The 72,089-nt window shown below is 34.1% G+C and overlaps 6 protein-coding genes across 18 annotated transcripts; 3 read left to right on the forward strand and 3 right to left on the reverse strand.

The window, feature by feature from the left end:
- The first annotated feature begins 2,224 nt into the window (after positions 1–2,224).
- On the forward strand, positions 2,225–10,859 carry LOC115959863. Of its 13 annotated transcripts, none has more exons than XR_004085024.1 (6): positions 2,225–5,068; positions 8,779–9,094; positions 9,197–9,363; positions 9,731–9,783; positions 9,990–10,126; positions 10,467–10,858. XR_004085024.1 is itself a non-coding variant. In XM_031078497.1 (1 exon), exon 1 carries the CDS (start codon positions 2,685–2,687, stop codon positions 5,070–5,072), a length of 2,388 nt encoding a protein of 795 aa, XP_030934357.1. In that variant the 5' UTR covers positions 2,226–2,684; the 3' UTR covers positions 5,073–5,303. The 13 variants fall into 13 exon arrangements, 1 of the variants encoding a protein (XP_030934357.1); XR_004085028.1 differs by having other exon boundaries at positions 8,779–8,999; positions 9,189–9,363; XR_004085025.1 differs by having other exon boundaries at positions 8,779–8,999.
- Positions 10,860–20,101: 9,242 nt separating this feature from the next.
- Positions 20,102–24,679, reverse strand: LOC115960537 (hypersensitive-induced response protein 4). Its single transcript, XM_031079470.1, has 5 exons — positions 24,301–24,679; positions 23,012–23,132; positions 22,823–22,914; positions 21,987–22,083; positions 20,102–20,689 (listed from the first exon to the last, which is right to left on the reverse strand). Exons 1-5 carry the CDS (start codon positions 24,493–24,495, stop codon positions 20,319–20,321), a joined length of 876 nt encoding a protein of 291 aa, XP_030935330.1. The 5' UTR covers positions 24,496–24,679; the 3' UTR covers positions 20,102–20,318.
- A 7,279-nt stretch (positions 24,680–31,958) lies between these two features.
- LOC115959295 lies at positions 31,959–32,952 on the forward strand. The gene is made up of 2 exons (XM_031077643.1): positions 31,959–32,092; positions 32,273–32,952. The coding sequence occupies exons 1-2, from the start codon at positions 32,036–32,038 to the stop codon at positions 32,849–32,851; spliced, it is 636 nt and encodes a 211-aa protein (XP_030933503.1). The 5' UTR covers positions 31,959–32,035; the 3' UTR covers positions 32,852–32,952.
- Positions 32,953–40,284: 7,332 nt separating this feature from the next.
- On the forward strand, positions 40,285–41,686 carry LOC115961336. Its single transcript, XM_031080332.1, has 3 exons — positions 40,285–40,889; positions 40,977–41,157; positions 41,249–41,686. The coding sequence occupies exons 1-3, from the start codon at positions 40,285–40,287 to the stop codon at positions 41,684–41,686; spliced, it is 1,224 nt and encodes a 407-aa protein (XP_030936192.1).
- A 6,551-nt stretch (positions 41,687–48,237) lies between these two features.
- LOC115961337 lies at positions 48,238–51,016 on the reverse strand. The gene is made up of 4 exons (XM_031080333.1): positions 50,227–51,016; positions 49,472–50,035; positions 48,950–49,163; positions 48,238–48,661 (listed from the first exon to the last, which is right to left on the reverse strand). The coding sequence occupies exons 1-4, from the start codon at positions 51,014–51,016 to the stop codon at positions 48,238–48,240; spliced, it is 1,992 nt and encodes a 663-aa protein (XP_030936193.1).
- Positions 51,017–54,073: 3,057 nt separating this feature from the next.
- LOC115960405 (probable leucine-rich repeat receptor-like protein kinase At5g63930) lies at positions 54,074–58,108 on the reverse strand. The gene is made up of 4 exons (XM_031079289.1): positions 57,396–58,108; positions 56,340–56,600; positions 55,348–56,220; positions 54,074–54,836 (listed from the first exon to the last, which is right to left on the reverse strand). Exons 1-4 carry the CDS (start codon positions 57,823–57,825, stop codon positions 54,355–54,357), a joined length of 2,046 nt encoding a protein of 681 aa, XP_030935149.1. The 5' UTR covers positions 57,826–58,108; the 3' UTR covers positions 54,074–54,354.
- Between the last annotated feature and the right edge of the window lie 13,981 nt (positions 58,109–72,089).

Here is a 72,089-nt window from a genome sequence, read left to right on the forward strand (position 1 = left end):
TAGACTTTATTTAACTTCATAATTTATATATGATTTTTTAAAGTCTTATTTTCTCAATATAATAATATTTATATTTATTTTTAATAAATTAAAAAAGAAAAGAAAAAGTTAACGAATACCCTAAAGATATTTGTTAATAAACCACTTTAAGAAAGTTTTTATAAGAAAAAAATAATTAATATTTTGACAATTTTTTAAATTTTCTATAAAAATGTTATAGAAGATTTTTTTAGAATGGTTTATTAACAATTATTCTAAAAATATGGTTAACATGACCTATAAATAAATAAGAAAAAAAAATGACAATTCAAATTCTAAAAGCACACTCAAACCAAACCCTTTCCTTACATATTGTGAACTTGAAAGACTAAAAATAAATGCATGAGTTCTAGATTGGTACAAGATCCTCTTAAAATCGCTTTCCAACCATCCAAGTATGGTTTTTTTTTTTTTTACTAGGCTGTCAACTTAGTACTTTCAATAAAAATCATTCCATATTGGTCGGAGCAGTAAGTCACCGTACAATTAGACAAAGTTATCCAAAATAGTCATGTTTTTCCTAAATGACCTGATCATATTTAAAATAGTTAGCTAGTAGCTACCCCTCAAATTTAAAGCCAAACCTAATATGAATTAAACTTTGCCTAGCTCAAACCTTATAGCCTTTTTGGATGGAAATTTAAACCTATTCTAAAAGTTGCGAATTTTTATTATTATCTAGGCCTATCCTAAGTTGCATTTAATGCTTTAATGGTTTGATCGGGGTCGATGTCTTAAAAAACCCATAACAAGAAATGATTGCTACCTATGTTTGGGAGCTCATGAATTTGCATTTGTCTTAAAATTTACATTTATGGTTCAATAGCAACTGATGCATGACCAGCCAATAGTCAAATTGACTGAATGGCATTTTGCCCCCTATGGAGGGTTAGCTCTTTTTATTTTTATTTTTTTTTTTATATGAGTAAAAGACATAAAATTGATTTTCTTTTTCCATGCATTTTGTCCTGTTTATAAGTGAATAGAATACCCAATAAAAGAAAAAAAGAGAAAACTAGAAATGTGAATCATAAAGCATAAAAATCAAGAGAGTCAATTCCGTATCGTACTGATTGGTACCGCTAGAATATACCGTACTGGCAAGCAATCTGGTACATATAACCTCCCTGTTTCATACCGAAAAAAATACCGACCGTACTGACCAATTTCGGGCAATACCGGCTAGTACCGGACGTATCGGCCGGTACAAGAAAAAGTTTTTATTTTTATTTTTAAGTTTTGTAATTTTTGAATTTTTGTTAGGGCAGAATGGTAACTTATTTGCATTAACTTATTAGTATTATTTGTTTTCTTAGTATGCAATGGTAACTTTTAAGCTTTCTATTTTTTATATTTGTGTTTTTTTTTTAATTGATACTAAAGTCTAAAATCATGAATAATTAGTTTTGAATTGAGGAAATGTTTTATGGTAAACTTTTATATTTATTATAATATATATATATATATATACACAGACACATACATACATACATATATATATATATAAAATAACGGTAAACTCAAAATGGTACACCGGTATTCGAAATATATTGTACCATTGGCCAAACCGGTACAGCCTCCGGTATGATATTGACTCCCTTGATAAAAATATCATATACATTTGAATATATGCAACACCTTCCTTAAAAAATTAATAGGTATTATTGTATAACAGTTACGTGGTATTCATTTTTCCCATGAAAAGGGTGAATTTCACATTAAATTCAATTAATGAAACTCACTATTATGCATAATGTAAAAGAAATTAATAGTACATTGCATTATTCTCAAAAGGGAAATGCTAACGAGTGTCCTTAGAACACTGGTTAAGAATCCAGTTAAACAAAGTTTTTATTGGAAAAGAAAAAAAATAATTAATGTTTCGATAACTTTTTTTCATTTTTCATAAAAATGGTGTCAAAACTTTTCTAAAATGGATTGTTAATAAGTGCCTTAAAGGCACTAGTTAGCATCATCCTTCTCAAAATACTGAATACTTACTCATATTTCTTGCATGTGCACGTCTACACCTTTCTTTATTTCAAAAATAAATGGAAGGGATCATCTTTCATGAGAGTGCCTCTCTATCTCTCTCTCTCTCTCTCTCTCTGAGAGAGATGGAGGCTTTTCAGTTTTCCCCATAGATGCTTTTCCTCGTATATGGATGTAGGATGTAGCATGTACACAGTCACTCATTTAGAAATATTTATAAAATACGAACTAGTAACAGTTACAGTTGTGTTTTGAACATGTTGTATAGACTTGCTCAATTCAGGCCCTCAGAGAAGACTTGCTTTCAACAAAAAGATAAAAAGAAAAAGTTTCTTTCAAAAAAAGAGAGAGAGAGAGAGAGAGAGAAAGCGAGAAGACACCCAGATATAGTAGTGGTTTTGGACTCCCGTTTCTGTCTCTCTCACAACTCCAAAAACTCACACACACAGTCTCAGTTTTCATCTCTCACTCTCTCGTCAGCCATAAACATGCACTTCAGCTAGACAATTCCACAAACACCTCATACACTCTCTCTCTCACTGTCTTCACTCTCAAACCCCCCCATCACCATGTAAACAACTCCCACACTTTCAAAACCCATATCACAAACCAAAAACCCAACTCACTCCCTCACTCTCTAACACTCAATTCCCATGGCTTCCACGTGCTCACCCCACACCGACCCTCCAACTCTCCCTTTACAAAGCGATGAAAACATAGCTGCCAAAGCCTTGAGCAAACGCTACGAAGGCTTAGTCACTGTTCGAACCAAAGCCATCAAAGGCAAAGGAGCTTGGTATTGGACTCACTTGGAACCCATTCTTGTCAAAAACCCAGATACCAACCTTCCAAAAGCCGTGAAGCTCAAGTGCTCTCTATGCGACGCCGTTTTCTCAGCCTCTAATCCTTCCAGAACCGCCTCTGAGCACTTGAAACGTGGTACCTGTCCCAATTTCAACTCTGTTACTGTCTCTTCCACAAAACCCAGTTCCTCTTCTTCGCTCTCTCCAATACCCATTTCTTCAATTCCCTCTTTACACAACAACAATAACAGCAACAACCATAGAAAACGAAGCTCTCAAATGGGTTCCCATCATTTTTCGCATTCATGCTCTTCTTCTCTAGCTTTGGTTGAAACGCCTTCGTCGCGTTTTTTTCATAACCAAAACGAGTTTTTGAATTACTCGCCGAGTAATTCGGGGGGGCTGAGTCAGCAGCAGCACCACCACCACCACAATCAAAACCAACACCCTTTGGTGTTATCTGGTGGGAAAGATGATTTGGGTGCTTTAGCATTGTTGGAAGATAGTGTGAAAAAGCTTAAGAGTCCTAAAGGTTCAACTGGTCCACCACCAGTTTTAAACAAGGACCAAGTTGATTCTGGGCTTGAGTTACTAGCAGAATGGTTCTATGAGTCATGTGGGTCTGTGTCATTTTCGAGTTTAGAGCACCCAAAGTTCAAAAATTTTCTTAACCAAGTGGGATTGCCTCCCTTGAGCTTGCGTCGCGAGCTCTCGGGTGCTCGGCTTGATGCTAAGTTTGAAGAGATTAAGAGTGAGTCTGATGCCAGGATTAGAGATGCAATGTTTTTTCAGGTTGCCAGTGATGGGTGGAAAGGGACTAGTTGCTGTGGATTTGCTTGTGAGGGAGAGAATTTGGTTAAGTTTACAGTGAATCTTCCAAATGGGATAAGTGTTTTTCACAAGGCAGTGTTCACAGGAGGGATGGTGTCGTCGAAGTATGCAGAGGAGGTTTTGTGCGAGGCGGTGAAGGGTGTGTGTGGGAATTCTGTGCAGCAGAGATGTGTAGGGATAGTTGCAGATAAGTATAAGGCCAAGGCATTGAGGAATTTGGAGGTTCAGAATCATTGGATGGTAAATCTCTCTTGTCAGCTTCAAGGGTTTGTTAGTTTGATCAAGGATTTTAATAAAGAGCTCCCACTTTTTAGGACTGTTACTGAGGCATGCGTAAAGATTGCAAATTATGTAAATACTAATTCTCAAGTTAGGAATGCTTTCCTCAGGTGCAAGGTGCAAGAGCTTGAGTATGCTGGGCTGCTCCGTGTTCCTTCTCCGAAATGTGATACTTCTAAGAACTTTGGACCTGTTTATGTAATGTTGGAAGAGGTATTAAGCTGTGCCCGGGTACTTCAAATGGTTGTGATGGATGATACGTATAAAGCGACATGTGTGGAGGATCCAATTGCAAGGGAAGTTGCGGGGCTGATTCAAAATGAAGGGTTTTGGAATGAGTTGGATGCTGTATATTCGCTTGTGAAGCTGATCAAAGAGATGGCTCAGGAGATTGAGGTTGAGAGGCCTTTAATTGCACAATGCCTACCTCTTTGGGAGGATTTGAGGGGGAAAGTGAAGGACTGGTGTGCCAAGTTCAGCATTGCTGAGGGACCTGTTGAAAAGATTGTTGAAAAGCGATTCAGAAAGAACTACCACCCAGCATGGTCGGCTGCATTCATACTGGACCCTCTTTACTTGTTGAGAGACACAAGCGGAAAATATCTTCCACCATTCAAATGCTTGACACATGAGCAAGAGAAGGATGTTGATAAGCTCATTACCAGGTTGGTTTCCATGGAAGAAGCTCATGTTGCATTAATGGAGCTCATGAAGTGGAGGTCAGAAGGGCTAGAGCCTCTTTATGCTCAAGCTGTTCAGGTAAAAAAGCGAGACCCGGTTACTGGAAAGATGAAAATTGCAAACCCACAGAGCAGCAGACTTGTATGGGAAACTTGCCTAAGTGAGTTTAAGTGTCTGGGTAAGGTTGCAGTGAGGCTCATATTCCTCCATGCAACCGCTTGTTCATTTAAGTGTAATTGGTCTTCCATGAAATGGGTTTGTGTTCATAGACACTCAAGGGTGGGCCTGGAAAGGGCCCAGAAAATGATATTTATTGCAGCTCATGCCAAGCTTGAAAGACGGGAGTTTTCTAATGAGGAAGAAAAGGACGCAGAGCTATTTGCCATGACTGGCAGTGATGATGAGATGCTCAATGAGGTCTTTGCCGATGCACCCTCCTCAGTGTAATGTTTTTTCTTTTCAACTCCTGTAGAATATAGAAACTGTAGGATTTATTTGGATTCTTTGCAGAACTCTTTATGTTTGTCCTTTACTTCTAGTAGAAGATTTTTGGAGAGGTATCATTGGGAGAGAAGGATAACAGGAAGAAATTGAAAAATGTATTACTTGAACTCACATGGTTGTGTGATTCAAAAGAATCATAAATTTCCTGTCCAGGCTTGATTTGGGGATCTTGGATTTGTAAAGAAAAAACCCTTTATTGTTTATAAACATAAAGATGATCAGGTTTCATAACAGGAAGAATGCTTTAACAATTTCTAGTGTAATGTGAGATGAATAGTAGATATGATTTTTGTTTACACTTTGGTTTGTCAAATTCAAAAACTGTGTCACTAGGTTTTCCCCGCTTCTGAATTGTAAGAAATGAAAATAGACAAATGATTACTAATCTTGTCGACATATAATAGTAGCTCTTTTGTTCTCTTTATCATGTATGAAGAATTCGTCTTCATTGTTATGATTGTACAAGTGAACCAGTTCTCTTATTTAATAGATAATTTGTAGGACACATCCAAAATAACATTGTCTATAGAATACTTGAGGGCACCACCCTTATGTCCAGCAGTACTTAACCTTCATTATAGGTAACAATTATGTGAGTGTCATTCATACAGCATGGTGAGGGTCCTACTCATTTTTTCAAGACAAAAATATGCAAGGTTATGCCTTGGCTTCAAACCTTGTCAATTGTATATCCAAAAAGTAGTTAGTACTTTCATTGTTACTATGGTTCTGTTGCATGCAAACAAACACAAATGCAGATGTAAATAGATCTGCTTAAGAAATATGACCAAGTACCCGTGACTATAATTTTAGGAGTTGTGATGTAGAGCACCATGTAATTTAAGACACTTGATTGACAGTTCTTCCTTCAATTCTCCATGATTATCAACATATACTGTGTCAGCACTAAATGTGGGTTCAAGGTTGCCTAACATAACCAAATCTGCTATATGTCAGCTTGATACCAAAAATCAAATGAATGAAACTGGAAAAGAAACACCTAGAATAGGAGCACTGAGCACCCTTGTATTTTAGTAGATTGTGCAGAAATAAGGCTGGGTAGGTCCATTCTAACTAAGAATGTTCTGAATGTTATTTGTATTAACATGAGTCCCGATATAATAACCATACTTCTAATGCTAATGTCCCTTTATATTTCTCCTCTACTGATTGTATTAAGCACAATAAATCATCTGAATTATGCTTCTTATATCACTTTTGTTAATGAGTCAATCAATTGCTTGGCCATGTGGGCTGCCCATCACATCCAATCTTCTTTGATCCTCAACTCTAAGTGCACGTGTGTGTTTGTTTTTAATTTAATTTTTCTTTTGTTATTTAAAGTTTAAACCATCTAAGTGCTGCTTAACTGAAGTGCTGCTAAACTGAATAGAACTTATCGGAAAATGTTTATTGGCCATGGACAAAAGTTATACAATTTTGCCCGAACCATCCATGAGCACCACTAATGCTCACCATGTGACTAGCTTGGCTTCGTTGGAGCCCCGTATGGATCCATCCTACACATGGATCTGAAACTATGCCCCACTAACTTGATGTTTGGGCATAGAATGGGAGTCACCACCTGGTTTAGGTCAGGAAACTGATTTGGACCCTTATGCAAAGGTCTAATGAACTAGACTTTAGGTTCGGAGTTAAGGTACGGACTTGGTAAGGTAGTAGGTACCCAAATTTTCCCGGTCATATGGATCGACCTCCACTAATGTACCTACTAGCTATATTTTGGTAAGGATTCCCTTATGTGGGTCACTTTCTATTCACACAAACTTCAAAAAAGGTATTTGAATTACACACATTGGGCACATGTATACATAAAAGAGGGTGGGTATCCTGCTTCTAGGGCTGGTCATAAAAGCATGTTTTTAAGATATGTTTTATCTCCTAGGCAAGTTACTACACATATTCGAAGAAGGAAACATAGTCTTTCAACATTTGAGATGATATACAAACAAGCTTTAGGTTTCTGGAAGAACCTATCTGTGCATGAGGGTTGCGTATGCATCCTAAGGCAGAAAACTCTATTCTAACTACATTCTACCCTAAGAATAAACAACTAAATTAAAACTACAACTTAAAATTGAAGGCAGAAATCTTTTTAAAAAAATGGAAGCAAAAAAGAAATTGAAAATAGAAAGAAAGAAAGACTTGTGAGATTCAAATTCTTGGAGTTTTACCATTCCTCTTGATCGATTGGACAGTGGAATCTACCGGACTACCACACGAAACACAAAAGAGAATTAGTAAAAATAATATATAAGTCATTGACTGGTGGACCAACAACCTATGGGTGATTTCATTCAAAATAAACTTTCAACTAAAGAAGCTCCCTTCATTCTTCAATCTTCACTTCTGTAGTGATTTTTGTGAGTGTTTGTTGTTAATCCATAAAGGGGGTCATTACAGCCTATTATAGGTGGATATCTTGGGTTGTACATCAAATTCCAGGAAAAGCATCCATAAGAAGCTCTACCAATTACATTGCGTACGCACAAGAAAACCTTTTGTAAGCAGTCTTGATACTGCATACGCAGGAATTGAATTAATCCTTGTGTACACATCGCTTGGTTATTTTTGAAAATCATTTGGGTTTTTGTGTTCCGTTTGACCATACTCTTGGTATTGGACCTCTTGTATTGTCGTCATTGAGGAATAGGGGCTTAAGTCGTAGGGTTACAAAATAAAACTTCAATTTTCTCCTTAGTTGATTTCCTTTATGGCTTTGGGCAGAAAGGTGGCATTTATTTTAATTTCTTTTTCCATGTTAAACAGACACTACAAAATGCAAAATATTTGATGGACATGATATGGGTAAGAGGCTAAGGATTGTGTGCGCTTGACATGCAGTTGAATGCATGCCAACAGTGTAAGGAGTGAACAAATACATAATTTTCCCAGTACCCATGTTTGATACTCTATATTCGGGAGAGAGTTGACATTGAGTCCGTTCAGCTATTTTTGTTGCGTTGTAGATTTGAGGATTAGAATCTCACACCTACTCATGCACCAATTACAATCACACCATTGCAAACAGGCATTAACCTCCAAGCTCATGGTCTAAAACCTGACTAAAATTTGTTCTTGCATGGCTTCACTATATAGATATGGAATGCTGCTGTTGTTGTGATTGGCTCTCCTCTTAGAAAATTGGCAAATCCATATAAAGTCATTTATGTTCTCAGTTGTAATCCAATTTGTTTTTAGTCTCCTTTATCTCTCTCTTAACAGTTTGAAAACTATTCTTTCTATATTTTATATCTTGAATCGAGAAAAAGGAAATGCATATTTATCCTATATAGGGCCTACAAATTTTTTCAAAATTATGATAGTAAACAAAATTAATGACCATGTGTTTGTGTTATTACTATACAAAAAATGGAACTAAGAACTTTTGAATGTTAGGGGGAATTTTTGTCTGGATTATCATAATCTTTTAGATTGATCTATTGAGAAACCTGTTGACTTTTTAATTATAGAAACACGTGGCAAAGATATATGTATGAACTGCAATGGCCATTATAGATGTTTGGTTGAATACAGAATTTGTTGAGTTAGCTTATAAATTGGAGTTGCAAAAGGACACAAAAAGTTGTACATGTTTAGAATTTTTCAAAGTATCTTTTTGCTGCAGGGCTGGGTTTGATTGAACTGGTTGGGTGAATGGCAAAGCAGACTAGAGTCACCACATTGGTCAACCTCAGAAGGATTTGAGAGTGAATTGTTCTAGCCAAAAGAAGCACTTCCTATTGATTTTACTCAACCATATCTCCTGGAGTGTCTTTTTTTAAAATTGGAGAGCCCCACAAGAGGAGTGGAGGTCAATCCCAGTGCTTTCGTCATAGTCGAAGAAAAGTGAGAAACAAGGGGACTTCTTTCCCATCAATTCTCTCTCTGATTTTTTGTTTTTTTGTTTATATTTTCATTTAAGTTCTATTATATCATCTCAGGTAACTTACCTTTTAAACATTCCAAATTTCATGACATATTACTCTTGATTTGCGCCCTTTTGTAAACTTTTGATCTCAACGTTGAAAATTGAAGTTTTGCAGAGTAATCTGATAAGGCTTGTCATGATTACTAAAAAAAGTCTTGAGCAAAGTGGAAGCAAGGGAAACTGTCGGTCTGAGGAGGCACATAAGATGGCTGAAAGGGATATTGCAACGAACTTGAAATTTGCATGTAAATTTTAGCCAGCATTGTTGACTAGAAAGAGTAGGTTGGTGGTTCTAGTGGTGTTGATGTTATTTGCTCTACATGATCTTTCAGTTTGCATATACATTTGTATAGTCCCAAAGCCATTGTCAACATGACACATTAGGACCAAAAGCCTACCATGAAACTATTAATTTTAGAAATCTTAAATATGTTCTTCCACTTATTTTTAATAGAAATAGTAAAAAAAAAATGGCACAATCAAGGAAGTAACAGAAAGTATGACTTTTTATAGAATATAACTGCGGAAAATAACGGGACCTTGACTTGTTTGATGAGGATCACAATCTATATATATATATATATATATATATGAGTTTGCTATAGTATTTATACTGGCTTTCAACTTATAAGTATCCTTTTTTGTCCAGGCTTGGAACTGGTTGGTGGAACAGATAGGTCCTGATATCACTAAACATGGTGGGTAAGTAGTGTCTGTTTGTTCCATAATTAATAGCCTGACCTAGCCTATTCATCCAGGTTTTGTGACCCTTCCCCCTCCCCTTTGTCAACTGAAAGTAATTAACAAAAGAAGAAAGTTAGTAAAGAAAACTCTGTTAAAAAATTGACTTTTAATTTTAAATACATTTATATGATTGACAATTGTTACAAATTATTTTTTACATGCAGAAATCTGGAAACTGGAATCATTCAATCTGGTTTTGGATCTGACAGGTCGCCTATGCTATTGCTAACCATGAAGAAAAACATATAGTTATATTCTGACAAATGAATAATACACAATGCAGGCTGAAATAGTATATGAGGTATTTGGTTGGTCATTAATCATTATTCTAATTTCCTATAGCAGTGAAGCAATAAACTTGTTTTGGGAATACTATTACACTCTATTTCAGACCTTTGGATGGTAATCTCATTAGAGTTTTCAATAAAAACTACCCCATCACACCCTATTACAATAGGAAAGCAGTTTGACATACTCTCTCTCTCTCTCTCTCTCACATGTTATGTGCTTTAAATTTATCCACCCACCTTGAGCAGTAAAAAAGTTTGAGGAATACCAATTTGGTATGTGATTAAAAAGTGAAATGATGATCTTTCTCTCTCTCTAATTTTTCTTTTTAAATTTTTGGTTGGTTGAAGCAGTACAATGAGTGTATTTGCATTTGCTACTCAAATTTGGTGAACAGACACCGGATCCTGTCGGCAACATAGAGCAATGCTGACTGCTCACCAACTTGGAAGAAAAGCTTTTTTCACTTGTATGGTATGGCTTCATTGTTCAGCCCACTCATGTTCTAGTTAAAAAGGGAAGGAGATATAATGATTAGTATAGGACAAGACTCTCTTTCTACAAGAATCTTTACCCTTTCAATGTTCCCTCATAATTAACTTTCTTTTTTATCATCTCTCTCTTTTCCTTTCCACTTATACCACTCTTGATTGTTTTTGAATTTGAAGGCCATCCATGTAAAGTAGATGATATTGAAATTGATTGGTAGTATTCATTGCTGGTGACCCTTCTTTGCCTTCTCTATGTGCTGTATTTTTAATGGCTCACTATTGAGAACAAAAAAACATCCTTCTTTTTCCTTTATGTCACATTGTGTCCATCACGTATTTATATATTATTTTGCCAAAAATTTGATCATGGTGAAATAAGATAAGACATGATATGAAAATAGTTTTTCGTCAATTTGATACAGAAATAGTTGCAATGAAGATAAATAATTGTGACTTTAAAATTACATAGTATTTTAGTTTAAGCAGTCTTTTGGGGTTGATTTGTCGAATTTGTGTTGGGTTTATTTATTTATTTTTATTTTTAATAAGATTGTAAAGTTTTCAAGATATCCTAAATTATTTAGTAAGAAAACCTATTTATATTATATTAGAAGTATGTGATGCATGTATATTCTGGTAGAGGCATGGAGTAGAGGCCTTGCCTTTTTAACAACAAAAAGGCAAAGAAGGAATATTATTAGCAATCTTGATTCGATTTACACATATAATGTAGTTGATTCTAATTAGTTTGGATGATTTTATTAATGTGCAACTTTTTAAAGTTTCATTTTTTTTTTTCATTTTTAAAGGTACAATTATTTTTACGCAATAAGCTAAATAAGCTGATTGAAAATAAGCCCATCCAAATTCACATGGTTCCATTTTGATCTTTCTCCATCCTTTTGTACAATGTCAATTTCTCTGGTACCTTAATTTCAACTATACTGTGACAAATTCGAGAATGTGATGTGTTATGATGATAGTGACTACACTTTTAAAAAAAAACCCTTTCACAGCTGTGATCTTATATTTTGAGCCCCGCATCAAACATGTGTGGTGGCCCTTCTTCAAGTGTCAACATTAACAAGATGGGTTGGAGTCTCATATTGATATATATATAATTTTGGTATGGTCACTTGGGCTATAAATCAACACATGATTAAACGACTTTGAATGCATTACTAAAATCTAACTTACTTAAACAGACAGGACTAAATTATATGATTTTTATCACCTAACTATCTTTTTTTAACAATCCACAAGATGGGTGAGGATTCTTTTTTTCGTGTCCTCCAAGTGTTGCACAATGAAGAAGAGCATAAGAGATTTTTTTTTTTTTTTTTTTTTACAAGATAAAAATTATATTCTTGCCAAATCTAAATGTATATATATGTGAATTTCTCTTTTGAAGACTTGAACCACAACCTTTACCCTTTCCACCTCACAAAAACTTTGTATTTGTGAAGTGATTATCATGTCAAAGGTGCGCGGCAGTCAAAAGAAAGAATATGTACAACTGCAAGTAAGTTTCACATTTCTCTGCCTACAAACACAATACCTCAAGGACGGTATACCAAAAAAAAAAAAAAACAAGCTTTAATCTCAAAATATTGAAGTCGTTTATAAATTGTCGACAAACTAATCAGAGTCGGTCATATATATTCTTTTCTGTCATTTATTTCTATCAAATGCCATACTCTCTATTATCTTCTTAATTACTTTTTTATAAGTTCGATTAATGTTCCTTCAGGTTTATTATTATTATTATTATTATATATTTTCGTTCACTCGACTTAAATTGACTCATTCTTTTTCCCGAGGCATACCCTCCCAAAATTTGAAACAGGAGTTGAAGATTTTACCGTCTAAAGTAAGTGAGCTGGTTAGGTAGCTGAGAATAAAATACCAGTTCCATCACATGGTAGACTACTTTTGCTATTCACCTTGGCCCCTTTCCGACATACAACGTCAAAGAAAAGTCCTCCCTCTCTCAATTTCTTCCCACTAACCCAATATATAATTGGTAAGCGTATTTTTGTGGCCCCTAATCTATGAGAAAAAAAAAGATTTGAATCTAAAAAAGTTTATCATACTATCCTCTGTAAATAATGCACTTACAATGTGATTAAAAAAATTAATAATTCTTGACTTACCAAAAGATTTTTTTTCTTTTTAATGGATTTATATGTCTGGAAAATGTTTTACTCAGTTGCCTTATCTTTCACGGGATTGAGCTTGTTTAATAAAAACATAAAGTGGTCTTTCCACATTAGATAACTTTTAAAAGAAACATGACCCAAATTTGATGTCAAAATAAAGACTTACCATTATGGTAGATGTAAAAATTTTCTAATTAGCAATAGTGATGTTGTTGCCTGTCTCTTTATATTTTAGGTAATTGTGGTCCCTAACTTTTGATGTATCATTTCATTTTGGTTTCTCAAATTTAAACAGTTCAATTTGGTCCTTGAAATTTCAAAGAATACTAATTTGGTCAATTCAATTATTTTTCTGTTTACGTGATTAAAGGAATGCTCTGTTTTTTAGGCAACAAATTAAACTAATTACATATTTAAGGAACCCAAATCGACCAATCTCATATTTAAGAGACCAAAATTGAAATTACCCCACATTTCATGGACATAAATTGTTTTGTTTTTTAAGGTTCAAGATCAAGTCCAAACATTTTAAATTCAAAGACGAACCAAAATCAAACTTAGCAAAAACATTTTAATATGTTAGGCATTCCCTTGTAACACATGATTGAAAATTTGGAAAAAACCATGGGAACTACAGTTAGTAACTTTCAGCATTAAAGTTTAATAATCGGGAAAAATTGCAAACTAACATCAATCCCTAAACAATTTTGTTAGTTAGCATCGTTTCCAAATTATTTAGGAAACTAACATCTTGATTCTGTAAGGCTCGATTTTGGTGTGCTAAATCGAGTATAAACAACTCGATTTCAAGTGGAACTCGAGCCTTAAAAACTCGATTTCTCCAAGCTACCGATGGGTGTTCTTTGTTCTTCTTCGATAAACACTAAAGAGTTCTTCTTCGATAAACAAGACACCAACCCAAAAATCAAGCAGAGAGAAAAACCAAAAATCAAGCCCCAACCCAAAAATCAAACAGAGAGAAGCCGGAAACAAACCCAGAAATCAAGCTATCGTGGGGTTCTTTGTTCTTCTTCGGTTCGTCAGATGAAGTTCTTCTTCTTCATTCTTCTTCTTCTTCACTTAGTCAGATTTTCTTCTTTTTGCAATATTGAACTCGAGCTTTAAAGGCTCGATTTAGCACAACAAAATCGAGTCTTACACGCTCGAAATGTTACTTTCCTAAATAGTATGAAAATAGTGCTAACTAACGAAATTGTTTGAGGATTGGTGTTAGTTTGCAATTTTTACCTTAATAATCATACTCTCTCTCTCTCACCCCAAGATTATAATAAAATAAGTTTTTCTTTTCTTTTGTTATTTTTAAGGATCCTAACCATTGTGTATTCACCAATATATTTATATAGAGTAGAAGTAAATACACATATACAGCTCTCCAAAAGGTATTTATTAAAATGACAAAACTTAGGTACAATACCTTAGTGCTGTTCATTAGGTTTTCCTCTTAAGATTCGGCCATGTGACTACTTAATTAAAAAAATACACTTCCATCCCATGAAAAAAAAAAATCTACATAGCAAAATCTTAAAAGGAGAACCAAAGAAATAGCACATCAATACTGTACCTAAGTCTTGCCTTTATCAAAAATCTCTTGACTTCCTTTATTTAGCTTTATGTAAAATAGAATTATTTTCCAAAAAAAATTAGTAAAAAAAGTCTCTAAAAATAAGCCATATATATATATATATATATTTTTTTTTTTTTATCAAAGATAATTTTCCTTGAATTATTTTTCATGACGTTACCAAATACTAGAAAACACGAAAAACTATCTATACACAGGGTTTTTCATTGAAACAAACGAAGTGTGAATAAAAAACATAATTTAAATGAAATCTCTTAAGCTTGGATTATCATTTCAAAATCATAGTATGAATTACTGGTGCTTGCTTTATCTTACTGAAATGAATTCTTCCTCTACTGAAAAGTAAAAACATGAGAGGTACTCATTTAACCTCAAAGGCAAGAATAATATTATTCCATTTCACCAGAAATTCACTCATTATAATTACATCTTACAGTTGGAAATTAACCCTGAAAATCAAGGAAAAGGAATTAGTGCTCCCATCAAATCCCCAATTATCTCATCCGTTAACCATCATTAATGATCATTACCAATGCAATTATACTCTTCTAGTATTCCTCCGATTCCATAATTGCATTTTGTATGGCACAAAGATGCCCCTTCTCACCTAAACATATAATTGTACTTGATTTTGGGACAAATATTCTGGGGTCCATTTTAACGGTCCAATAGTGTGATTCCAAGTTGACTTGTGCTATGGGTAATACTTATAATACTCAATAGTTTGATTTGGACTCATTAGGGGTTGCTTTTCTCTAGCTTAGTGGGTGTAATCTCCTCTTGCAGGGGAACTAATCAAGCTTTCTTTTCAGACCCAAAACCAAAGAAAAAAGAAATATACAGACATTTTTAGTTTCTTTGATGAAATGATTGTGTCATTTAGAGGTGACAATTTGTGACAGATTCATCGATCAACTAAGTCTAACATGAAAATTTGTCATTTAATAGAATATTTGCCAATCCAAAGATTGAGTTAACTAAGGTCGGTCTGGACATGCCCAGTAGTCTTAATCATTGTCTGTTTGTCTCTACCAACCCATTTACAAGCTACTTCCATGCTATGCACGTTGTATAGTATAAATTGTAGAACAAAGTTTTTCTCCAAATTAGTTTGGAAAGAAACTTTTCAAACTTATCATATATCTCTTTTTCGGGTTTGAATTTTGAAAATCTAACCGTTGAATTTCATGCTCCTTATGTTTTTAATATACATGTCAAATTTTATTCAAATCAGATGTTATTTACTATTCGATCAATGAACTTATTCTTTATACACAATTTTAGATTACAAAAACTTGAAATTTTAACATTTGTTTGATGACATAGCAATTGATCTTTTTGAAATTTTGCAAGTATGAAGGATATAATAAGAACATGTAATCCAATTGTTAGATTTTTAAATTTCATACTCAATATAAAAATATATGATAAGTTTGAAGGATTTTTTTCTAAACTAGTTTAGAGAGAAACTTTGTTCTAGACTGTATAGTGTATACAGGGGCGGAGCCAGGGGGGGTCGAGAGGGGGCAGTTGCCCCCCCTGGCTCAGCAAAAAAAATAGTTGGGTGGCTTTTAAATTTTAGTAAGAAGAAGGTTTATATTTGGTTTGACAATATATCCATCTCAAAGTTGCATCTCTTTCTCTAGCTTTGGCTGGGACTTGGTGTCAATTCTCCACTTCACCATGTGGATCCTTACTAAAAAAAATTCTTTATGTAATAATTATCCTACTTCATAAAATTTTGTATAATAAACCAAAATTTTGAGATAATTATATAATAACACAAACTTACGTTAGTTGTATTTGGTGTTCATACTTAATTACTAAAAATATTTTCATTTATAAATGGAATTTTTACTCTATATATATATATATATATATATATATATATAAAAGAAGATGGCTTATTTATGCAAAAAAAAAAAAAAAAAAATCCTTTACAACTATCCAACATATATGTAATATGTGTGTCTTTTAATATGCATGCATAGTGTATATAAATTTTGCCCCCCCTCGAGTCAAATCCTGGCTCCGCCACTGAGTGTATAGTGCTAAAAGATAAGAATTAACAGAAAAGTAAAATTTTGAAAAAGGAGGACGGCAAAGAATTGTTAAAGACATTCCCTCCTGTGTCTTTTTCTTTTTCCTTTTTAAAAATAAGTCGGCAGAACTGTTATTATTTAAAAGTATATGATGAGAGGAAACATAGGCTCTCAAAGAAAACTACAAACAAAATATTATCAACAATAGTACAATTTGGATACATAGTTACAAAAAAATAAAACGTAAAGAGGCAAAAACTAATCATAGAGAATAAAGAATAGAAGATTTTCTCAAAAACTTTTTGCTTAAGAGCCAAGTAAAATGCAAAAATTATTGCTTTTGGAGCCAAAACGTCTAGGTAGGAAGGGACAGTGACTCACAAGGAGCAAGAAGAAAGGTCCAAATGGGGTAGCAAGAGACTCACAATTTCGAACTCTAGATTAGAAAAAATAAGAAACCTACGAAAGAGACATATAGAGATCCTCAAGAAAGACGGTATGGCAGAGACTCGGGTGTATGTTAGTAGCAAGACAGACTAACATTCACCAAAAACATTCCCCATTGACTTCAAAGAATTATAGTTTTCGTTTCATTAAGATATTTCAAAGTTTTTAGGGTAATTTCATCATGTAATTTTAAAATATTTTTCACCTTTTTTTTAAAGGTGTTGATTTGAATTTGATACATCAATAAGTTAAATAGATAAAAAAAAAATAGTAATAATTAATATTTGTTTAAATGTTAATGACACTGTAAAATTCAATCCACCAATCTCAAAATTTCAAAATGGATGAATTGGAATTTAAAATCTTCATGATAAAGTTACAACTAAATTTATTTATTATTGCTATGAGGAGTTACTGACTTGTGCTCCTCTTTGTCCCTTGCTCCCTTTTATGCCAGTTACTTCTTTCTTTGTGATCTTTTGTTTTTTATCCCCAAAAAAGAAAAGGGCCAATTTCATTTGTACTATTTTAGTCTATTATTTGCGAAAGTAGTAAGTAAATGGCTTGTAGTAAGAATAGCTTCCACCGCTACTCCAGTCTTGGGCAGTGCTTGGTAGCTTGTTTTGGGCCTTTAGGTTTAGGTAGTGAATTTTGACGCCTTTTGCATATGGCTTTTAGATTTCATGGTGGATTGGGCTTGTACGATTTTGCACCCACCTGAGCAATCTGGTCCATCTAATTTGAGTTGGTTTGTTTTTCTAAGGGAAACGATGGTTCTGGATGATTAGATCTACTAAATTTGAGACTTCAAGAAAATAAAGAATTAGTTATGGGATATGGTTTTCCTCAAACTGATTTGGGGGAAAATTTCTCAAACCCAACATGTGTCAATTTAAAAAACTATCCACATATATTTTTAGTCACATGACCTACTTAATAGTTAATTGAACTTTTTATAAAAAAAAAAAAAAAATGATTTAATGAATCGTGTGAATAGTCTTATGAATTGCTACATAATAAGTTGGATGAGATTTCTCAAAACTAGTTTAAAATAAAACTTTTTCCTCAATTATGATAATTTAGTAGATATAAAATAATGAATGTAGTTATTTGCCCAATAGGTGTGAACTTACTCAACACATATATAAGTCTATCTAGTTTGTTGATCTTTGAGAGAACAAACTAGTGAGATCCTTGGTGTAACTCAGCTTATGCATTGCGTACCTCTCATGGACTTATAAGCATTACAAGTTGTGGGAGCAAGTGATTCGAGCACATTTTTGGGCTATGGGCCCTGTCTAAGGATGATTAAAGACCCATGTTGTGCAGATAGGACGATCGAGAAAGAAAGGAAAATCAACACGTGAATTGAGGATCCCGAGGAGTAGAGGCATCTTAAGAATATTTTAAGTAGTCAACCGTACTGGAAAGATGAGCTCCAAGGAAGGTAACAGAGCCATGTATACAATGGAAAGAAAAAATATCTGAGAAGGTGACTGCCAACTCCACATTTAATGCACTGCACCAACTGAACTGACTGCACTGATGAGGAAATGACACATGAACAATGTCTTCATAGCTCACAACCCCTCCTATCACCTCCAGAAGGGTCTTGATGGGACAAGCATCCAAAGGGTTCACTAAGAATCAAAATGGAGGGCTGGGTTGTATTGGAGGGAACTATATAAGGAAATAAACCCCACAAAAATGGGCATACGAGATTGAAAGAAAGCAGAGAGAAAAGAAAATACTAGAACTCATTGTAAAAGGGTTTTACTTGATTAATATATGAACAATATATCCTCGAATTTGCCCGGGGAAGGATTTCATGTTGAATTTATGTCTTTTTCCCTTTTAACTTAAGCTTAATCATTCTTGAGCCTGAATTTACATGGCCTTGTAGTTTGCTTGTGAAATCCACTCTTTAACAAATTTATTTTTTTGGGCTTATTGGGCTGACCCACATTGTTCTTAGTGGGCTGAAGTCGTGATCCGAGTCCTTACACAAGCCTATTTGCAAGGTAACTCATGGAGCCTAGAGTAAGTTACTAATATGCCTTTTATGCCCTCTATATCACAAATCCTATATCTTTTCCAAGAAAAGATACACATGAATAGATTGACTTCCCTAATGCCCCCTCCTACCACTTTTTTTGTTTCATTAAAAAAGAAAAAAGAAAAAAGAAGGTTCGTGTGTATCTTTTCTTTGCAATGATATAGGAGTTACACATGAACTTCCCTAATGCCCCCTCCTACCCCTTTTTTTGTTTCATAAGAATAAAAAGGCTCGCGTGTATCTTTTCTTTGCAAAGAAATAGTTACCCATGAACATTTTTTTTGAAAAAAAAAAAAAAAAAAAGAGTTACCCATGAACTTGATCCATGTGTTTGGGTTTCATCTCCATATTTTTTGAAGTTTTTAATAGGTCCAAGAAATTATAACAGTGTCATCAGCAATTAATAATTTGATTCTTACTCTTGGAAAAATTCATTTTGGTTCTAATTTATTAATGGTGTTAATTTAGTTTCTCCACTTCCAAATCAAGTTAACATATCCTTGAGTGAGAAATAGTTTGTCAAACAAAAAATAACATTGCCTTCATTTTATAAGGGTTTTTTTTTTTTTTTTTTTTTTTTGAGGAAACAGTAATACTTATTAAAACACCAGAGTACCATTACAAAATGGCCTAACCTTTGCAGTAGTAGTCTAAACGGGCTTATAATATATTACATAACCAAAATACCACTACAAAAGGACCTAACCTTTACAGTAGTAGCTTGGGGCTATAAGGATTGAAACTCTAACACACACAACCAATATGGTATAAACATCCCAATTTTTTTATTTTTTATTTTATTTTTAAAAAACAGTAATACTTATTAGAACACATAAACACGAAAATAGTATATAAAGATTTTTAAATAAGCTTATAATATATTAAGCCTATTTAATATATCAATTTGGTCATTTTATAAGTTAAATGACCAAATTGATATGATTAATAATTAGGGGATCATATTAATCTTTGCCTAATACTTTGTGGACAGAATTAATAATTTTACCTGAAAATTATAGTAATTGCCGTGTGGACCAAATTAGTAATTTAATCTAAAATTTATAGTGATTCCCATTCGTATAAAAAAAGGAACTAAATAAATGGTGAACCAAAACTAGTTCTATTTGAGTTTCCAAAAAACCTAGTTCTATTTGAAATTTGCGCCAGTGCCAATTAAGAAATAAACAGTATATATGCAAGCTCAGTAGCAAAATCCTTATAATTAGCATCCTTGTACAGTAGAAGAAAAACCAGCTGAAATCTCATTGACCATATATCAACACTCTATTACTATACCAATATAAACACCATCCTTTTGTTCAAAATTCAACAGGAAAAAAAGGGTATTTTTTCATCGTAATATATCATATAGAGGGATATATGTTCGGAGGTTTGACTGTACATAAATTACTCAACACTTGCCTGACCACTGGCTGCCTCCATCACACCATTACGTATCTGATCACCAATATCCCTAACATGACCAGGGCCATGAGGAATAAACACAGTAGTGTTCTTTGAAGAGTTGCCGAGGTCTTTAATCGTATCAAAGTATTGAGTGACCATGATCAGATCCATCACTTCCTTTGCCGAGGTGCCCTCCACCTTGTGAGAGAAGTTCACAATGTTCTCTCTCAAGCCATCTGTGATTGCCTGCCTCTGCCTGGCCACACCAACACCACCTAGGTATTTGGCTTCAGCTTCAGCTTCTGCTTTTTTGACTATGAGCACCTTCTCTGATTCTCCCTTGTATACACTAGCTAGCTGAAGTCTTTGAGCTGTAAAAGTGAAACAATATTAGACTAGTTAGTTACATACAAACTCAGGATAATGGACCAGACTTTCTTCAACTTCCATCAGTAGCAAGAATAATGGTATGTTTGGCATGTCCTGGTGTTTCTGAATGAGACATCCAGGGTTCAAATCCCTCCATCCCCAAACTATAAATGTATACATAAAAAAAGAAAAAGAAAAAAAGAATAATGATATGTTTGGAACAGAGGGAGAGGAGAGGAGAGTGTAGAGGGAAAAGTGACTGGAATATACTAAAATTTACATTTTAGTCATCTTCCATTCTTCTCTTCTCTACTCTTCCCTCATCTCCCTCCATCCAAACTTTAGGGTATACGTTGGTAATAATTGACCACTACAGATACATTGAAAGTTGGAACCCAAAAAAAAAAAAAAAAACTGAGAAAACGTCCAAAATGGATTGCATAAAGTGACAAACAATGCCTGAAGGGGGCTGAAGCTAGTATATGTTCCCATTCTGGAACTCATGAAGATGATGTAACAAACTTTCAATTATAAAATTGCAGTATTAATGAATCATGTACAAGTATTTGAAAAGTCTGTTGTCAGAATAATTGGAGATATTATGGCATACACTAGCCCAGGATTTATGATATACTTCTTATAGAACAAAGGAAACAATGAGAAATGACATTGAATTAAAGAAACTAACAGGAAACCATGAGAAACCTAATTTTTCTTTCATTATTGAGCAAATACTTTGAATCTACAAATTGATGATGGGGCCCAGCCTTTTGATAGATTGCTCCCAATTGAGAGAGAGAGATACCAAATACATTTCCCCGCTTACCATGGTTGGGAGGAATTACATAACAATCTTTTTTTTTTGCTTTATGATATATAGTCCAAAATCTTCTATAGGAGATTTCTTTAAATTTGGCCCTCAAGACCAGGAGCGAAATTAAGCTTTTATTCATGCAAGTAGCTTGTCATGTACCACTAATCAGTCAGACATGGTCGATCTTCAAATACTTTGTACAAAAACACTTGAACCTAAGACCTAATTTTTTTCCCTTTTTTCCATAAGTTTTTTTTATTTTTTTAATTTTTTTATTATTTTTTTTTTATATACATGAACCCCCAAACCTAAGACCTAAGTCAACCAACCATCCCTCCCCACTTACAACAGGAGCAACATCCAGTTGAGTCTCAAAATATGTATGTTTCAACAATATGTTAAAATGAGAAATCAAGTCCAGATATACTATTCAGCAAAAATAAAAATTAAAAAGGTAGAAAGAGTAGGAAAATGTAAAAGGTTACCTGCATTTATCTCATTCATTGCCCTGCGCACAGAGGGATCAGGTATTATGTCAACCATTAACATGTGTTCTATGCTATATCCATATGCTCCCATCACCTGAGCAATGATTTCAACTTATGATGTATAAATCCTTATGCATTTACACAAGGTGGCAACATATTTCATAATGGAGAAAAAAAGCATAAAAGCAGATGAAAACAATTTTATCTTTTGATGGATATTTCACCATGTCAAATAAAACAATTTAAGCAATGGCACAATAAGTTGCTATTAGCCTATAGGAGTAGCAGTCCAGAGTCCAGACCAGATGATTTGGTGAACAATTCACTTATAAGTTATGAAAACATGTAGAGGCCAGCGCACAGGAGCCTGAGAGAGCAGTCTTTCTCTTTTCTTATTTTTCCTTTTTAATTTCTTTTTAATGAGTAAAAATTTCCACAAAAAAGATGCCAATTTGCCGTCACAAAAGTATGCAGGCACATAGAGCACTAGTTTCCCTTCAAAGTTCTTAGTATTCTAACATTATTCCTACCTTCAATTGACTATCTCATCAACATGATATTTTCAAAACTTATTTAACACCATTTATAAAGAAATGAAAGATTCCACATCATAAAATTTCATATGTTAAAGCAGGAAAAGATGTGTAGTGCACAATTAAGAAGAAAGCATCCAGTTATGGAAACTGAGTGAAGCAAAACAAGAAATCATAGATTTCCAGGAGACAATAAACAAGCAAGAAAAAAGGGCCCAGATGCAACAAGACCTACAATTAACATAATATACATGTGACATTAAAAAGTAATTGAAAATCTAACAAAAAGCATCCAGATACCTTCTCAAGTTCCTCCAAGACAGATTTAGCAACCTCGCCCTTTTGTTCAAAGAGATCATCCAAATTCATTCTCGGAACTAGAGCTCGAACAACTTAAAATGCAAATGAAAAACATCTATGAGAAAGGGCAAAAATCAAGAAAGAATGGGAGAGTTTATGCAAGAAACAAGCTGAAACTAAGAAAGTTACCATCGAATACATAAGCCTGAATCTGCTCTTTGGGATTTTGCAACTCATAAAATGCATCATCAGCATTTTCTTTAATAACTCGGTATTGAATTGAGCAAATCAATTGCACAAAAACATTGTCCTGTAGAATCAGTTGTTATAACTAATTACTCTGATAGAACAACAAAATGTCTCACCTTACAATAGATATTGTGAAATATACATACAAATAAAATAAATAAAGCTGCTATACCATACTGACAACTCAAAATTTTAATATACCTTACAATAGGTAAAGCTCCGTGTTGATGTAATAATATTTAGACCAAGTTATCCAGCTTATTTTTTAATCCCAATAAACCAATGAACATAAGCTGTCCCAAACAAGCAGATAGAAAGAGAATGCTTCTCGAAGTTCAAATTTTATTTGACTTGAAGGAGTAGCATTGTCCTAAACCATATTCTACATTCACCTTTCTTAGAAGAGCATCCTCAAATGTGCACAAAAAAAATGTGTCACACTCGATGTTTTCAACACTTATGTAAAAAAAATTCTTATGTTCCCCCCTATTCAGAATTCCACTAAGAAGACATGAATACAGGTACGGGTATGACAAATTGACACGAGCAATTTCTAAAAAATTATAACATGAAATGGCGGATATGACACCAGTATGATACAGGCACACCACCCCAAATGAAGTGTCCGCATTTCATTCATGCGTTATGCACAGGAGCTCTCGCCTCCTCATACTCACAATCCTCCCACTAATCTATTAGTTCCTTATGCACTAAAACAAACAAACAAACTTTACATTACATTTATGAGTTATGACCCTCTAATTGAAAAGGCACAGTGCAAACTCTGTTTTCCCCTACAAAAAAAAAAAAACGGAAATTCTCAACTGCTACATAATTTCCACAAAGGAACCACCAAACAAATTTCAACAAATCCATTTCATGGTTCCAATTACAATAACTTTAAGCACACAAATTATTGGCGCATAACGAAAATTATATCAGTGGTAGACCTATGTAGAAGCAATGCTGCTCCAATCAACCTTAACAAATCGCGAAAACAACTATATCACATTCACTACAAACAAACAAACAAACAAACTCTGTTTTCATTTCCAATCGACTCCACAAATTCAAAACCTGACCTAATTTCAAAACAAAATCCGAATTCTCCAAATTTTCTCAACAACCAAAAACGACGCCATTTTCGGCGTAAAACGCACAATAAACAAAGATTCGCAATCTAAAAAATTCCAAAAAAAAGAAAAAGAAAATCGAAATTTCAGTGAGACCTTGGTTTTGGTCTCGATTTTGACATCGAGAGAGGAAATCCTGGTGGAGAGATAACCGGCGAAGCATTGACCGGCGAGAGGGTTGAAGAAATGAAGGCCAGGCTCAGCCAATCTCTCGAACCGGCCCCACCTCTCCACCACTCCTACGCTCGCTTGCTCTACGCACCCACAAAACACACACGATATATTTCCCATCTCTCTCTCTCTCTCTCTCTCTGTGTTTGAATTCTTTCTGAAACTGAGACCAAGTAACCAACTTTCTCAACCTGAGAGTCTCTGTTTCGTTTAACGAATAATAAAATGGTATTTTTAGGGAGGGTACTGATAGAAAGAGAGAGAGCGCGTTTTTTCCTGGGGTTTTGTCGTCCGTCTGATTTGGATATTTCCGTTTGAAGTGTGTGTACAGTAAAGGTGGTGATAGGGTAAGGGCGGTTGCACTGTGGGGTTTAAAGTAGGGATATCGGGTCCGTTACGTTGTTTTGTATTTTAACCGTTTTGACCAATCGGATCATGGAGCGTTGGTCTGCGGGTCTGCCTTATAAAATATAGTCATATAGGCTTGATCAACTACTAACTTTGATTTGTAAAACCATTGAACAAGTTAATTTTTTTTTTCAAGGTTGTTTATTTAATTTTATTTAAAAATATTATTCAAATTTAAGCATTTGACAATCTTATGAATAATGGGATTTATTTATTGTTTGTTTGTAACACGGATAAATATTTTTGGAGTGGCCTTGAGATGTTGACTAAAGATTTCCAACTAATGACTTTATAGATCTCATGATGTGTGTGACATGCGGTAAGAATATCCAAGAGAATGGTGTGTGTGTAAGGTTGAGATCAAATTACACATGGTGTGACTCTAAGTAACGTTACACCACCCAATAACTTGTTAATGAATTTATATTTTGAAAATTTTATTGTTGGATTACATATTCTATGTGTTCTAAATATGTATACCAATTTTTATACCAATCGAATGTTATTTACAATTCGATCCATAAACTCATCTTTTATACATTATTTTAACTACAAAAATTTGAATTTAAAAAATTGATTGATGACATGGTTATTAATTTTTTATCACCTTGAAATTTTGCAGGCACAGAGAATATACGAAGATAATGTAATTTAACGGTAGATTTGTCAAAATTTGCATTAAATTAAAAAATATTAAGTGGTATAACATTACTTAGAGTTACACTATGTATAACTTAAACTCAACCCTTATATATATATATGTAGCCTTTTTTACATTAGTTTCATTTTTTAGTTTTTATGTACATTTAAAAATAAAAAAAAAATAAAAAACTTACTTTTCAAAATTTTTCAAGATACAAATATATTTTAGCACACTTTTAGCAAAAAGCTAAATAAATTGTTCTCAAACAAACACTTGGTGTATCCGATCTTCCTAAAGCTTATTTTAAAAAGGTTGATTTTGGCTTTTCATCCAATGAAATTCAAGAAGAAAATGAATGGTGTTTGGTTTTCATGATGAAACCTAGATTTATTGTATGCATGGAAAAAAAAAAATCAAATAATTCAATAGTTATAACTTACGACAATGAGAGTGGGGGATTCAAACCATAATCATTTTCATAAAGGAGATGAGATAATGGCAATGAATAACAAAACTCTTGGAAAATGCATGTAGTTCTAACTCAAAGAACTTTGAACCAACATGTATACTAACAATTACTTGATAGATTAGTGAGCTGAATGTAGCAAGGTTGGCTGTGTCTCTTGCCATATTTGGAAAGAGACACTTACGAAAATGAAATTCAAAACAGGAAAAAATGATTTTCCATTTCTACTATTAAAAAAAAGAAAAAGAAAATCTCAAGTATCAGAAATTTACATTCGATAGCTCAGTATTTGGACCTCATATGGCCACGCAAGGTTGGCTGTGTCTCTTGCCATATTTGGAAAGAGACACTTACGAAAAAGAAATTCAAAACAGGAAAAATCAGAAATTTACATTCGATAGCTCAGTATTTGGACCTCATATGGCCACGCGCTGTGAGAGGAAAGATAGATACATAAGATTGTACCCCAGGATTCAGATGGTCTGCTTCTCAAACCAAACTTATTTACTGAGCTTTAGACTGGACCACATTGATGGGAGAGTTTGTAATGCCCATCTATATGTAACTTATTGCTTTTAGAGTTTAGAATGCAACCTCTGGGCTGAAGCCTGTAATTTCATCCAAAAAAGAAAGAAAGCCTCTGGCTCTGAGTGGGTGCAAATGTGTGATGCACTAATGTTCCAATGTAGATAGGTGGCTCGTGGACATTTTTGCTATGAACGATCCAAGTTATGAGCCTTTTTCCACCCAAGCAGATTGGCTCAATTTCTGAGGCCAGATGTCTTACAAGAATTGCTTCAGGTTCAGGATCCATCATGTATTGGGCTTTTTAGTCTTCTTGTCTCATGAGTCCTGCCTGATTTTGTTTTGGGCTTAAACGAATGAGGGCTTAAACCAAGGCCTGGATGGTTTAATGGGTTACTTTCAATAGCCTCTCATGGAGTAGTACAAAATTTGGAATGTTGTTATCATCGATAAACATATAGAAGCACATATATATTGAAGTTGTAATTTAGGCTAAACCTCTTTTAAAAAAAATTTGGAGATAAGACTGTCTATCTACTTTTCTCAAATCTTGTAAAAATAAGAATTTTGTACACTTAATTACACGTTTTTTTAAGACTTTGATTATACAGATAATATACTTAACACAAAAATATTGTTAACAATGCGTGCATTTGTACGCTCATTGACATTCCGGTGATTGTAGAAGAAACATTCTGATGATTATACAAACAGCACATTTGACAAAATAGGCATACAGTTTGTTAATGAGCTTAATTTCTAGCTAGTACGTTTGTTTACTAATAGTTAATGATACTTTGTTTAGTTTGAATGTACTAGACTGCTAAAAATGAGTCCACTAAACTTATTAGGAATCCTGCCTACATCAAAAAAAGAAATTAATTGGTGTGCTGAACTAATGATAATAAATCATCAATTATATAGAGAGTTAGCACAGTCACAAATTTCAAAATCTATATAGTTTGTCAACTTGCTCTACAAGAACATGCACTAACGAGTAACGAGGGTATCCCTTTTATAATTTTTATAATATATACATCATTTTACTAATGTCTCCCTGCCCCCTCAATATTAAAAAAACTTACAATACATTTATGCATGTGTAGCTTTGCTCTCCCTTTGAAAAAAGAAATCTAACTCTTCTCTAACAAAACCAATTACAAAACAAGAAGAATTGCAACTTGTTCTCTCAAGCTGACTTTCTTTAAAACGAATTTGGATGGCCAATGAGTTGAGACACCTAGATTTGCTTATTTCATAATGCAATCCATCACAAAAGAAGTTCATAAACATGTGCAATAAGCCAATAACACCTCTAGCCAACGCATATACATCTCCACACGTGAAAATGCATGCCCAAGCATATATATATATATGCAAGGTATGTGACAAACAAATCATCCAAAAGATTAATAAGTAATTGTTTTTAGAAACATTATTCAGTATTATATATATATATATATATATATATATATAGCAAGGTTCTTGTACAATATAAGGTACCGCGCTACGAGGCATTTTTTGCATGTAGGCCCATGTAGACATGTTTCCCTCCCAGGATGCATAACTTATCAAGTCAGAATCTTTATACCCATACCCACTACTTTGTTTATTCTATAGTCTATACAATCCCCCATTTCTCATAATTTCCTCACATTCCCTGCATTTTCTTATAGATTCTTGGAATCCCAATCGCAACCAAGGAAAAGGAAAGTAAATTCATGAAAAACTTTAAAGAAAGATCAAGAAATATCCAAGTTGGCCACTACCTCCAAAATTGCATAATATCTCCAGCAAAATCAGACAAATGGGGCACCTTATATGATGCAATTGAGATTTGAGACCACAAGACAGACTATTTATACATCGGGTTTCTTTGTTATCAATGTCCTTGTAAGGGAAGCAGCTTGATCCGATCTAGATCTCTGTTTGCCTTGTTGGGGGGCAAGAACTAGACCAGACTTGTAATAAGCCATTGAGCCAGCTAAGTTTCTGATAAAATTCTGTATTTTTTAGAGGGGATCATTGAATGTGGAAAAAGAATATAGTTTTCTTCTATCTTAGGCATTTCTAATTGCAAAAAGCCTAATGATGATAAGCATGGTGTTGTTGACATGGCATCTTGGCTAGCTGACAAGTAAGGCGTTCGTGTAGTCAGATCGCCCAAGTGATCATTATTATCATCATCATCAACAATAACAACCAAATCTTAGTCCCAAATTTTTTAGGCCTGACTATATTAGTGCTAAAATAAACAAGGTAAGATGGAATTGGATATGCTATATTACTGTAAATTATTTTTATAGAGGGTTTCCTATTTGTGAAATGAATTTTTTAGTTTATAATTTTAGCTCCCCAAAAACAAAATCATACACCACTCAATTATGATAAATAATGAAATACTAGTACTATACGAACTACACTAGCTTTTGGCCTGAGTCATAAAGCTAGTTTACGTAGTTAGGCATTCTTGCTTCGGATGAAAACTCCCAAGTTATCAAGAAGAAAACTGTTGTGTAGGAATATAGGTGAATGTACAACCTTTGCAGTAATCCAACTTCAGTCATGTTGTTTTTGTGTCATACAACTACAAGTAGACGCTTAATTAGATGTGTTGACAAAGAAAATAATTAACTACAAATATTGCAAGGACAAAAAATGAAAACTACAAAAATAAATAATGAAGTAACTAGCTAGCTAGCTAGTAGAGTGAGAATACAGATACTATAAATTGTGGACTTGTGGTGAAAACTTTGTCAACCTAATTGGGTTGGAAGTTGGAAAATTAGATTACATTGCATGCAAATTGCAAAGATACATCATAGCTAGGGAGGTGTACAAGGCCCAACAAATTTCCAATATGTATTTAACTCTTATAAAAAAAAATGTTTTAGTGAGGGAAAGGCTAGATATTTGGATCCACGTGACTTATGGAAAAGACCGATTAGTGTATGAGCTACAAAATTCTTTGACTTATAAAATCTCTTTTAATAAAGTATGTATAAATTTGTGATGTCATGGAAGTTACAAGGAAAAAAAAACACGTTACTTTTTGAAAAAACATGTTAGTTTCTGAATGAAAATCTCGAATCCATGAGGAGTCCCTTAAATCTAGAAGGTGATAAGGTTCTGAAATTCATAGAGAAAAATAGACAAAGTTTGTATTTTTACAAATCTAAAAACTAAATTGCTCTGAAGGCTACAATATGTTTAAATAGTAAAAAAGAAACCCTAAGGCGGTTAGGAAAATGTCCAGAAACCTTAATTCATGCTAATCACATAATTAGGTGGCAAAATAGTAATTTTTGCCAAAAATTGCAAAATTTAGATAATTGTGGAAATTGAAAATATTGTCTTTAAGAGACGTTTTAAAACAGATGAGACCTTATTCTGACTTTAAATTAAAAGTTATTAAGGAAAAAAATTATTAAAAATAGCAAAAACATTGTTTTCGGGGCTTTAACAAAGAAATTCACCTAAATTTGGGCAACCCTCAAGGCAACTGTCTCAAGTTTGGATCAAAAATTCGTTTCCCTTCAACTTGCCAAATTTCATGCAATTTCAACATCGTCACCTCGACGGTCTCTACTAACAACCCCCTTAATCTTGTGCCTTGACTTCCAGTGCCCTTGCTACTCCAAGAAGGCTTGTGTTATCTATTCTACATCAATTGGAGATGTGTCATTCGCCAAAAGTTGTTTAATGAGAGTAATTAGACTGAAAAGTAAGTATCAAAAGAAAATTAATAGATGTCTCTTTGTGGCATTTAAGTATGTTGGACTTGTTAACAATCTTGTTAATGTACAACACTTCAATTGACATTTCTTAGTGTTTCTAATGAAATGTTTAGAATTCGAATCTTCCGCTCTAACTTTTTCTTTTTTAAAGTTGGGCTTTATTTTTTCGATAAGTAACATTTTAATTTTTAAGATTTTGCCACTAAATAAATGAAAAGAAAATTGAGCCACTACAACGTTGAACGCCAAAAGACCCTCATATTATTATGATTCCATTTTCATTTACTTTTTTTTTTTTTTCATTTTAGTTACTTTTTTTTTCTTTTTTTCAATTTTAGTCTAGTTTTTTTGCTGTTATATATATAATTTTTTTTCCCTGGATATTCTTTTATTATACAAGTTGCAAGACAACCCGTACGTAAGAGGACTTCGTACATGTCGCAACTCGCACATGGTTTTGCACCAATCTAATGTTAAATCCTTAAACTTAAGATTTTAATAATACGTACCTTTGTTGGGCTGCTGTCTCAGTTAGCGTGAAATTTATTTGGTTTGTCTCTAAAAGAAACACAAAACAAAATTTTACTTAATTTCTGTCTTTTTTTATTTTTCAATATCGTTTAAATATTAAAAATTTATGTTGTCCAATCGATTTAGAACATGACAGCTAATTGAAGAATATATGGGGCACGAGGTATAGCTTGGCTTTATAATGCAAGTCCAATTTATAAAAATAAATAATTATTAAGTTAGTGTCCAGGAAACTCACCTAAGATCTTTCTGGGTCAACAATATGATATTATAGGACTAATCTAATGTGTTATATTTTTATCTTTATTTGCATTTATTTTATTCAAGTTGAAAATTTTCAATCAGGTAAGTATCCTCTAAAACATTGAGATTTTGATTTCTTGAAGATATGACAATAAAGTTTGTTACTTTAATTTAATTTTTTATATTTTGTAAATGAGGTAAATGTAATGGAGTTTAGATGAGTTGTTGCCAAAAAATAAAAAATGATAAATTGATTCTCTTTTTTTTAATAGATAATTACAATATACTGCTAAGTCTGCAATTCGAACCTTTTTACCCCTACACCTTGAGGTGTCAATTGACTCAATTCAGCTACATAGGCAAACCGGTTTTGAATAAATAAATTAGTAAATGAAATGGTGTTTCGTCAATATTTATTTGTTGAGCATATAGGTTATAAATTGAGGAGATAACTTTTTTCATCTATATTGAACATGAATGTGACGGATGCCCTCGGGACACTTGTTAAAAAGACATTTTAAAAAAAAAAGTTTTGATACAATTTTCAAGAAAATATACAAAAAAAAATTATCAAAAAAAATTTCTTAAATCAATACCCTTAGGCCTTAAGGCATCTGTTAACCATATTATTATGAATATATGCCATCCAACTCAAATGATCAAATCTCCAGGCATTGTACTAAAGATATAGGATCAGTCTTATCTTCACAGAGGTTGGAGGGGTTAGTTTGTTCTCGTTGTGTGTCGCCAAATTAACCTTAATTTATACAGTGATGAAAAAAGAAAAACCGAAGTCTGAAATTTTCTAATGAACTGTGGTAGTTTCCTCTAACCACCTAATCTAAAATTATCAAATATATACCTAACCCTGTAATTTTGGAAAATTGGAATGACACTGTAATTTTTGAAATTATAGCATCCTTAAGTTAACTTGGTCTAAAGCTACTTCGTTGACCAATCAGTTGCCCCTCTATATATAGTCTAGCGCACAAGGCCAAGGCATCAATCATTCCAAGCTTGAAGGGCCTCTTCTACTTCTATCCAAAACCTATACCAAACCATTGAAAGCTGAAGATCAAAGAGAGAAAAAGATACCCTAAGCAAAATATGGCTTGCTGGTCTGCTGAGAATGCCACAAAAGCCTACCTCGATACTTTGAAAATGGTGAGTGTTCAAACCCTTTATTTTTCAACATATTTATGAACAATTATAGTTAGCTCAAATGGTAGTAAAGTTTCTTATCCTTCAATAAAGGGCTTCAAAGAATCCCATTGGTGTCATAGATTCAATTATTTCATATCCTTTTTCAATTTTAACTTACTGATTGTTGTGATCTTAATGTAGGGACAAAGAGCTAAAGAGCCAGATGTAGCTGAGTTTATTTCAGCAATAGCTGCAGGCAACAATGCACAATTGATGGTTGTGGCATGTGCTGGTGCTGCCGACTCCAACACCCTAGCATTGGTGGCTGCCGCTCACCAAACCTGTGGCCGTGTAGTTTGCATCCTTGGTGGGATTGAAGAAGTGCAGCTATCAAAGGAAGTCCTAGGCCTTGATGCATGTCATGTTGAATTTGTTATAGGGGAAGCTCAAAAGCTAGTGCAAACCCAATATAGGGAAGCAGATTTTGTGCTTATTGATTGTAATCTTGAGAACCATGAAGGAATTTTTAAAGCTGTGCAAAAGGTAAGGAGGCAAAGTGGTGTGGTTATTGTGGGGTATAATGCATTTTGTAAAGGATCTTGGTGGTCTAGTGGATCAAGAACTCAATTGTTACCTATAGGAGAAGGGTTGCTAGTGGCTAAAATTGCCAGCAGGTGTGAAATTGGTAAGAGTCAGTGGGTTGTTAAGGTAGATAAACTCACAGGTGAAGAGCATGTATTCAGAGTCAGATTCCCACAAGGGAAACAGATTGAAGCTTAAGTTTCTATTTATATGCTCCCTTTGGTTGATATTGGAGGACTCCTAATTTGCCTCCATTTTCCAATCAAAGATAATATCATGTACTAGAAGCTACCTTTTGAAACTCCGAATGTAAATAACAAATTATATACTTAATTGTAGTACTCTATTGCTGAAGTTGTTTGAGAAATGCATCAATCTCTCTCTCTCTCTCATTTTGAATAAGGGTACTTTGATCCAATAGACCTAAGAAATTGTATCTAAGTTTTGTTTTTAATATCTTTTATTTTCAATTGAAAGATTAAGTGGTCATTACCAATACAATTTACTATATATAATATATCTATTGTTGCATCTACTTCAAAGTTCAAACCATTTGGGCTAAAAGAAAAATTTGTGAAAATTTATCTTTCAAGAAAATCTTGAATGCATATAAATATGTGGACAAAGTTTGAAAAAAAAAAAAAAAAAAAAAAAAACCTCTTCAAATAACTTCCTTTATATTTTTTTATTGGATGTAAATTTTGACAATCAACTATTATATTGCATTTTCTTATTATATTCTCAATATTTGTAAAATTTCAAAAAGATAAAAAGCCAATAGTAATGTCATCAATCAAGCGTTTAAATAAATTTTAATTTTCTATAGTCTTAAATTATGCATAAAAAGTATGTTTATAGATCAAATAAAAGTAATATCTGATTATTAGATTTTCAAAATATATAATCATGTTAATTTTTTTTAAAGAAGTTTGAAGAGAGAAACTTTATTCTAAACATATTAGAGGTTCTCATATACAAAGTTGAAGGCATATATAGAAGGTGTATTATTTGTGCGAGATTACTTGAAGTCATATTAGAAATTTTCATTTACAAAGTACACACCGCATTCTCAAACATGCATGTAGGTGACAATTAGTCCATGTGGCAATGAGGTGTAATTTACTTGGAAATTTTTGCATAGCCCAGTAAAAAAATATTTAGTGGAAGACATTTTCGGATTTAGTGGAAGACATTTGCGTAAAAGAATTTTGTAATTCAGTAGTACTATAAGTTCTTTCGTGGAAGAGAATTTGGGTTTGAATCTTCTTCCCCAGTACATGCTAAATATATCAATAATGCTAAAATGAGGACAAATATCATCCCCCTTTTGGGCTTAGAGAGAGAGCTACATAAACTTAGAGTTGTTTTGTGGGTTAATTTTGGGGGTGGTTCTCTCTCTCTCTCTCTCTTTTATTTTATTTTATAAATATGGTGAGTTGTCTCTCTTATCCACTGTAAAGAGAATTTGTTATTATATTAATTAAAACGTGCTTATCCAGAATGCAGTTGCATGGTGCTCTGTGAGAATCTTAATTTTTTTAATGGTGAATGGATTAACTTAATTAACAGCTTTTAAGGGTGAATGGGATCTTAATTTTTTTAAGTGTTTGCATTTATCAAGTAGTTTCTGTTTCCGAGTAACTAATTTTGAAGGATCACAACATTGATGCAATTAACAGTTCTATTAATCATAACCAATGTGGTTATGTGCCCCTCTTTGCAAAATCTTTTTGGATGAGTCAAATGATGATATGAATCTACTAACCCATACTTAAACCTTTGATTATTAGCACATAAGAAGCTGCAACATTCCAGTCCATGGTTTTCATGGCCATTGTTAGACATGGCGGCCAACAACATAAACGTTTCATCATCTTAATTATCACAGTTTATATTGATGAATATCTTGAAGTTTTTTTAATTTTTTTTCAATAAATATAATAAGATTTGAAACTTATAGCATCTAGTTTATAGTAAATGTTCTTTATTATCCGGCCAAGACCGCACTAGATTTTTTTTATGTTTTGAGCAAGATTCAAATCTAAATCCTTTATTCGACAATGAAAGATTTTATTATTGATGAAGTGTAAACTCATCAGTCGTAGTAGGCAGATAGAACTCCCCGTCAGCACCTGTGTATCTTCTAAAAGGGGTCACCGGTGTGGTGCCTGCCACAACGCCTCCGATGCCAAAGTTAGAACAGTAAAGTAATTTACAAAACTAGAAAGTAATAGGTATTTTCTTAGAGTCTCAGTATCTATGTACCTTATGCTACCAATATAAGGACTTTATATGTGTGAGCTTGACTGCTAGCCGATGGGGTGTTAATGCCTCTCTTTTGTAACGCCTCTAGCCCAATTATGGGGCTTTTATTAGGCTCCAACAGTCTGTTTTGCTGGTTTCGTAACTGCCCGGGTTACTTGCTGGCACCATTGAATGACTTTCCTTTTCTCGTCGGTGATGGCTTGTTCGTCGTCAGGGGTGACCTCGTCACTAGATTGACCTCGTCAAGGTAATGTGTTCTCGTCACTCCCATCAATTATAATTGAAATAACTAAAATCAATTTGAAAACATCATGAACTCTCCTCAATCGAGAATATCTCGACATGATTTTTTAAATAATAAATATGATAAGATATGAAACTTATAGCGTCTATTTCATAATGAGCAATTTTTATTATCAGGCCAAAACTATACTAGATAATTTTTTTTTGACAAGATTCAAATCTAATTCCTTTATTCGACAATAAAAGATTTTTCTTGGTTTCTTTTAAATTTTTTTATAAGAAGATTTTACTCATCGAATTAACTAAAACTCATTTGAAAACATCATTGGCCTGCACTTAATTAACAACGGAGAATTGGTAGCCCTCAACAATCAACATTCATGGGACACAAAAACACTCACTATTAATCATTATTGCCTTGTATAATAAGCTTTCTAAACAGCCTGTGACAATAGGACGGTTACGTTAAGAACGTTTTAGCACTGTTTCAATTACAAGTTTAATTGCTGGCTTGCTTCTTGAGCTATAACATGTGCTTTGTTGGTTTGTCTCTTGTCTTGAGTCTTGACAGTAAGTTTAACAATAAACTTGATACATTTTTTTTTTTTTTTTTTTTGAGAAAGAACTTGATACATTTTATGTCGGTTTCTTCTAAATTTTTTTTTTTTTTTTTTTTTTTCAAGTTTCTGATGTCCCTCTAACACAGGACATCATAGCTTTCTAATGAAATAATAATTAAACAATTGACCGAATGCAAGAAACATTTATTAGCTTTGAGAATTCAAGCAATTTGGAGAAATTTTCTAATATAACAAGAGACTCATCTTAACAATGCATGTCAAAAGGATGAGGTAGATAGCAGAAAGAGGAAGGGGAGTTGGGATTTGAATCACAGATATGGAGAGCACCATAAAAGATGCTATTACTAGTTAACTGTTGGATTATTGCGTGAACCGCTTCTCCTACTTAATTATAAAATTATGCTATTTATTTAACAATGTTTAAACATTAATTAGTATTTTTATATTAAAATAAACAATATTTTGAGAGAGAAAAACACACGTTTACTTTTATTATTGAAAAACCTAGTTTTTTTTTAAATAAAATTAATAATATAAGTATTTTAGTAATTTAAATACATAATGAAGCCAAAAACATATACTACCTAAGGTATAAAAAAGCAAAAACTAAACTCATCCCAGACCCTAATGGATTTAAAAATGTAAATTCAAACCCATTTTAAAAACCACACCCATTTTATTAAGGTTGGATTGGATCAAATAACCCACTAAACCCGAACAATTGCCATCCTTCATAGATGAGTGTTAGTGAGAGTTTGGATGCATAACCCATAAGTTTCTTTCTTTCTCTTTCTTTTTTTTCTTTGTTTATGATTGAATTATAGATAGCCCGAAGTCAATTGATTGTTGGTATTGCACAGAAAAGAAATCACCGGCCCATTTAAAATCCATCAACCTCAGAACTATGTTGGGCTAGACAAACCTTGGGCCAAGTGTCCAAGGTTGTTAAAATGAGGTCCTTCCTAAGATCGGTGGAAGGGTCTTTATTAACATCGTATCATATGATCGAATCGAGTATTGTAAGTTTGTTACATTCTCCAAACTATTAAAATCACTATAGTAATATGATATTATATTATATTATTATATTTTTCTAAAATTTAGGTCAATATTCTAACAATAATTTTAAAAACTAATAAGTTAACATTAACACAATTATCTTGGTTGATTTAAAGCTTTGCCATTAAAGATTGAACCTTTACTGAAGTCCCTCTATGCTGGTAATTGTACCAAAACCAAATAAATTATTATTATTATTTTTTTGGATAGGCCAAATAAATAAATTAATTTAGAATCAATGTTATAAAAATTCCTTCCCAAAATAAAAAATTGTGGTCCTTGTTTTATTCTTATAATAAATACTCCATTTTATTGGTCTTTGCATTATTATTATTATTATTAGGGAAATGCTAATGGATTCCCTTAAGGTAATAATTAATAATCCATTTAAAGAAAATTTTTATGGGAAAAAAAAAAAGCAATTAATGTTTTACCAGCTTTTTCTATTTCTCATAAAGAGAAATGATATATCTACAATATTTTTACAACAAATCTTAAGTGGTAGATTGTTACTGGTTGTTATTGTTAGGACAAAAAAGTAATCTTAGTGTTAGTTTCAAATTTGAACCAATAACAACTAACCACATGTGATTTGTTGTAAAAATATTGTAGACGTAGCATCTCTCTTCCCATAAAAGTGGTGTTAAAACTTTCTTAAAATAGATTGTTAACCATTACCCTAAGGGCACTCGTTAGCCAACCCACCCATATATTTAATATATATATTTAAAATATATTATATAATTAATAAATTTTTTAAAATAACCAGCTCTTCTTATTTTATATAAAAACCAATTAGTTTACACAAATCCTAGTAAATTACTATTGTTGTTTAGTCATTAGTGTTGTTTGTCTTTAAGGAGTTACATTGATACTAATCTTTGGGTTTTTTAAAATATATTTATATTTATATTTTTTTCTACTCAATTTAATAATAATAATAATAATAATAATAATAAAAACTTTATCCAACCCATGGGTTCAACTCGACCTATGTGGGTTGGGTTGGGTTGAGTTGAATTTTTTTTGAGCTACCATGGTGGGTTGGATCAAAAAATCCTCTTAACCTGACCTAACTCAACCCATGCACACCCCTAACCCATATATTATTATGGGTGAAGTTCTATGAAGCCCCTTTAGCCAGTCCATTAATGTAACCTCTTTTAAGCGTTAGAGATATTGAGATTTGATAAATAATACATACAAGGACCCTTGATTCATGAAGTTGGAAGCATGGAGGACTAAGCTGTGTTGCCTTGTAGTTATACGAACTATCCTCTATTCTAGCAGTCCTTAAACTATAAGTCATGAATTGAATTGAAGTGGACCAAATGAACTGAATTGGACTGAAGTGCATCAATATTCAATAACAATAAGGCACTACAAGTCTGCAAGGAGTATCATCAACAGTCCACTTCAGTCCATTTTATTCCACTTACATCCATTTGGTCTATTTTGGTCCATTTGGTCTACTTTGATCCATTTAATTCAACTTCGGTCTATTGCAATCCAATTTGGCCCATTCAGTCTATTGAGGTCCATTAAGTCCATTTTGGTCCATTCAGTCCATTAGGCCTTAGTTAAGCATCCAAGTCTTCTTGTTTTCCAAAGTAATCAAAAACTAAGAATAAGTCTAGTGCAAATTCTAAAAAAAAAAAAAAGCCTAGTGCTAAAAATTAATAAGAAATTATTTGAATTGCATAATATCATTTTTATAAGTAAATTGCATAGATATATACCATAAAAATGACAAAATTTAGTTACAAAATTATTTGTAGCCTGAGCCTACAACATTACTCTCAAAATCATTTTTTTAAAGATGAATTTTGACAAAAGACAAAATTTAGCTACAAAATTGGTTGTAGCCTAAGTCTAAACCTTAATCAATAAAATAATGGGTAATTACACATAACCCACTCGTGGTTTAGGCAAAAATCACTTTGCCTACCCATAGTTTGAAAAGTGTCACTTAACCCACCTGTGGTATGTTTCTGTCAATCTCCGTAACCCTCAAGCCTAGCTGTTACAAAAACACCTCTTAACCCCAAAACACAACATAGCGTGAATCAAAACACCCAAAACTCATAAAATTTTCAAGAGAGAGACCTGTGGTGAGATCAACATGTTCTTCATGGTTTGGAGTGTTTGGAGGGGGAGAAAACACAAGTTTCGCAACATTGAAGCTAGGGAAGGTATGTGTGACTGCTGTTGATCTGCATTTGGGTTCTTGATGACATTTTTTTATCGCGACCCACCCACGTAGTTAGGGTTTGTAAAATTTTCTCAAAATTGGTGTATGTTAAATGTGTATTTTGCTATTTATATGTAGAATCGCTTAAGATGTAGCTAATGTATTGCTATGGTTGTTTATATAATGCATATACCTGAAAGAATCAAGTTTATTTGTCAATGATTACACTTGTTTGTAAACTGTGGGTAGTGTGTCCCTATGAATTTGTTGGGAATCTGGTTTTGCATGTGCTATATGTGGTCCTTTGTTTGTGTGTTGTCTCTTAACAACAAAAAAATTTTTATATGAAAACAAAACAACACTATGTTTGGCTTGTTGTTGTTTTCTGCATGTCAGTATGTAAACAAACTACTTATTTTAATTGCAAATGGTTGACTTCACATTTGACATTGAAATTCATGGGGGATGTTTTGTGGAGGACCCAACCCTACGATATGTGGGTGGGTCTATACATACATTGATGGAGATTGACCCTGACAAGTTGAGTTTCTTTGAAATTTAAGATTTATGCCATCTAGTTGGTGCTCCTAAAGAACATAGTAGATATAGGTATTTACTTCCTGAAGGTGACCTAAAGCATGATTTAAGGGTCATAGAAACAAATCCAGATGTGGTGAACATGACTACCCTTCATAGGGCATGACCAATTGACAAAATCATAATCTATATGACATAGATATGGAGCCACTGGCAGTTGAGCATCCTAATGGAGGGGGAGTGGCAGATGATGGTATAGGTGGTGATGGAGGGGGAGTGACAGAAATAGGTGGTGATGTAGGTGGTGTAAGTGGTGATGCAAGGGTGGATGAAATAGATTTGGAGAGTGATTATGATAAAGTTATATTGGAGGAAGAAGAAGATGTTGAGAATGTTGAGGTTGGTGCAAGAGTTCAAGAACATGATGTTGAGGTTGGTGCAAGGGTTGAAGAACAGAATGTTGAAGGAAATGATGATAATAATTGGCTATATGAAGGCTAAAAGGGGGAGCACTTTGGTGATGACATATTTGCTGCTCCAAACTTAGCTCCACAAGGTTCTGCTCCAGAATCAAGTGATGCTCCCAATACAGCCCCAACATCAGGCAATGCTCCAAATACAACCCCAAAATTAAGCAATACACCCAATGCAGCCCCAGAATCAAGCAATGCACTCATGCAGCACCAGAATCAAGCAATGCACCCCATGCAGCCCCTGAGTGGGATGAGCCAGCTCTTGAGGATGACTTGGTAAGCATGGATGGGTCTGATGATGAGCAGGTACTTGAGCAGCTAAAGTTTAATGCTAAGAGTGACATGAGAAATGTTGTACTGAAGAAGGAGATGAAGTTTCCTAATGCAAAGGTGTTCAGAGTTGCTTTGAGGGAGTATGCAATTAAAAAACCTGTTAACATCAAATTTAAGCTGAATGAAAGGACCAAGATATCAGTTCACTACAAGCATAAGTGTGGTTGGAGATGTTATGCATCTCAGATATATGGAGAGCTAACATTTCAGATTAAGACCTTGACTAATGAGTGTACTTGCCCCAAGTCTTTTAAAAATAGCCAAGCAACATCAGCTTATGTTGCTAAAAGGTTCATTGAGGATTTTAGCAAAAATCCAAATTGGGAGGTGAGTGGTGTACATAACCATGTGATGCAAAATTTATCTGTTAACCTAAGTGTAAACCAAGTGTATTCGTCAAAGGGAAAGGCAAAGAATTTGATCAATGGAGATAAGCAATTGCAATATGGTGTCCTTAGGGACTATGCACAAATGATAAACACTATAGACAAAGGGAGTAGGGTTATAGTGCAGATAGAAATGGCTAATAAGACTTTCCAGTCAAAATTTAAGATGTATGTTAGGTTCAATGCTTAGATGGTAGGATTTTTAGGTGGATACAGGCTATTTATAAGTTTAGATGGTTGTCACATAAAACACAGATTTAGTGGGCAAATCTTATCTACCACTGCCAAGGATGCAAATGACAATATTTTTCCAGTAGCCATGGCTGTTGTGGAACAAGAAAACAAGGAGTCTTGGATATGGTTTTTAGAAATATTTGCTGATGATATAGGGAGGCTAGAGGAGCTTTATTTGGTCTTCATTTCTGATAGGCAGAAGGTATGAAAGTTTTGTTCAGATATAGTTGAATGGTTTACTTTGTTTGCTGAACTAACAAGTTTTGTTTGTTTGTTTGTTTGGTTACTTGCAGGGGCTTATACCTGCAATAGAGACACTATTCCTTACTGTGGAGCATAGATACTGTGTGAAACACATCTACAACAATTTCAAAGTCGATCACAAGGGATTGGAGCTGAAGGATGCACTATGGAGGTGTGTTGCTGCCAAAACAGTAAGGGAGTTTAAGAGAGACATGCAGTACATAAAGGATTTGGATGAAAAGGCATATCAGTATCTTGCAAACATTGCACCTGCACTATGGACAAGGTCACACTTCACTCCTAGGGCCTTAACAGATTTTTTGGTAAATAACTTGAGTGAGTCTTTTAACTCAATGATATTGAAGTCTAGGGACAAACCTCTCTTGGCAATGTTGGAGTGGATTAGGGTTAGACTTATGACTAGGCTTTACAGAAAAAGGAAAGGGATAGAGATGTATGCTAGAAAGTTGTGTCCAAGCATACAATAAGTTGGAGAAATTGAAACTCGAAAGCAAGCCATTTAGTACTACCCCAGCTAGCAATTTCCTTTATAAGGTAGTCAGTCAGTATGAGAGGCATGTAGTTGATCTTATCAAGAAGACATGTAGCTGTAGGTTTAAATAGCATTCCATGCAAACATGCCATAACAGCCATTTATACAAACTTTGAGACACCAGAAGACTACACCTACCCATGCTACCACAAAGAAACTTACATGGAGATATAAAAGTAGGTACTTCCTCCTATGCCTAGCCAGTTAGAATGGGCTAAAACTGGACAGCCTGCTCCCCTAGCACCTTACATATACAAACCACCAAGCAGGCCACCAAAGCAAAAAAAGAGGGCTCCTGATGAGCCTAGGAACTTTTACAAAGCAAGTAGGCTGAACAGACCTATAACGTGTAGGAAATGCAAAAAGGAAGGGCATAACTCAAGAGGGTGCAAGGCTGGCATCACTAGGGAGAAAAAGCTGTAAGTAATTGGGACCCAAAAAAAAAAAAACCCTTGTTTTTAAACTTGCAAAGGTATTCATGTACTAAAACTAGGTTTTGTTGTAGGCAAAGGGAAGGGTGCCTTCACCTAGTACCAGATCTAGATCTAAACCTTAGCCTGCACCCTAGCCACCGTCCCAGTAGCCTACCCAAACTTACAACATGAGGTCTACTACTTAGCCTTCATCCTCATAGCAAGGAAATCAAGCTTCACATTAAGGAAATCAAGCTAGGCCATCTCACAGGAAATCAGGATGGTTCTCTTCCTAACAGCTAGAGTTTCACACACCTAGGGAGACTTGGGATACCCTACCAAGTTCTTCACAAGTAACTTAGTTGAGTTGCTTCTTTCTTGGATGGCTGTGTAAACTGGGATTTTTTTTAACAAGTAGATCTATTTTTTATTTTGTAGCCTTCACATGCAAATAGGACCACTGGTGGTGCGAGGACTAGAGGACAGCTTGCTGCACTAAGGCCACCAAAAATGAATTTAGTGGGTGGAAAGAGTAAAGGCAAGAAATGAAGCTATTGGGTACGCATGCCAGCATTGGGAGTAAAGGCACGAGCAGGAGAACATGTGGGCCTACAGCTAGTGTTTTTTTTTTAAGACCACTGTTAGCTTTTTGTAATTATCAATTAGTGTAAAAAACAATCACCTTGTTTTGAGAAATTATATGTATTTATATATATTTGTGTGCGCGCGTGTGTGTGTAGCTGACCTTGGAATGTGCTTTTTTGTAATTTACTAGAAGTTAAGGTACAATACACTTTAGGTTGTTATTATGGTATGAAATTTTGTGGTATTATATGGAAGTTGTGATATTATGGTATGGAAGTTGTGGTATTTATTCAATTCAATTTGTATGGAACATTATTTGTCAAAACAATTTGTATGGAAAATCATTTGTCCAATCTAGATCATTTGGAAGTTTATTTATTGCTGCTGCAGATTGTGTCCAAATAGATTTTTTCAATACAGAGTGTATGGAAGTTGTTATTGTGGAATGGTTGTTGTGGTATGCGCAGGTCATTGATAATTGACCAATACTTCTTTCATTATATGCCCAGAGACTAGCAGCATGACCAGTACTTCTTTGATTCTTTCATTAAATGGTTGTTATGGTATGCACAAAATACTCAATAATTGACCTAGGGGTGTCCACGGGTCGGGTCGGGTCGGTTTTGGACCCAACCCGGACCCGACCCGCCGGCGTCGGGTGGAAGGCGGAGGGACCTGAAACCGACCGCCGGCGTCACTCGGTCGGGTCGGTTTTGGGTTCGGGTGGTGTTCGGGTGGGTCGGTCGGTGTTGAGAGTCGCCGGATCCTGCAAACGTCGCCGGATTCTCCTCGAATGTCGCTGGAATCTCCTCGAATGTCGTCGGAATCTGCAAAAATCCAGTAGATCTACACCAAAAATCGCCGAAATCAGCCTGGATCTCCTCGAATCTCGCTGGATCTCACCAAATATGGTCCAAATCTCGCTTGGATCTCCTCAAATGTAGCCGGATCTCACCAAATCTCGCTCGAATTTGCCGGATCTCACCCAATCTCGCTTGAATGTCGCCGGATATTGCCAGATTTATATATAACGTCGGTCGGGTCGGGTGGCTCGGGTTTTGGAGAAGAAAACCCGCCACTCGACCCGCCGGCGTCGGGTCTTGGGGTCAGAAACCCGTCACCGACCATCGGAGTGGTCGGTTCGGACGGTTGCTGGTTCAGGTTCGGGCGGGTTGGTCGGATTGGTCGGGTTACGGGTTGGGTTGGACACCCCTAAATTGACCAATTCTTCATTCATTGACACATCAAAACATTACATCAGTAGGCTAGTGCTATTACAATGCAAATTCATTAACACCATTGCTATAACTATCTCTACTAACCAATTAACTACTTCAGGGCAACAACCTTAGTCTCTTCACTCTAGAGAATTCAATTGAGCCAAAACAAAACAATAACAAAAAAGATCAGTGACAAAATGCATGCAAACTTCTACATTCTCTGCTTCTCTTCATCAAACATGGCATTTGCCTTAACTTTTGCACAGACAGCTTAAGCCTTTCTCTCCCTCTCCTTCGCTTTAGCTTCCTCTTCAAGAGCCTTTTCTGCCATTTGCCTAGCTTCTTTTGCCATCTACCTTGCTATATCCACCATTTCCAGAGCAGTCATTTCCCTCTCATTGGCAAGTTAGAAAGCACTCTGAAGCCTAGACATCATCTCCAGAGCCAAAGGTGTAGTTTCATTCCCACGAGGATAGGTTGGGTTATCAAGCCAAACAAAGAAAGGATACTTAGGACCAACCTTATAATGGCTACAACCCAAGAACCTTCTCCCAAAATTATACAAACTCAAACTTGTTCTCAAAACACAAGTCTGCTCATTGCACATATGCCCATATGAACCCGAGAAATTACCACTTAATGAAGACATATCAAGAAAACACGATTCCTGGAAAGTACAAATTTAGAGTTTCACATAGTAAGTTGGCACTTGAACAAAATTTGAAACCCTAAATCGAGAACAGACACAAATACCTTGATTTTCTTTACTAAAACTACCTTCCCTAGCTTCAATGTTGTGAAACTTGTGTTTTCTCCCCCTCCAGACTCTCTAAACCACGAAGAACACGTTGATCTCACCACAGGTCTCTCTCCTGAAAAGTTTATGAGTTTTGGGTGTTTTGATTCGCGTTAAGTTGTGTTTTGGGGTTAAGAGGTGTTTTTGTAACGGCTGGGCTTGAGATGAGTTACGGAGATTGACAGAAACATACCACAGGTGAGTTAAGTGACACTTTTTATACCACGGGTAGGTAAAGTGATTCACAGGTGGGTTATGTGTAATTACCCCATAAAATAAATATTACTACATATTTTGAAAATCTTTTTTTTTTGGTCAAGAGGAATAAAATTAACAACTAAAAAGCAAAAAAGGAACCAGGACAGAGCTTGTTCAGGTATAGGTCACTAAGATCAAAATCTAAAAAACTAGAAATGTCCACAAGCGGACTTTCAAAAACAGTAAACAACATCCACAATAGCCTTCGCATCTAATTCTACTTCAACAGTTGCTATACCACAACTAATACAAAGATTAAGGCCATCCCTAAGTGCCCAAAGTTCGGCAAGAAAACTTGTTGTTATTCCTATTTTGCGAGCAAAACCGGCTACTCAAACGCCCTCATCATTGTGAATCAAACCCCCTCCCCCTGCCAAAGCTAGATTTCCAAGAGAAGAGCCATCCGTATTCAATTTCATCCATCCTGCCACTGGTTTGGACCATCGGATTGGTCTAGTAACTCTAGCAATGGACCCCTTATCAGGTACAACACAAAAGATGTACTCAAAGGCTCTTTGAGTGATTTCCTTTGCCAAGTGGGGGTTCAGCCCAGAATTCATGAAGACCATATGATTCCCATGCTTCCAGATCAACCAGATGGCAAAAAGAATAAGATGACTCCAAGGAATATGAAACTAACCCGTGATATGCTTGTTTGTACCATTAACTTTTAGCCACTCCTGTATGCCTTTTTCAAAGAATTTCTTGTCAACGTCATGCACTCCCAATTGGATCCAGATAAGCTTCGCCACGTTACAGTCCCTTAAAGCATGCATGATGGACTCATTGTGTGAATGACACATGGGATAGGAACTATCAGCTACAATACCCCTCGAAAATAAACAATCCCTTACTCCTATACTATTATGTAAGTAAAGCCAGACAAAAGTTTGAATCCTGGGCAAGACCTTTACCTTCCAAATCCAGTTACCCTCAAATTAAACATCATGATCCACCCTTGTAGCTAACCTATAAGCTGACCCAATATTAAACGTATCGTGGTCAGAGTCTATCCAAGTTAGCTTATCCCCTCCTCTTGAAGCCAAAGCAACAGGGACTACCTAGAGCTCAAGTTTAATTAAATATGGAAGAACAAAAGGAATTTTGGACCAATCCCACCCACCAACGGAGACAACATCCTTCACCCTTAGCTTCATAGCTTCACTAGTCATAGGGCCCTGGATGGTTTGCCATAAAAGGCCAAGCTTAGTCCAGTTATCATTCCATAGACTAAGATTACTTTTCCTTCCAATTGTCCACCCAACTCCTTTTTTGAATACCTCTGCTCCCTTTTTCATTGCTGACCACACCCTGGAGTAAGGTAATTTGTCACCATTTCTCAAGTTAATTCTTCAGGTGTTACAGTACCTACCTTTAAGCACTTAAGCCCATAAGGAGCTTCCTTCTGTCTGATATCTCCAGTTGAGCTTTGCTAAAAGGGCCAGGTTTCTTCCCTTAGCAGACTGAATCCCTCAACCTCTCCTCCTTAGTCTTGGTAACCTTTTCCCAACTCACCCAATGAGTTTTTTGAGTAGACTCCGACGATCCCCAAAGAAAATTCCTATTTACTCTATCAATGCCCTCAGAAACTTTGCCAAGGAGGTAAGAACACTGCATGACATAATTAGGGATAGTTGAGGATACATGCTTCACCAAAACAGCTCTACCCGCCAATGATAGCAGGTTTGCCTTCCAGCCTAAGAGCTTCTGCTTCACCCGATCCAAAACAAAGTTAAAATCATTTGTTGAAGGGCCAAGATGTTTTATGGGGATACCAAGGTACTTACCAATATTTGGGGTAGATTGGAAACCTAAAATATTGCATAGAGAATCTCTCGTGTCCCTATCTACATTTGGCAAAAAATAGACTCCGGATTTCGCCTCACTAACTGTTTGCCCAGATCGATCACAGAACTCATTCAACACCTCTCGAATTGTGGTACAGTTTGCTTGGTCTACTTTAGCAAATAAAACCAAATCATCCGCAAAGAAAAGGTGAGAGAATGCTAAGCCTCCCCTAGTTGATTTCACAAGGGTCCACCTTTTAGAGCTGCACTGATCTTCAATGAGTTGGCTAAGAAGATCCATACAAATAATGAAGATGTACGAAGATAAAGGGTCTCCCTGCCTAATTCCTCTAAAGGGAGAAATTTGCTCCAACCTTACTCCATTAACTAAGATCGATGTAGTGACCAAGAAATTACAGCTCATGATAAGCTTTATAATCCCTTGAGGAAAATTTATCTTGATAAGCATCTCCCTAATAAAGCTCCATTCAAGCTTATCAAATGCTTTCTCCAAGTCTATTTTAATTGCCATATAACCAATCTTGCCCTTCTTTTTACTTACAGTATGAATAAGTTCTTGGACAATAATGGCATTGTCAGCTCCCCTTCTACTTGGGATGAAAGCGGTCTGGAGTGGTGAAATGATTTGGTCGAGCAGCAGCCTCATTCTTGCAACAAGAACTTTTGACACAATCTTGTACACTGTGTTACAGAGACTAATAAGATGATAACTACTAAGGGTTTCCAGACTAGGAATTTTGGGTATGAGAGAGATGAGGGTCCTATTTAAGAACTCTAGAACTTCTTTTCGCCAGAAGACCTTCTTAACTTCCTCCATAACTGACTTGCCCACGTTGGAAAAAACCAGTGTGTAGACCATCAGGCCCAGGAGCCTTGAAAGCCTTCATTGACCAAAGACCTGCTTTAATTTCCTCATCAGTAACTTCTACTCAAGACTATCACGGTCCTCATCAGTGATGCGAGCTTGCCAAGTACTAGCTGCGGGTATGAAGAGGAGCAAAGGCAAGAGATGTACTGTATAAATTAGAAAACCCATTCTGGATCACTTTCTTCACCTCAAACTCTTCATGCATCCATTCACCAGTGCTAGACATGATAGCTCTAATAGTGTTTCTCGTCCTTCAGACCAGAGTTGAAACATGGTAGAAGGAAGTATTATGATCACCGAATATCATCCAGTTCACTCTGGAATTCAGAGCCCAAAGCTCTTCTTCTTGATTGAGAACACCAGCCAATTCTATTTGGAGCTGCCTTTCCAGATTAACAAGACTGTGAGATGGCCTAAAGGCTAGACTTCTCTGGATTCCATCCAACCTGGCCATGATCCTTCTCTTTTTTGCAAATTTTTTGCCAAAATGGACTTTATTCCAGTCTGTGGCATCTCGAGAGAATCTAGTGATAGCATCCTAAAGGTGATGGCCCTGACTCCAAGCTTGCTGGACAACCCTGGGAAAGGAGGGGTCTGAAAGCCAAAAACTCTGAAACTTGAATGGCCCAATTGGTCTAGACCACTTAGAAGGTCTGGTTTCCATAAGAACCAAACAATGATCCGAATGGCACCTGGTTAAGTGGGAAACTTTAGCTTCAGGGTAGAGAGTGCACCAATCAGGATTAACGAAGAATCTCTCTATTCTCCCTTGGATGAGAATGGGAGCATCTTTGCAATTAGTCCAAGTAAACCTTGAACCTGAGAACCCTAGATCAATCATATTACATATGTCCAGGCAATCCTTTAGAAGTAGTGATCTCCTAATGTTGACATCCCTTCCTCCTAACTTATTAGCACTAAAAAGAGGCTCATTAAAATCCCCTGCAATAACCCAGGGCATGCTATGCAACTCCGCAACATTTGTTAGATTATTCCATAGAATAGACCTTTTAGCAAACCTAGGGCTAGCATAGATAGCTGAAAATAACTAGGACGAGTTTGAAGTTCGTACCTTAATGGTAACATGTATTTCTTGCTCTGTTTTGGCCAGGAGCGTGACTTCTAGTTTGTTTGAATTCCACAAAATCCACAATCCCCCAGCACGGCCGATTGTATTTGTAAGGATCACTCCATCAAGCGGTAATCTGTCTGTAATGTCTTTTGCTCTCTCCCCTCCTAGGCAAGTTTACATAACCACAAACACATCAAGATCATAAACACGAACTAGCTCCCTAATATGACTTTGAAAACTGGGTTTTAAGGCACCCCTACTATTCCAAACGATGATATTCGTGATAAAAGATATGAGGGGAAGAGGATAATCGTCAACAGGAGGTAAAGGCTCCTCTTGCTCCTTCAAATTCCATCCCATCTTCTTGAACATCACCACTGGTTGGCCCTTCCCTATCATAAGTGTCATTCAAAACTCCAGCACTCCCATCTCCATATTAATTGATAGTCAATAAGACCTCCAAAAGTCTCTACTCCGCTAAAAACTTCGCATGAGCCACCTCGCACAAGCTCGTTCTCCACACGGTCGGTCTTTCCTCCTCTAGAGCTAGACCAACGGTCAGCAAATCCCACCAAGGAATTCAAATTTATCCCCAGAGCGGAACCGTCACTGATGAGGACCCCTTCACTGCTCTTAAGATGATTTTCCAAGCTACCTTAATCTTGTGGTTGCACTAGCCTGTTACATGCAACTGGCTTACTTGAACTTCCAGATTGATGCACCAAGTCGCTCTTTGCCAAGAAAGTGAACTCGCTATTGTGACTTGCTCCATCACTGTAGCTTTTCGGTAATAGAGGAGTAGAATTGTGGTTATGAATGTTAGTGAGATTTGCGGCTGAACCAGTGAGATTTGCGGCTGAACCATTAGACGATAAAGGTGCCTTACCACGTGCAATGCCTTTTTTGCCCTTGACCGACGGGCTATGGGCCAGGGATAGGGACGTACCACTATTAAATTGGCCTACAATCATCATATTAATGTGAGATGGGCTTGTAGAAGAACAGTCCATATTCACTGGCCCATCGTCCTTGTTTGCTGGCCTAGAGCCCGTAGTCATGAAGGTTTTGTTCCAATGAACTTGGCCAGTTGGACTGACCTCCCTTGGCCCCACTTGGAGGCATGCCATACCACCACTTACTCTGAGATGGCTAAACGTACCCCCTTCAAGCGCTCCCCTCGTGGTCTTGTTACGCTGTCGTTTTTTGGATACCACCAACCAAGGACCGTATTTGTCCTCTTGCTCAGAGGGTGTGGGTTCATCCCCTGATGTGGGGTCCACCTAGTCACACTTTTCGTGTGAGTTGCTGCTCAAGCCAGCCCCATTGGCGTTACCTACCTTTTTCGGTGATGATGGTTCCCGGATAGCATAAGGACACGCTTCCTTGTGGTGTCCAATACGACCGCATGTGAAACAAAATTTGTGAACCCTTCGTAGTTCACCGGTTGATTCATACCTCCAACCAGGATTGTGGTGACTGACGGCTTGTCAATATCCACCTGAACGCAGAGTCTCGCAAAGCGGCCCCTTGTTTCTGTTGCTGTGTGAGTATCTATCTGCAAAACCTTCCCAATGGAGTTTCCCAGTTGTTGGAGAACCTCAACTTCATAATATTCAATAGGAAGCTCATTAAGTCGGATCCACACGGCAATGGTGGACACACTCGCCATTGATGGCTTAAAAGTGGGCTCCCAAGGCCGTATCGAGAGAAAATGATCCCCGATGAACCATGGACCTCTCCTAAGAACCATATCATGATCCTCCTTGCAGCTGAATTGCGTGAGAAAAAACTCCTTTCCAAGATCAATGATATCCAGTCTGCCGGTTGGTTTCCAGAGCGCAGTGAGTTTTGTTTGAATATAGTTAAAGCCCACGGCTCGACCATAAACTTTGGCAATAAAGGAACTCGCCCAGGCTACTCTAATACGATGCTTAACGTCCTTGGAGAGCTTTACTGCAGTGAACCCTTCTCTAAGTTCTTCAACCTCTTCATCGGAGTCTATATCTGTATCCATGCTCTCATCAAAGGCAAACGCGTGGTTATATGCTCCTGGTATCTCCCCCAAAAGCTTATCCTTGAATGAAGCTTCCGCTACCTTAGGACTTTCCACCACCCCCGAGGACCTAGGCCTTGCCTCCGGCCTTGTAGGGAAGCCAGCATGACGGACATTCTTCACCTTCTTGTTGCTACATTCGAGCTTTTCTTCCTCTTCTCTAGAGAGAAAACAGTTTTTCGTATGGATCATTCTAAAAGTTGCAACTCTTCTGAAAAATAAATAAATAAATTAATTAAAAAAAATCTAACCATTGAATTGTATGTTTTTTACACTCTTAATACACATGTCAAATTTTGTTTCAATCGGATATTATTACTATATGATCTATAAACTTATATTTTATGCATAATTTTAAAATACAAAAACTTACAAAAACAATTTATTGATGACATAACTATTGATCTTTAATTTTCTTGAAATTTTGCAAGCATGAAGAATATAAGAAGCAGATGTAATCCAATGCTGGATTTGTCAATATTCACCTCCAATAAAAAGATATTGAGTAAAGTTGTAGCCTAAAGCTACAATCAATTTTGTAGCTAAACTTTGTTATTTGACAAATCCACTATTAAATTACATTTTCTTCTTATATCTTTCATGCTTGCAAAATTTCTAAAAAATTAAAGATCAATAGCTATATCATCAATAAATTATTTAAATTGCAAGTTTTTGCAATTTAAAATTATACATAAAATATATTCTTATAGATCATATAGTAAATAATATCCGATTTGCACAAAATTTGACGTGTATTAAGAGTGTAAAAAACATGAAATCTAACGGTTAAATTTTCAAAATATGCAGCAATGTTAATGATATTGAGTAATGTTGTAAAACATTTTGTCCCAAAAAAAAAAAAAAAAAAAAAGCATAAGATTTTGGACAATCAACATAGCATATTATATTTCTATACAACAACCTACAACCTACTGCATCCACCAGAGCCTTCAAGTAATTCAAAATCAACAATTTCTTATTCAATTCATGATGAATCACATACATTCACAATGTTCCACTCGATTTCACACACGGGTTAATTATGTAATAGTTAGACATAGACAATCGACAGCCGAAAGCTATGAATAACTTGACTAGGGGTCCCAATACAATCAAGAGATTAGTTAGAAACTTAGAATCCTAGGCACCCCGTGAACATCAACAACTTCAAAACCAGCCATTACTCACTAGAGCCTAATGATAGTGAGCCAGGAAAACAAATTCAAATAAAAGATATAATTGTCTCTCTGTTAGGATATGTTCACAAGCTATGAACTCAAATGTGTTCTCTGTTTACATGTGAATATTTCAAATGGAATCGACTCAATAATTTTGTCAAAGGGCTAATTTTTTTAATTTCTTGAAGGACATAAAATATTAAACAGTTATCATGTTATTAATTATTACAAATAAATTTCCCTTTCTCTATGATTATGAGATAGAATCATGTCTAGACTGGTTTCTTTTTCTTTTATTTATTTATTTATTTTTTAATTTAATTCAGACAATATTTATTGTAGAATCCAAAATTGGATGGTGATCGAATATTTACAATAGGATAAGATGCACCAAATCCTAATTAACACATCACATATAAATTAGTAGAGATTTGGTTGGTGTGATAGATATTATAGGGTTTCATTAGGGTAATGTGAGTTATCATCTCCATAATTATCTTCATTTAGGCTTGAATTTTGAATTATTTCATTTTCACTGTAAATCTTGTGAGGGTAGTAGGCTATTTAATGCATCCAAAATAATATCAATAAAATCTCTCTCTCTCTCTCTCTCTCTCTCTCTCTCTCTCTCAATAAAATCTATTTTCAATTATCTTATATATGGCTGTTGTTTTGATTCAATTGTTTCAATTTTTTTCCCAGCAGAAACTAATTGTTCATTTAGCTGTGATAGAATGAACGGATTATTGCATTTTTTTGGTGAACCATGACAATCTATATGGGATTTCAATCATTTTATTTGCCACTTAATTGTTATTCTTATTTGGAGAAATTGTATAGTAGACATCTTTGCAAAATTTCAGTGCCAAAAGGTTGAGTATACGTTTGGATATTAATTATTTTTCTGCGTTTGGCGTTTTGCCCCTTTTTTTTTTTTTTTTTTTTATGTACGCGTTTCAGCTTTTAGGAGACAAAATGTACTGTTTATGCACTATTCACGTACTGTTTATGCACTGTTCATGAGACCTGCAACCACTTTATTCAAAAAAAAAAATTTACAAATGGATCCCACGGCACTCTTCACACATTTAAAAATTATTTTGTTACAATGTTTTCTATTTTTTGTTTTTAACAAAATAAACTATATCCAAACGGTTGTGCATGCATAGGATAATTGAAGTTGACAGGTTTTGCATGCATAGGATAGATGATTGGTCAGTATAATTTCTTTTTTTACGGAAAAATAAATAAACTCTATTCTCTATAACAGTAAGGACTAAGGAGAAATGAGACCCCATGATGGGATATGTACTACCTGAAGGAAGTAAATTTTACTTTTTTTTGGATGGGTAAAAGTAGCCTTCCTAGATTTTCAAATTTATAGGCAGTGATAATTGTCTGGGTTTTTTTGGCAACGTTATGGTTCCTATTTCCTGAACATAGACTTACTGAAATAACAAGAAAACGTTATGTCATGTACATACGTCATCATTGGAAGTTTCTTCCTTGGACACAGAAATTTTAAAATTTGAATGGCTTCAATCTTCAATGCAGAGAAGGTTTCTTGATGCCAAAGACAACAAAGCCAAAACCTTGGAGGAATCGAGACAACAGCATGTTCTCAGATATTCTCAGATATTCGAGACAACAGCATGTTCTCAGATATATTTTACTATTGTTCAAGTCAAAGTGGTTCAGCAGTACTACATGTAACAAATTTCAAAGGACAAAAATATATAAAATTACCCAAAATATTATTACTACATTCTTTACTCTTGCTTAATGTTCTTTCCAGTTAATACTATTAAGAGACCAATTCCCATAATCTACTGTCATATACTTATATATCAAAAAAAAAAAAAAAACACTTTCAAACTTGGTATAATTATTCTTTGGAGCAATACTCCATTGGAGATTGCTGATTTCAATCTGTCATAATCTGAGACTTATTAGGTTTTAAATTTTGATATATTTTTCAAATTCCTAGGCCCTAGCATATAAATATAAATACTTCCATTTATATATTTATTCATTGCTAGAGCATGAAAAATAAATAATCACACATCTGATGTCCAAATGCTTTGTTAATGAAGGGAATCTCACCCTGAAAATGCATTCCATATAAATACATGTGACTACAAAGAAAGTGCCCCATAAAAAGCCCATTCTAGGCCAGAAGAAATCAAGTTTCAGTCTCATTAACAACAAAGCTTAGTCCTTACCAAAGGACATAGCATTACAAGGACCTAGTTTCATCACCAGTGAGCAGTTAGTGAGTTATCTCTAAGCCTACCATTTGAAAATTCAAAATTCCGCTAGCAATGGTCGAATTAATTAATTAAGTCAGGGAAATCAAAGGCAACTGCTACAGTTGCCCAATTCTTGAACAACAGCTTCCATGGATGGCCTCTCCATTGAGGACTCGAGTGTGCAAAGCAAAGCAATTCTTGCAAGCTTGGTTGCTTCATATTCAAAGAACCGGTCATGAAGGTTTGGGTCGATAAAATCTTGAACTCTGCCAGACTCTGCACCAAGTCGTATTGAGTTAGTGACTTTCCGCTTTCCTGAGAGGACTTGGAAAACGAGAACCCCAAATGCATATACATCACTTTTCTCCGTGAATCTACCGGTATTTGTGTATTCAGGAGCTAGATAACCCATTGCAGCACTTCCCTTGAGTGCTGAGAAGACAACATCATTGGTTAGAAGCTTGTGTAGGCCGGACTCTGAGAGCAAAGGGTTGAATCGCTGATCAATGAGCACCTTCTCAGCTGAAATGTTTTGGTGAACAAGAGCGGGCTTGTTCACTTTGGAACTGTGTAAATATGCTATACCTGCATAGCAAAAACAACAAAGCTCAGTACAAACAAATTAAAAATATAATCTTTCAGAATTCATCCACTTTCTTCAAACTGAACCTAAATTCTGATGAAATTGAATCTTTCAAAATATATGCTTATGTGAAAAAAGAACATAATCTATGAAGAAAAGAATATAATGAAACTCAAGTCATTCTTAGAGTGAGTTCCCAAAATAAGAGACAAACATTCTTCAGTAGAGAGGTATTCTATGTTTGAAACCAGACTTTCTAATCCCAATTTGTTCTGTAAAGAATACGAAATAAATTCGTCTTGTAGTATGTCCAAGATTATGTTGACAAAATGCGTGCCCCAAATTGATTTCACAATCATATATGGCAATAATATATGGTGAATATATACTATATGATATTTCTCAGCCCCAAATGATGTACACAACAAAATATGACCTTTCATCAATATGAATGACCAAAACCTTAACCTTCACATTCTAATTGAAGTGGGTAAAGTGAAACAACAAACTGACCTTTGGCAATACCCTTCACGATGGAAACTCTAGTTGACCATTCAAGAACATGGCCATCACCATCCTTTACATCAAGATAGCGCAGCAGATTCCCATTAGGAACAAAATCATAGACAAGAAAGCACTCACCACGGCCCCTTGAACAACAAAATCCTCTCAACCTCACCAAATTCTCATGCCTCAATGAGGTCAAAATATTTAATCCCTTCAAGAACTCAGATTCCTCTGACTTACAACTACTCTTGCTGATGCTTTTGATAGCAACAACCGACCCATCTCTTAAAATACCTTTGTAAGTTGCAGAAAAGTTACTCTTACCCAACAAATTCATCTCTGAGAAGTACTGCGTAGCTGTCTCCACCTCTTCCAAATTGAACATAAAGCTCTGGAAGACTTCTTGCACAAACCCAGTAAAATTTCGGCCATCAGCTAAAGGGTCCCATCCACTAGAATACTCAAGGTTGATGAGAGGAGAGCCATTCTTCCTGTAAACCCCTTTGGCCTGGTCAGTACTTAGGCGGTTATCAGAAATATCAAATGTAGTGCCAAGCTTCTGTTTCCTCCGGCGATATTGAGTGAAGGCCAGAATTCCTATGGCTGATAATGCAATTGTTACCACAATTACACCAACAGCAACAGAAGCCCGTGACGATTTTGAAGGATTTGAGCACTGAGTTTGGTTGCAGGGCAACCGGACATTTGCTGTTTCAGGGATATCTCTTGTTGGCAGATTGGTTGATCCCGGTCCATAGGGTTCAGGCAGACTTGGATTGACATGATCTGAAGCATTACAAGCTTTCAATGATGAAAACCCAACCCCACATAAACCAAGGTTGTTTTCGAAAAGAAATCCTCCACTCAATCTCTTCAGAGCTTTGTTAAGACATTAACCACAGAGAAAACAGAATCAAATTGGGTTTACTTAATCAACAAGTCAAAACGAAAATGCTCAATCAAAAAAGGATAGATTAAACATGGGTTAACTATTTTACCAGGAGGTACACTGCCAGAGAGAGTATTGTTTCGAATGTCTATCACTTCAAGCAAAGGGGCATCAGCTAATTTTGTGGGAATTGAACCAAAGAGGTGATTGAAACTCAAATCAAGCCTCACTAACATTCCCAAATTTCCTAAACTTGCAGGGATTGCTCCGGTCAGTTGGTTAGATTGCAATGCAAGAACACTAAGCTTCATCAGAGAACCCAGCTGTGTAGGTACACTTCCAGTGAACTGGTTATAACAAAGTTGCAATACTGTAGAGCGTAGAGCAGAACATAAGCAAAGTTTGAATATTTACGACTTCATTTCAGATTACATAAATTGCAAGCAAGTTTATGCTTTTTAGAGAAAATCCATAAAAGCAATCAGCATAAGCAAAGAAACCAAAGAACAAGATACAAGCTTTTTCATTCATTTAGTCCTATTGTATCTAACTTTGGGAGCAACCAAAAATATGTGCAAACAAAATAAAACCAAAACTGCTTATCCACCCATGTTTTGCTGGGAGTCAATAAAGTTTGAATCTTTTCATTATGTATTAGACTTTTAGCGTGCCCAAAAAAAAAAAGCTAAATGGTTTTATGAGACACATCATATGAGCATTAAGAAGTTATTTATTTGTCTAATGATTTAAAAAATTTCCCAGAATTGAAGAGCAAGATTCACAGCTCTTTGCTCTGCTTCCTGTATCATCAAAACTCAGTCGGATCCCTTGAGACTTCCCATTTCAGTAAAAAGGTCAAAAAAAAAAAAAATCTATATCCGAGACAAAGTGTAAGAGTGAATAAACAAAACACAAGAAATGCACAAAATCAAGTTGAAATCTTTCAACCAAAACCTGTAAGTAGTGAAGCATGGTATGTATCAACTATTAAAAGAGAAATCAAAATCCTCATCAAATCACAAACCCGCATACACATGCTAAGAAGTAAGGCCAATCTTTGAATATTATTGAACCTCTAAAACCCATCAAGTTCAAATTTATAAGGTTTTTTTTTTTTTTTACAGAACAGAAATACAAAGGACTCACTAAAACTAAAAGTACTAACCTTGTAAACCAGCCATGTTTCCAATCTCAGGAGGTATCTCCCCAGAGAGATTATTCATATTCAGATACAATTCACTGAGCTCAGTCAAGTTTGCCATTTCTCTTGGTACCTCTCCATACAGAGAGTTATAATGCAAGTACAGCCCTGACAAGTGCTTCAGCCCTTCAATAGCTGGAGAAAGCTTGCCTGAGAGCCCTTTTCCCTGCAATGAAATGTTGGCCACTTGACCTCTCTCATTGCAAGCCACACCTTCAAAGGAACCATCACATGGGTTGCCATTGATGGTCCATGAAGATAGGTACTGGTTCTGTGGGTCCAAAGCTGCTTTCATGTCCATCAGTGCTGTCAGCTCTGGGTTTGCACAGACACAGACCCATGTTGTGTATGTGACCATAACCAGAAGACAGAAGAGAAATGCTGTGAAACCCATTTTTTGTTTTTTGGCTTAAAGCCTCAGAGCTCTAGTTTTGAACCCTCTCTCTCTGTCTGATTCTTGCTCTTCTATGTTTTCTACACTTTCTACTTCTTCTTCTTCTTTTCTTTCTCTTTGTTTCTATCTTGGGAAGTGAGAAATGGTGGAGAGGAAGAGACAATGAAGCAGAGAAGTGGACTGGTGAAGCGTCCTATTGTAGTTGTAGGGAAACTCAAGTACAAAGGGAATGGAATAGTTTGGAGGCTTATTATTGGCCGTTTGATTAGCTGACTTTTTTTATGGAATTTTTTTTTTTAGAGAGAATTTTTTTGATGGAAAGGATTGGTAGAGGCTCACATTCACATACATGATGCTGTATTGCTATTTTATGGTTCAGGGCCTTCAGGTGATGGGGTGGAATAAATTATTGGGATTAACCTTTCGTGCTCTTATTAGTTATTACATTCTCCTTCTGCGAGCAGAGTTTGAATTCCTTTTCCAAAAAATAAATAAATAAAAGAGAGTTGGATTTTTTTTTTTTTATAAGTTTGATTGAAAAACTTTAAACAAGTATAATAAATTAATAACTTTAAATTTAGTTAAGTAAATTTCTTTACAATTATCAACATAATAAATTATGATTAGTGTTTCACTATTAATGTAGTATGTTATGATTGGTGTTTATAAAAATGATGTTAGTGACAGGGATACATAAAAGTTAGCATTTCCCTGCATAAAAATAATATTACTCTAATAGGAAAAATTTTAGGTATTCTTAGGACATGGAAAAATTGTACTCACTCCTCTCACATTCGTAGTAGACCTCATTATGAATGTAAAAAGAGAGAATATCATTTTCCAAACTCCAAGAGTATCTAAGAATTACTTTCTCTAATGACACATTAACACAATAAAAAATGTGAAAAATATTGTGTAAAATATTTTGTGTCTCTAACCTATATTACTTGTACCTAAAATGTGGAGTGTGTGAACACTCCTCTTTCCTCTCTCTTTTTTGAGTTAGGCGTGTGAAATTATGAATAGTCTTGAAGCAAAGAGTATAATGTGTTTCAATGGATACACTCATTAATGCAAGCCATGTAGAATTTTTATTGTCATGGCAAACAAAAGTAAACGTAAATTTTGATTTCTCTAGGTTTTTTTCCCCTTTGAAACCTACATGGTACTGCTGCAAGATTTATTATGTTTTAATGTTTATTTGATTCTTTGCTTCATTTTAAATTGCACTAATTCTAAGATCACAAATTATTCCATAACTTTTTTGCCACAACTCTAATGTGGTAAATTGTGAGTAGTTAATTATTACTTACACATAGACTTACCATTTTTTCTTTACCAATCACATTCTATCACGTCATAGTTGTAGTAAGAAGTTGTGAAAAATAATATGGTCTTAAACTTTTCCTTCGAATTGAAATCATTGGCGCTTGCAACTTGCAATTAGTACAGCTCATAATAAATGGAGGAAATCATTTACACAAGTAATTTGAAAGTAGAAGAAAATAAAATAAACTAGGTTCATTAAATATAATCTTAAACTTACTTTAAAAAGAATATTACTATCATATACAAAAATTAGAGTGAAAAAAAGAGAGTTGTACATACCTTCTTCATAGTTCATAATAACAATAAATAACACTATTTAACACAACCAATATCCAACATATTTTTCTTCTCAAAAAAAAAAAAAAATCCAACATATTTTCTTCTCAAAAACAAAAAATATCCAACATATATGTATTTTCTCAGTCAATTAATTTCAAAAATCATTTAGATATACATAAACGGTTGAGATTATAGTAACAAATAAAAATCATAAAAGTTTTGAAATGTTTATTAAATTATTATAAATTTTCTACAGTCCAATAATTTATTTCTCTATTTTAGTAGGTCCCATGAATGCTGACCCCACTGAGTTTGCCACGTGGCCAATAATGGACGGTCATTGGTCCTCGCGCAGATTTTCTGACACGGCGAGGATGTTTGAATTTAAAAAGTGAAAATCACATGTGGACATCCTACAATAAGTCATTTGCACTTCCATAAATGATTGGCTGAAGTTAAAATAAAGTAAAAAAAATAGGAAAAGTGATGGCTTAGAAGCAATGGTGTCCAGGGACTCTCATGGGCTAGTGCACATTTGATTCAAGAAATTTGAAATTGATATGCAATAAATATATATATGTAATGTTGGCGACAGTGGTAAACGATTTAGGACAGTGTAGAGTGTACGTTTTGCTTTTACAATGCTGTGGCGTGTCAGAGTCTATGAAGGCACTGGTGGATTTCTTCTTGTTTGTAATTTTTAAAAATATATGCTGAGTAAAAATATTTGTGAAAGTATGTTATTTAAAAATTAAAAATATGTGTTTAAATATATATATCAAGTAGGCCTACTAATACTGTATTAGATTATGAACTATTTTTAAAAATATTTTTATGGGAAAATGATAAACTAAGGTCCTGTTTGGTATAGTAATTTAACAACGTATTTTTAGTTTTTAAATAACATCACACACATTTTAGGATGAGAAATGATATATCTACGATATTTTTACAACAAATTCTAAGTAACAAGTTGTTACTGGTTGTTATTGTTGAGGCAAAAAAGTAATCTTAGTGTTAATTTCAAATTTGAATCAATAACAACTAACCACTTATGATTTATTATAAAAATATTGTAAACATATCTCGTATGACAATGTAGAGTGTACGTTTTGCTTTACAATGTTGTGGCGTGTCAGAGTCTATGAAGCCACTGGTGGGTCATATATCACATTTCCCACTTCTCCTCATCCATTTTAGTCCTGACTCGTTTGTACAATTTCATTTTGAAATTCCTAAACCCTGTTAAATATTAGCATTAATACACCATGTTGAATATGCTAGTGTGGATGCGGAAGCGAAAGCATAAAGTATAAAACACAATAACACACAAGAGTTACGTGGTTCAGCCTAATGGCCTACATCCACGGAGGAAACCCTAAAAGGGCTACATCAATAATATATTAAAGTGTAGTACAAATTCTGTGTTACAATGAATCATAACATGTGTGTATATAGTAGACTAAATCCTAGAATAATAGACTTCTAGTACAAGTAGGAGACTTAACTTGCACACAAAGTAGAATTAGACTTGGGCTTATACTAATGGGCTAACATATCTTTAACACCCCCTCTCAAACTCAAGATGGAAGATTGATGAAATTTTGAGATTTGATAAGGTTGAGAAGATCTTTTGAGTGAAATTTGGCTCTGTGACAGTAATTTGAGAAAGGCAATGGTCTTGCAGTGTTGATATGACTTTTAACGGTGGCTTGACTATACCGGAGAGTTTTGACGGCAGCAGTAGGAAATCAAAGAAGATGAACACAGCGAAAAAAAACACCGAGGAAGACAAAGATTGCTCTTAAATATACCGTAAGGACAGAAAACCACAGGAAGGTGGCTCTGATACCATGTTAAATATTAACATTGATACATCATGTTGAATATGCTAGTATGGGCTTATACTAATGGGCTAATATGTTTTTAACAAACCCTATTTGGTACCATTTTAAGAAGGTAAATGTTAACTAATGCTGTATTTAAATAAATAAGGTAAATGTTGTGGGTTTCAATTAGCTCAATTGGTAAAGTCTTTGATGGTTGTATAAGAGATCTGGGGTTCAATTCCCGCCTATACCAAAAATTGATTGGTGTCTTGGTCTAATGATAAAGAGCTATCATTAGAAGCGGATGCCATATGTTAAAACTCTCTCTAAAAAAAAAGGGTAAATGTTAACTAATGTTAACAACGTATTTTCAATTTTTAAATAACATTGCACATATTTCAACACATTTTTTCACCCACATGTATTTCCAAAAAATACAAATAATGTTATTAGAACAACGTTATTAAACATCCCCTAATTAATTTTGTTGATGATTTTATATTTTTCATAAAAGTTGTGTTAAAATTTTCTTTATATGATTTATTAACAATTCCCCTAAGGGCATTCATTAACATTACCCTTAGAGAATTTTTTATTGACCATTTTGATTTTGAGAAAGTTTGAATACTTAGAATCTGTTTAGATATTGCTTATTATTCTGAAATTGAAAACTTATTATTGAAAGTATTGTAGATAAAGGTAAAAGTTAGTTGAAATAGTATAGTGGGGCTTATGAATAGTATCAAAAAGTGCAGTAGGACCTATGAATAGTAGCAAAAATAAATTGAATAGTAAAATAATTTATAATTTTCATTGATTCCCAAATGTACACTTAAAAATGTAAAAAGTTATCAAAAAAGTTAGTTACTTTTTTTTTCCTTATTAAAAAATGTTTCTTTAATCTTAAATAATACTATAAAACTTAATTGAACCTTGTTTTGATTCCGATTATTTTAAAAATGGTTATGTTAGTCGGTGCCCTTAGGAATTTTTTAATTGACTAATTTAAGAAAATTTTAATATCACTTTCATAGGAAATGTAAAAAATTGTTTAAAAAGTTAGTTACTTTTTTTCTTTTCACATAAAAAGTTTTTAAAAATAGTTCATAAACTAATATTCTTAAGATATCATCTAACTTACATTTGTCTCATAATCAAGCTTATATCATATTATACATTAATTGACTATAATTTGGTTTTTATATAAATATATATAATTTTAAATTAAGTGACAAATTATTTCTTTGCCTACTTTTATTAATCAATGGCTAGACTACAGAAAGGGAGGTAATATGCTATTATATTAACCCCTTTTAATCTAATCTACGTTGTTATAATAATAATAACCAACTAGTGTTCACAATAATCCAGTTGAGTTATTGACACATTTTTCCAATAATTTAGCAATAAGCAATCAACCAATAAGTAATTTCTCTTGTCTTTGAGTCATTTTTTTTTTACGGTACATTTAATGGACTATTTAAAAAAAAATTAATACAACTTTCATAGCAAATATAAAAAGTTAATAAAAAATTAGTTGTTATTTTTTTTTCTTTTTCAATAAAAAATTTAAAAAAAATATTTTCTAAACTGACATTGTTAAAATTTCATTATATATGATAATGTTTAAGATTAATTAGGTATAATGTTTGCAAAAAGTGCGTACTATGAAAATTTTCTTCCCATTTTAGGTTGGGACAATATATATTGAATCATTGATTCCATTTACCAAAAAATATGGGATAAGAACAGAAATATCACAATCAATTGGTTATATAGTCCGTAGTTTCAACAAAAAAATGGCTGGCGATTAAAATTATCAGGTATTGAATTTGTCAATAATCTGGCCAAAAAATGATAGCATGTACCTTGTCCTATTGTCCTTTGATTGTAACTAACAAACTAACATTAAAGTATTGTGAAAAGCAAACAAAAACAATTGGGAAAATGAACAGGACCACAATGTCCAAACACAACATGTAAAACTTTAATATATGGAATTGATGGGACTGAGGGAAAACGAAAATCATAGATTCATAGTCAAATAGGTTACTACTACCTCCATTTCAGTTTATTTGTGATCTATTTCATTTTAAGATGTCCTAAAATATTGTCTTGTTTCGAAAAATAAAAATTATTAGTTTACTAATGGTCCTATTATACCTCTACTTTATTTTCAAAACTATTTGAAAAGAAAACTAACTAATATTTTAAAAAATCAATTTAATTGGAGCACATTTTTAGTTGTCTTATTAAGAATAATTCTTTTTTAAAAAAATGATAAATTTATTTAAGGGTAGTTTTGTAAACTTATACATTTTTATAAGGTAAACAAGACAATAAATAATATTTCCTTAAAAAGTTTGACTTTCAAACAGGACAAACAAATTTGAACGAAGGAGTATATAATTTTTCATGAGTCCAGTTAATATATTCCTTTAAACATACATTAATAAATCTATTTTTTTAAAAATATTATCAAAAATTGAAAAAATTGCTAAAACTTTTTCGATTATTGATAAACTTTTTTTCCAAATTGGTTTACTTCTCTTTGTAGCCTTGTAGTCTTCTCTGTCTGTCTTTGTCCTCAGTTCTCACCAAAAGAATAGATTCCATGAAAGCCTTTTTAGGAGTGGAATTTCTAGGGTTGCACAATCTTCCAGGTTGTAATCCAACAAATGCATGGGAAATCCCGTTATTAACATTTACCAATAAAGAAGTTTTGTTGCCATGTCGTGTGGCATTGTACCAGTTTGGAAACCGTTTTTATTTTTAAATAATATTATTTTTTTATTTATTTTTTTTATTTATATATATATTTTTAAAAATACAAACAACGTTATTAGAACAACCTTACCAAATAGACTCTTATATTTCAGGTATTTTTATTCAAAACAAAAATTATTGCAGCATTTATTCTTTTTTATGAATAGGAAAAGTTAATGGATGGATGTTTAAAAAATAATTTTAAAAAATTTTTATGACAAAAAAAAAAATTTGGGTTGAGTGTTTTAAGGATAATTATTAATAAATAATTTTAGGAATGTTTTGATAATACTTTCATGAAAAATATAAAAAATCATCAAAATAATTAATTGTTTATTTTATTTTCCTATAAAAAATTTCTTAAAATAGTTTCCAAATTAATGCTTTTAGGATATTTGTTAACATTTTTCAAAATTTTTTTTATAACTTTTTATATTTTCTATAAAATTTGTATGAAACATTTTTTAAATAGTCTATTAATAAATGTTTTAAGAACATTCGTTAACTAAACACTGATGAATATATATACATATAGAAATTTTTACTTCCAAGACAAACTTCCTCCCTCTATTAATCCAATGTGTTGTGATTGATAAAACTACTTCTAGTTATATGATTAAGTTAATGAATTATATGATTTATTTAAATAATACATACAAATGGTTTTGATTTTTATGAATAGTCATGTATAGGGTTGAAAGAGATTCACTTAAATAGTTTTGAACAGAAATTTTGTCTTAGATATAGTTGTTTTTCGAGCATGATATATATTTATTTTACGTGAATTATTAATTACACAATTTTTAGCATACACCCATCACAATAGTTTACAATTATGAAAATTTTCATATCACTAAAATATGTTGCTCTTATTTTTATTAATCTCTAGATCCTTCTCAGTAGTGCTACGGTGTTGGGGCTGTGGATTAACTTTTTCTAGCCAAGCCTGTGGTTGGATTTGTTTCTTATTATTTAAATTAATCCAACTTTTTAGGTGCCATAATATATATAAGATTTTTGTTTCTCCAATTCTCCTGCCTCAATCCTTTTGTAGCTTTTTGTTCCTTTCCGATTTCTTTGTCAGGTGACAAGGCATCTCTTTCTTTTAAAATGACTTGGCTGATCCTTCTCACAAAAAAAAGTAAAAAAAAGAAAAAAAAAAGACTTGGCTGATTTTTTTTAACACATTCTTTATAATACATCACATATTTTTAAGCATGACCACATCTACGAAAAAGTATAAAGAGGCATCTTTTAAGATTTTTTCTCACCGAGGTCGTTATCTTCTTTCATAAAGATTTTTTTTTTGGCACAATTATTTATTCCATTACTTCGAATTTTTTTTTTTTTTGGCTAAATTCCATCACTTCGAATTTGTATAATATAATAGTTTTCTTGAATATTTTCCCCAAACAAAAATCAATAAAGAAGCTAATTAGCCCCATAAATTCAATAAGAGGATGCTAGTTTCTTTATTTTCTTTGCCTTTTTTTTGTGACCTTGTTTGGCTTGGATGGAACAAACTTGTTCATCGAGGAGAAGAGTTTGTTCTATCCATCTTGTTTCTAGAGGGTTTGCTCTAATCCCATAGCAACCATTATTAAAAAGGCCCAAAAATCGGTTGGATGATATATTTTTTCAAAGAAAAAACATAAATGAGTTGTGCATTGCTTCCTGTCTCTAAGAAAGGTTCCAAAATTATTGAGCTAACAGAAATTCAACTTAATTAAAACCATAAACAATTTCACCCAAAAAAAAAAAAATGTTATGACTTATGAGTATGCTAAATAATCATTAATGATAAGTTTTATTTTCCCTAACAATTTGAAGTTTCGTAAATACAATCCCTCAAAATAGATTATATTATTAAGTGAAATTGCAATAAAGATAAAGTTTAGCTCCAATCCAAGTTGGAGTAAATTCCTCCAAAATGGGTAGATGGCATCATAAGAAAAAGATAGGTGTTCTAATTATTTGCATCTCACATAACACCAAAAAAAAGTAAGAAATAGACAAGTGCCCTGATCATGTGCATCTTTCCCTCCCCTTTTTTCTCTACATTGTACATCCTTGAAAAGCTCTCTCTCTTAGACCCCCCCCCCCCCCCCCCCTCACTTATACTTTACAATGAGCCTATTGGGGGGATATTTATCAAAATACTATCACTAACCTTAGGGTCGTTTTACTTGTAATACAAGTAGGTCATAGCTACAAGAGGGTTCGGTCAGGTCTTGGGTCTTGATACCTCTAACCCTCTTAACAAAGACTCAAAAGAAGAGCAGAGTTTATCATTTCATAGATGAAATTCAATTTCTAGCAAGTAATTTGTTATTTCAATTTGCCACTATGGATAGAGATGACAAGAAAGAAAGAGAAAGAGAGAAACAAAATGTATACTTTAGAGAGCAATATTAAAACAAGTATCTTTCGAGGCTGAAAATTGCTTTTTTCAAAGAAAAAATGTTTCTTATGCAAAATGCAATAAGTTAGATTTGAGGAAACTTGGATACTATAACATTTTGTCATGCATTTCTGGAATCAGACACTTAGTCTAGTGGATGCTTTCTTTGTCACTTTAAAGCCTTTCCATGTGTAGGAATTAGCTGAAGTGTTATGGCTCTTTTAGGATGCTCAGAGTCAACATCGAATTGAGAGCATCTCCTTTTTCTTAGGGGTATGAGGAAAGCATCTCTATTCGAAGATATAAAAGGCATGTAAAGTAGCTAAGTGGCTAGCAAATTATCAAAGAAAAGAATATGGAAAAGGAACTTGTGAAGCATAAAGTTGTAAATGATGACAGTAGCCAACTGTGTACAAAATTAGCTTGAGCCCACATGATCAAAAGACTGAACAACTTTTTTCTATGTTTGTTTTCTGGGCATCAATGAGTTGCACAAAAATGAATTGTATCAAATTGCGTTAGACATGCTCCACTGTGAGCAGGACACGCGAAAATGAATGTTACACAATACTATAATAAAGCATAATCATGATTCAAAAAAGAAGGGGTTTTACAAATACCATCCTTATTATATTTTGATGTGGGTGACAATTTTAGTCATCGTATTTTTGATTTAAATCATTTAGCTTTGTGACAAATCAAACCTTATATTAACATTTTTCATTAAAGCCTAACCGATTTACTCAAGTGGTGCAGACGTTAATAATGAAAAGTTGCCACTAAGTCAAACTCTAAGGATAATATTTTATAGCCCCTCAAAAAAAAAAGGATAATATTTTATAAAAAGCCATTTAGACAAAGTCTTATATATATATATATATATATATATATATATAAAACCTGTAATTGCATTAAAACCCAACCAAAAAAAAAAAAAAAAAAAATCATAGACAGCTTCAAATGAAAAGTTGCGGGTTGGCTTTAAATTATTGTAATCATTCACCTTAGGCTTAGCTTTCGGAGCCCTTTACTATACCATATTCCTTTGGCCTCTTTTTGATGAAAATTCGAACTCAAATAAAGTACTAAAGTCCAAGGGAACACACTTTTCCTATGCTCGATTTGGGTGATATGATGTTGAGCTTGATCACTTCTTTTTATTTAAAAAGAAAAGAAATAGTAAGAGTATTTTTTTTTAGTGCAAAAATTAAAAAAAAAAAAAAAAAAGTTTCTGTACTTGAGAAACAAAGGAACACAATCTTGGCAGCAACATAAGATTGTTTGTCCTATAGGCTCCCACTTAATTATGTGAAGAATATTTAGTTGCATGAATTGTCTAACTCGAACTAGTTTATTAGATACTCAATGAGTATAGTTGATCTCATACTTCAAATCAATAAAAGTAAATAATCTGATATAAAAATTAACTTTCAAATATTATTTGCTTGGAGTTCACCTTATATTTTATGAGCTATACTCTAGGAGTACCTCTGTCTCAACTAAAGATAAGAAAGTGGAGCAAATAAGCTACAAAATTTTCTCAAAGATTTTCAAGCCAACACGATTTTGCTGGTGAATTCACTCCTCTAGAGCATGTTTCAAAATATTTATGACATGCTGAATGTGAAGCCTAAAAGTATCAATTTAGATATATTTTCTGCAATTCACAAAGTATAAAATGAGATGCTTGACAAACACTATCTTTCACTCTCCTAGGAAAAATCCAATTAGTATATATACATGAAGCCAAAAAAGTATGGTCCTTCCCATAAAAAAAAAAGTATGGTCCTTCATTTTCCTTTATTCTAGCATCTTTAGCTATGCCATGCATTTTGAAGTTTTTATGGTCTCATTAAATAGCATAGCTCTTTCTATTCAACTACACCAAAATCTAGAGAATATTATCCTCTGGCCAGAACAATTACTGCACTTTCACTTTCATAGCAAAAAATCCAAATCAGGTATATAAATTTAGTAGCCTAAAGAGTTTGGTGCCTTCATATACCTTCTTAATGGCACCCCAACACATCAGATGTGTGCATTTTACCTTCTCTAGGTAGACCTTGTACTTGAAATATATATAGGTCTCATAAAAATTTGCATGACTTATATTTTCAACTAAATCTATTCCTAGACAATCGGCTTTTAGTATTATCAATTATCATCTGGGTTGCTAGAACAACATTCAAATCCATTTAGGTGCTATTTTCAGAAAACTGATTTATGAATTAAGCAGAACCATGATTTCTAGAAGGTGACATTCAAGCATTGGTATCTTAATTAATTTTTCCTTGTGTTTAGAAGAGTAAATGGCTGGATATTAAAATAACCACTTGGTAGCAAATTCGTTAAGAACAAGATAAAAGTCATACAGCAACAAATAGCTGCACGACTCAATGCATAGAAAAACTTACTTAAAAAGAGAGGTGTGAACCCTCCAAAGGCTCTGCCACCACCAAGCCTAAACCTCACATGGTTTCTAATAACATTGAAAAATACTCTCCTCATTGATAATATTACTACCATAAACTTGATGATTTTCTTTGAATCCAGAGGGGATACACAATTGCAACAAAATACAGAGCTGATTCAGGCTTTTCAATCCTTTACCATTCAAGAATGAACACCCTGGTGAGCAAAATTAGGCTAAGAAACCAGAAAAATTGAGGCAAAGAATCTGGGGCACCCTTTTATCTATATCAACTGTAGTTAACCAATCAAAATATTATGCAATTTTAGACTTGCAATTGGGGCATATGTATGCATGAAATGGTTTTTATTTATTTATTTGTTGAACCAGTAAGTTTTTTGTTGCAAACACGAAGGCAAGTTACACATTCGACAGCTTAATGGACCCTGAGTCAAATAGATAGCAGAGCTATTAGCAATCTGCAGCAAACACCAGAACTACAATACTTCAAGTACAGAAAAGACCAAATTATCTAGAACACAATGGCTGGAATAGAAAGACTCCAAAATTTTTATTCATGAAGCAAAATACTTGATATGCATTCAGTAACAATTATCACTATTTCATTTATATAATTCACCATACAAAGCTACCTTAAATCATATCTCTCAATATGGATGTAGACGATGAATTGCAGAACGTCATAATTATTTTATAATCAATCAATGATGCATTATTTCCTCACATGGAGCATGATTTATATTTGCAGATTTTTGTTATTACTTAGTAGTTATATAGAATTTTTTTCTCAAAAGAAAATAAACTGATGATGCTAAAATCTTCAATTGGGTCACTTGTCCAATTCGGAGCATTAGACGATCTTATAGGACCTGCAAGATAAAAGAGAGAAAGATCGAAGAGACCACCGAATTGTGCCTAGTAGGGGAGCCTTCGATGCTTAAGTTAGTATTAGTCCATATATTTCGTATAAAGATAGTATTTCGTAGTATTTTGAAGTAGTTTTTGACATACCTTAGCAAATGGACAGATTATCCCTTTTATAGGTGACTTAGGTAGCTATTGGACATAAATGAGGGTAATTATTACCTTAATTGTAACGTTCTTTGTTTTGATGAGAGAGTTAAAACCTTTGATGGTCGTTATTGAATGTGTTGGATGGTTACTCATCTATTTTTGATGGCCTACTAATGACGCAATGATTGTCCATTAAGATGGACAACCTTAATGGTTTTTATGGGCTCATTAGAAACTATATAGAATTGTTAGCTTACTATGATTTTCATTTTTCATTACTTCGTGTTTGGCTAATTGGTCACACACACTACTTTTTTTTCTTTTTTTTCTTTTTTTTTTTGGTTTCGAATACCAAAAGAGCAATACCAATTTGGTTATCCATTCTCTATTATTTTATTTATGTTCAAATAACAAGAGCTACCAATTGTGTGTGCACCATGATTTGAGTATGAAAGTTAAGGTTTTTTTGAATGCCAAAAGAGCAATACCAATTTGGTCATCCTATTTTAGTCATGTTCAATTACTAAAGAGCTACCAATTATGTGTGTGCCATGATCTTTGATAATTAAGGTGAGAAAATTCAAGTAGCATTACTCAAAAGAGCATCATGCTCATGCCTCCAAGCTTTCCGAAACCTACAACTCTTGAAGTATTTTGACAAAAAAGAAAAAAATAAAAAAAAGAGAACATCTTCTATTGTATTGGATATACACTACTCAAGAATTCTCAGTCTCCTTCCTAAGTGTATTAAAAAAAACACACATTTGAGTAATCCAAAGTGTTATTTTTGGATTGTGGTTGTTCTTTACCTCGTCTTTTCACTCAAAGATGGAAGCATTAATCCATTGCCCTCTCAAATAGCTAATCTGGAATTTGATCCAATTTGCCTAACCCTAACACCTACTTTACTTGAACAATGTTAAGTTCCCTAGCTGAAGCTAAAACTAGAATTCTGATATTTTAACGTAAACTTTCAGTTATTTAACAAAATACCCCTATTGCATGCGTGTGTGTGTTTATGATATACGTAGAATTGTTTGCTTACAATAATTTACGTTTTTGGTTACTTTGTGTATGGTTAATTAGTCTTTGGTCACACACAAGCATGATTATATTTCCATAATATATAGTCGTTCTCTCTATTTGATTTTTGTGAAAAGTCATATACCAAGGGTCTATTTGGGATCCGCTTATTTTATTGAAATTGAAAACTTTTTACTGAAAATATTGTAAATAAAAGTAAATGTTAGTTGAAAACTTGAAATAGTACAGTGTATGCCCATAGTATGTATATATATATATATTTCCAAAAGTCATAATTATTAAAATATACAAAAAATTGAATTTATAGATTATATTATATTTGTATCAAATATGTATAACCATTTAGTTGTATATAAAGGAGAAGGATTTTTAGTCCTTATAAATATAACTTCATAAATAAGAAAACTTATAAGGTTGGAAAGAATTGATGGCTAGGAAATTTAAGGGGAAACTCATGGTGGCAATGATAGATTTACTTATCTTTATTCTCGTTGAAGTGCAAGCTAATGATCTTGGCCCTACTTCTTCCCATCCTTCACTTTCAGGCCCACTTCCAATTCCCTTTGACCTTGATAATGTTGAAGGAGTAGTTTTACCTTGCCTTGAAAAAATGGATGCACGTTGTAAAAAGACACAAAAATGATCACGTTGTCACATTTGCACGATGTATTAGTTGGGGTTATCAAAAATGACTTGAGGAAAAGGTTCGACAAGGCTTTCAACTCTGCGCTAATGAGAAACAGGAGACCCACCTTAAATTTGATCAATTTATCGTTGCTTTTGCAGTGTCTAGGTTTTTGGGTTGAAGAAATGATAAATAAGCACTGAGACGCCATTGAGTCTGGGGTGGCGCCAGGTTGTTTCCACGGGGTTCAAATTAAACCCCTCACTTGGGGAAAAAAAAATTATATATAATATTTTTAAATTATTTATTTTGATCATCCTAAAATATAAACTTCAACCCCCTAAAACAAAACCAAAAAACAAACCAATTCATGTTCAACACCAATTTTTATTTTGGCATTTTCAAATTAAAAAAAAAAATTCCAACTACAAGTTAATTTGATTTAAAATCTTTATAAAAAAATAGTAAGTCTAACAACAAAAATTAGTAATTTGTTGATCTTAAATCTCAAAAATAACCAAGGTTTAATATTTGCAACAATAATTA

Source organism: Quercus lobata, chromosome 9 (genome assembly GCF_001633185.2).
Source record: "Quercus lobata isolate SW786 chromosome 9, ValleyOak3.0 Primary Assembly, whole genome shotgun sequence".
NCBI classification, from domain to species: domain Eukaryota; kingdom Viridiplantae; phylum Streptophyta; class Magnoliopsida; order Fagales; family Fagaceae; genus Quercus; species Quercus lobata.

Excerpts from the sequence above, each read along its gene's own strand:
- LOC115961337 (XM_031080333.1), bottom strand. The coding sequence starts at position 51,016 with ATGATCCATACGAAAAACTGTTTTCTCTCTAGAGAAGAGGAAGAAAAG. Across the intron at positions 50,036-50,226 it reads CACCACAATCCTGGTTGGAG|GGGATGAACCCACACCCTCT; the intron begins GTATGAATCAAC and ends ACCCCACATCAG. Across the intron at positions 48,662-48,949 it reads CTTGATGTGTTTGTGGTTAT|CATGCCCTGGGTTATTGCAG; the intron begins GTAAACTTGCCT and ends GGAGTTGCATAG.
- LOC115960405 (XM_031079289.1), bottom strand. The coding sequence starts at position 57,825 with ATGGGTTTCACAGCATTTCTCTTCTGTCTTCTGGTTATGGTCACATAC. Across the intron at positions 56,601-57,395 it reads AAACATGGCTGGTTTACAAG|TATTGCAACTTTGTTATAAC; the intron begins GTTAGTACTTTT and ends TACGCTCTACAG. Across the intron at positions 54,837-55,347 it reads CGTGAAGGGTATTGCCAAAG|GTATAGCATATTTACACAGT; the intron begins GTCAGTTTGTTG and ends TTTGCTATGCAG.
- LOC115959295 (XM_031077643.1), top strand. The coding sequence starts at position 32,036 with ATGGCTTGCTGGTCTGCTGAGAATGCCACAAAAGCCTACCTCGATACT. Across the intron at positions 32,093-32,272 it reads ACCTCGATACTTTGAAAATG|GGACAAAGAGCTAAAGAGCC; the intron begins GTGAGTGTTCAA and ends ATCTTAATGTAG.
- LOC115959863 (XM_031078497.1), top strand. The coding sequence starts at position 2,685 with ATGGCTTCCACGTGCTCACCCCACACCGACCCTCCAACTCTCCCTTTA.
- LOC115960537 (XM_031079470.1), bottom strand. The coding sequence starts at position 24,495 with ATGGGAAATATATCGTGTGTGTTTTGTGGGTGCGTAGAGCAAGCGAGC. Across the intron at positions 23,133-24,300 it reads AAATCGAGACCAAAACCAAG|GACAATGTTTTTGTGCAATT; the intron begins GTCTCACTGAAA and ends CTGATTCTACAG. Across the intron at positions 20,690-21,986 it reads AATGAATGAGATAAATGCAG|CTCAAAGACTTCAGCTAGCT; the intron begins GTAACCTTTTAC and ends TCACTTTTACAG.
- LOC115961336 (XM_031080332.1), top strand. The coding sequence starts at position 40,285 with ATGGATGGGTCTGATGATGAGCAGGTACTTGAGCAGCTAAAGTTTAAT. Across the intron at positions 40,890-40,976 it reads TTCCAGTCAAAATTTAAGAT|ATTTAGTGGGCAAATCTTAT; the intron begins GTATGTTAGGTT and ends CATAAAACACAG. Across the intron at positions 41,158-41,248 it reads TCATTTCTGATAGGCAGAAG|GGGCTTATACCTGCAATAGA; the intron begins GTATGAAAGTTT and ends GGTTACTTGCAG.